The following is a 71540-nucleotide window of genomic DNA, read 5'->3' as shown; positions in this document are numbered from 1 at the left end:
CCTCTCGTCATCGTCTTCCTGCTTGGTGACTCTTCGATCCTCTCGGCATCTTCGATCTGATCTCTGGTTCGATCTGATCTCACAGTCTCACGGATTTTCTGCTCAGATCTGATCACATGGCTTCTCCGCTCCGATCTCTGGTCCGTTCCGATCTCTGATCTCACGGCTTCTCTGCTACGGTCTCTGGTTCGATCTGATCTCTGGTGCTTCTTTTCTGTCATTAGTGTGGTTATTTGGTTGAATCTTGCCTGTATCTTCCACCATGGCGTCTGATTCGTCATCTTCTCTCCCAAATTCCTCTTCTCAAAACCCTAATTTGGTGCAAAGCTATACCTCTCTCACGATTCAGAACATTGGCAGTATGGTTCCGATCAAGCTTAAGAGTTCGAATTATCTTCCTTGGCGAGCGCTCTTTGCCCCAATTCTTCGTCGCTACAAGCTTCTCGGTGTTCTTGATGGTTCTGAACCTTGTCCCTCTCCTCTCTTGTCTGATCGCTCTGTCAATCCTGCGTTTGAACAGTGGTACGAAAAAGATCAAAATCTCTTGATTTGGTTGAACTCTACACTCTCGGAGGAGATTATTCCTTTCACAGTTGGCGTTTCTTCTTCTCGTGATTTATGGCTCAAATTGGAACAGCGGTTTGGTGGCATCTCCGATGCTCGTATTCATCAGCTTCGCTCTCGTCTTCAATCTCTTCAGAAAGGCTCTCAATCGATCTCTGAGTATCTCCAGCAAATTAAAGCAATTTCTGATTCTTTAACAGCTGCTGGTGCCTCTGTGTCCGATCGTGACTTGATTGCTGCTACATTGCATGGTTTACCAGAGGAATTTGACTCATTTGTTGATTCTATTACTCTTTGTCTCTCATCTACTAATTTGGATGAACTGCATGGTCTTCTTCTTACTAAAGAATTGTCAATGGCTCGTCGTAAGAAATTAGTTGTGGCTGAACCGGTTCATGCTTATGTTGCTCAGAATCAACCACCTCTCCTTCCTACACCACATTCTTCTCAAGCTTATGCTGCTCAACATCACCCTATGCAGAATTCTTCTCGCTACAACTCTAATCGTGGACGGAACAATAATCGCTTTCCCAACAACAACAGAGGCAATCGAAACTATCAGGGCAACAATAATAGGGGCTCTCACTCTAATTCTGGTTTCCAAAGGTCCAACAATCCTGGTTTTCGTTCTTCTAGTACTCCTGGCGTTCGTAACAACTGTCAAATTTGTGGATCCTCCAGTCATGAAGCTATTGATTGCTATGATCGAATGAATCCCGATATCTTTGGTAGAGTACCCCCTACTAAACTTGCTGCCATGTATACTCATTATGCTTCCAAACCGTCTCCTTCATGGATTTTAGATTCTGGTGCTACATCTCATATCACCCATGACATCTCCAATATCTCTTCTCCTACTCCCTATACTGGTGAAGATAAGGTGTATATCGGCGATGGAAAAGGTTTGTCCATTCATCATACTGGCAGTACATTGTTAAATACTGCTCATGCCTCTTTTAAGTTGAACAATGTGTTACATGTTCCGCAAATGAAGCACAATTTACTCTCTGCATATCAATTTCTCAAGGATAATTCCTGCTCTTTGACTTTGCATTCCAATGGTTCTGTTGTTAAGGATCGTTCTACGGGGAAGATGCTTTTGCAGGGAACGGTTAACAATGGTTTCTATACTTTTCAAGGTACCCCTGTTTCTTTCTCTTCATCTTGTTCATCCTCTCATGCTTTAGTCGGTACTAAAGCCCCTGTGAATATTTGGCACAGTCGCTTGGGGCATCCTTCTTCTGCCATCTTCAGGCGCGTTTTATCTGCAAATAAGCTTGCACTGCAGGGCAAACACTCTGTTGATTTCTTCTGCTCGGACTGTGCAGTTGCTAAGAATCACAAGCTCCCGTTTCATCCCTCTAGTTCTATTTCTACTACTAGTTTAAGTTTGTTACATTGTGATGTTTGGGGTCCTGCTCCTGTCATTTCTGTCTGTGGTTACCAATACTATCTTTTAATAGTGGATGATTACAGCAAGTACTCTTGGTTCTTTCCTTTAAAGGCCAAATCTGATGTATATTCTACTTTTGTTGTATTCAAGACCTATGTTGAGAATTCTGTTGGTAATAAAATCAAATGTTTGAGGTCCGATTCAGGGGGTGAATTTACTAGTAACAAGTTTAAATCTTTTCTTCAAGATCATGGTATCTCTCATCAGCTCAGCTGTCCTCACACACCTGAACAGAATGGTTGTGTTGAACGTAAGCACCGCCATTTAGTTGAGACAGCACGGACTCTATTAGTTGCCTCGAAAGTTCCTCATTTGTATTGGGTTGAATCCTTCTCTACTGCAGTCTACTTGATCAATCGCCTGCCTATTTCCAGCTTGCATCAGTCTCCATGGGAACTTTTATTTCACTCTGTCCCTGATTATTCCAAGTTGAAGGTTTTTGGTTGCTCATGTTATCCCTGGTTAAAGCCATATGTTCACTCCAAGTTAGATGGGAAGAGTACAGAATGTGTATTTTTGGGCTATAGTTTGCAGCACAAGGGCTATAGATGTCTTGATCCTACTACTCAGAGAATCTATATCTCCCGCCATGTTCAATTCAATGAAAACAGGTTTCCATTTCTTTCTTCTTCATCTGTGGTGGTTTCTCCGGGATCTCCTTCTTCCCCTTCCCCTTTTGATTTACAATTCTCTATTCCCCAGCGACCTTCTCCAGTTCAATCCACTGTCCCTTCCACTGAGCATGTTTCTTCTTCACCATCATCTTCCCATTCTGTCTCACATTCTGCCGCTCCTCCTACTCATCCTCCTGTATCCCATTCTACAGCTCCTAATACCCATCCTATGCTTACTCGTTCAAAGGCTGGTATCTTTAAACCAAAAGCATATTCTGCCACCAAACATCCTTTACCTGTTGATGTTGATTTTGTCCCTTCCACATACTTACAAGCCTCCAAGTATGCCCACTGGAGACAAGCTATGCAGGAAGAGTTTAATGCTCTTCAACTCACTGGTACTTGGCATTTGGTACCCCACTCTCCGTCTCAGAACATTGTTGGCTGTAAATGGGTGTTCCGGATTAAGAGGAAACCTGATGGTACGGTGGACAGGTATAAGGCTCGGTTAGTAGCCAAAGGATTTCATCAAAAAGAGGGTGTTGACTATCAAGATACTTTCAGTCCGGTAGCTAAGCCAGTCACCATTCGTATTTTATTAACCTTGGCTGTTCAACATGACTGGTTTCTCCATCAATTGGACATTAGCAATGCCTTTTTACATGGAGATCTCAAGGAAGCTGTTTTTATGACTCAGCCACCTGGTTTCATTGATTCCAATCTTCCTACTCATGTCTGCCACCTCAAGAAATCTTTGTATGGTTTAAAACAAGCCCCCAGGGCTTGGTTTGATAAACTGTTCCAAGTCCTGTGCACTCTTGGGTTTAAGCAGTCCTCCTCTGATGCTTCTCTATTTGTTCTTCAAGCTTCAGCTCCTGTTCTTGTTTTGATCTATGTCGATGACATTCTTGTCACCGGTCCGAATACCATTCTCTGCCAACAATTCATTCACAAACTTAGCCAAGCATTTCCTGTTAAGGATATGGGCCCTCTTCATTATTTTTTGGGTTTGGAGGTGCAGCGCAATTCTGAAGGTCTCTTCATGCATCAAAGTAAATACTCTCTTGGTCTTCTTCACAAGGCAAATATGGCAGGTGCCAAGCCTTGTGTCACTCCTCTTGGAACCACTAAACTTGATCACAGTGGCCCTTTACTCTCTAATCCCACTGAATACAGATCTCTAGTGGGTGGTTTGCAGTATCTCACTTGGACCAGGCCTGATCTTTCCTTTGCTGTCAACCAAGTTTGTCAGTTCATGCATTCCCCACGGGAACAACACCTGCAAGCTGTTAAACGCATTCTCCGGTTTCTCAAAGGCACTCTTACTCAAGGTCTTTGGTTTAAAAAGGGTTCTCTTGCCCTCACTGCTTATTCTGATGCTGACTGGGCCGGTTGTACTTTTGATAGACGTTCTACTACTGGCTTCTGTGTGTTTTTGGGTCCCAATCTGATCAGTTGGAATGCTAAAAAGCAACCCACTGTTGCCCGGTCCTCCACCGAAGCTGAATATCGTGCTTTAGCACATACTGCAGCTGAAATCACCTGGATTTGCAAAGTTTTTTCTGATATCCGCTTTCCTCTGTCTACTGTTCCAACTCTTTGGTGTGATAACATTTCCGCCATTTCTCTTGCCTCCAATCCCGTGTTTCATGCTCGGACAAAGCATGTAGAAGTGGATTATCATTACATTCGGGAGTTAGTATTGGCGCATTTGATTAAAGTGCTTTATGTCTGCAGCCAAGATCAATTGGCTGATATTCACACCAAATCCCTTTCAAAACACAGATTCTGTTTTCTGCAATCCAAGCTTCCTCTTGGCCATTTTCCTGTCCCAAGTCTCAGCTTGAGGGGGTGTAAAGACTCTAGTAGTAATTGTATAGTTGGAGTCAGTTAGACAAGGGTTAATGTGTAATTAGTTTCTGAATGTTGAGGTCAATTATGTCAATAGAATTGTATCTATATATACTGATGTAAATGTCTTGTTGAGTAAGAAAGTGAAATAAGAAGAAGATATTTTTTATCTCTGTACTCTCTGGAAGATAAGACTCAATAATTTTAACTCCGATTTAGATGATTTTTTACAAATACACTCATTGACCCTAAAAGAACACAATGAACTCACCCGATCATTAATTTAAAATATTTACGCTAGTGATTACCACAAAATCTTATGTTCTACTTAATAGAAGTATAAAATAAATTCTTATGTGTTTGATGAATCCATCGTTTTGACGAGATATGTAGTCTAAGAAATTAATTTCAAATATCTAACTGTAAAACTTGTTTGAATATAGTACGGGATCATATATGCTAAAAATCACCAAAAATAAATGTTTGGGGATTAGGTAACGGGATAAAATCTTTCAATGGTTAGAAATGTACCATCATGATTTAATGGCTATTTTTGCTCCAATTTGGATGATTTTTTACAAATACACTAATTGATGGTAAAACCACACACTGATATTACATTTGATGATCTTTTAACCGTTCAAAAATAAACAATAATATTAGGGAAATTTTGAATTTTTGGTGTTTGCCCTACGAAATAGTTCATAGGGCAAAGTATTAGATTCGTCGGCCAAAGGTACTACATTCCCAGCAATTTTTTTAGCCAAAATTTGAACTACGCGGTATTTCTATGCAATCTTTGGCCGACGAACCAACTTAGTTTTCCTAACGAAATGGTTCGTCAGGCAAAGCTACGACATTCTGACCTTTTTTTTTATTTTTTATTTTTTTTTATTTTTTTGCCAACATTTGAACCGCGTGGCATTTCCATGCAAGCTTTGTCCAACGAATCAACTTAGTTTGCCCGATGGATTAGTTTGTCGGGCAAAACCGGTTCTGATGTTTTAAAGTCCCGAGTTCCCTTCTTTCTCCTCGCGCTGCAACTCTCCTCTCTCTCAAGGTACTTAACTCTCCTCTCTCTCTCTCTCTGTAATTTTGATGAATCCTACGCTCTACCACAAAATCTTTTCTTCTTTTTCTTTTGCAGTCTTGTGACATTGTCCGGAGAATCGTAGATTTTTCGAAGTGTTATAACTAAGTTAGAAAACTAAACAGCAAAAGAAGACGAGTTAAAGTAAACCCAAAACAAACCAAAAAAGGCGACCAAAAGGGCTCACACTTGATGCATCAAATGTAAGCACTTCTACTGTGTTGCAATCGAATTTTGCAGTTTGATGGTGAGCAAAAGGGCTCGTGATGTTCACAAGAAAAAAAAAGGGCTCGTGATGCACCAAATGAAATACACATAGTAATAACATTTCCGTCCGCGCGGAGCCGTAAGAATAGGGGTTGTAATAACCTAAAAAGAGCAGGATAGCAATAGTAGTCCGAAAAGGGTTAGGATTAGGATTCTCAAGAGACGGTATCTTGATCAGAAAGAAAATAGAAAAATCTTATTTTAAAGGGTTGGGATTTTTGTAACGAAATTCCGAATTCGACCCGAAAAGTTCCTAACAAAATATCGAAAACCGCAAAACCAAAAAACCTCCGAATTGTTCGATAACCGATACCGAATATATACCGATTATTTGATACGTGGTCAGGATCTCCTCACCATATATTCAGTAGTACCGAACCGACCATAAATATATATTTTTATTAAATTTATCATATAACACGTATAAATCTAATTAATAATAGCCGTCGGATTTATTAAATAATATGTATAAATCCTCTTCGCCCAGAATTTCAAAAAACAGTGTTCAATAAGAACTATGAATATGTTTAATATTTTCTTGGTAATACGAACCCTATAATGAAATTAATTTCTTAAATGGATTTCCAAGACCGAAGGAGATTAGGAGTTGTCACTCCTCCAATATATATTCTATATATAAGATCAATGGTGTCTCCTACGAAAAATTAATATAATAAGAATAATAACAGCAATCAAACACTAAAAGCGACTTGTGAATTATGGCTAGTACTAGTACTAACCCTACTTACAGTCACAGTGCTCCTCCTGCAGCAGCAGCCTTAGATGGCCAGGAGGGAGGACAACAATATCACGGTTATCAACATGAACATCATCATGGTCGACATGATAAGGAGGACCCGAAGCAGATGATGAGGAATGAGCGTCTTGTGTTGGGGATTCCACCAGGATGGAGGTTTTGTCCTACTGATCAAGAGTTGATTTCTTTTTACTTGACCAGGAAACTCATGAATAACATTTACCACCCTCAGCCCGTCAACAGCAGAATCACTGACCTTCATATCTATGACTTCAACCCCAAGAAACTTGCAGGTTTATCTCTCTCTCTCTCTCTCTCTCTCTCTCAACTTACATGGCATGGGTGCACTGCTATCATGATGTGTCAATGGTACAACGACATGTATAAGTGTCTCTTTGCATGACAATGTATCATCGGCAAGACACAATGGTGGTCTATACCGTGCCATGTAAGTCCCATGCATGTGAGTAGCAAATTACAAGGTTAATGTAAAATTAATAGATATAAATCATTTAGCAGGGTTTTTTATGAGATTCATTAGGGTATAAATGTTGTTGAGATTAATTAAACCCTAAACCTTAATATATTCTTTTAAGTGTGAAAAATTTTCATGCAGGCGAAAATATACATCTGGTTTTGAGATTTTTTTTTTTTTCATTATTTAGTTTTTAGAATTACTAGTAATTCTTATTCATAATTTCTCCATCTATATATCTCCAGTTTTTTTTTTTAATGGTAATTACAGTGTATATAGTTTATACTAATTTATGCGCTTCTTGATTTGTTGTTGCCATGCAGAAAAGTATCAATTACCAGAAGACCCTGAAATGTACTTCTTTACCCCAAGGGACAAAAAGTACCCAAATGGTTGTCGTCCCAGCCGTACAGCTGCTGATGGGTTTTGGAAAGCAACTGGTGGGAATAAAAATATCAAAGAAAGGGGCAAAACTATTGGGTACAAGAACACATTGGTCTTTTTTCTAGGAACACAAAAGAAGGGAACAAAGACTGATTGGATTATGCAAGAATACACGATTAGACAATACAAGCCATCAAATAGGCCAGCTCCAGCAGGTCATTGTGACACCAAGGTATGTACTCCCATATTTTCATTTCCTCTCATATAATCCTTGGGGAGTTATCCCAATGGTCGTTTGTGTATTATCAACTCATAAGTCTGGTCTTTTAAACTCATCAACTTAGTCCTTCATCTATTGGCTTGGTCATCAATTTTGTCTTTGCCGTTAGATTCCCCTAAAAATGTGTGAACTCAAAAGAAAAGAAAAAAATTCCATCCACTCTTATTTGAAAAAACAATTTCATGCCATTTCATTTCAGTTTAGTTCAAATGGATGTTTATTATCATGGTGAATTGATTAGTAGGAGGAAACAAAACCCAAAGGAGCCAATCTCATGTCATTTTTAACTGAATCTAACAACAATGACGAAATTGATGACTAAGTCAATATATAGATGACTAAATTAATGCATTTGAACTTTGAAACCTGAATGACCAAACTGATGGATTGGTAAAATATAAAAGACAGTTTTTGATAAAAAAAAATATAAAAAAAAAAGTATAATCCTTCATATTCTAAGTAGAACTTGACTTCAGTTAAATGTACTATCGTTGGGGTAAGAAATTTTGATCCGCCACACAACATCTACATGTTACTTAGATGAAAATTGAGTTTTTTTATTCATATTTCTTAACAACATATTAGATTTGAAGCTATTAGATAAGTACCATTCCTCAAATTTTATTTTTCTCGACTAATCAATCACCTTTACTGTGAGACCTGCGAGATTATTGTACTCGTGCGTTTCTAACATGGGTTTTTTTCTTAATTGTGTGCTTGCAGTTGGATAAGTGGGTTCTATGCAAGATCTATGAGCACAAGAAAAGCAAGAAGAACAGAAAAAATGGGAGTGTTTCTGACGATGATGAAGAGGAGATAAATTCATCATCAGCTCTGGTATTGCAAGGTCAAGAAAGTCAAGACCATCCATTGCTTCATAAACCTCTATCGCCACCTAGGAATAACATGAACCATGATGGGCCTTCGACTTCTTATCAAGCGGGACATTACAACATGATCAATAATAATCACAGTGCTTATGCATTGAACAACGGATTGATGTCACCATTGGGGTCAACTAATGGCTATGGAGCTCATCAAGATCAGGTGAGACATTTAGCTCCAATGTTACACTTGCCTGGTCAACAAATGCAGCCAATTCCTTTGGTTCATAGCACGGATGTCAACAATCAAGATGCTCATGCATTCAATGGAATCACAACGTACTACAATCAGTCCACTCAATATGGTTTTGGAGATCAATCTGTGCCAATGTACAACAATGCATCACAACTCAACAATAACGGCTATCCATCTAGCATAATTTCAGTTGATACAATGGATCAGTATTGGCTCAATGAGCCACTTACAGACTTTGATTTCTTGTTCGATGCTATCGGTGAAGGAGTTCTTTATGGCATGCCAGATGTATTGCCACTCAGCTCGATGCCTCACATTAACCCTGCGTCGCAGAGCACAAAAGCTGATGAGAAAAGTAGTACCACTCCAACTGATAATCATTAGATTGCTTGCTTTTCTCTAATTAATTGTTGTTGTTGTTGTTGTTGCGATTTGTTTATATTCTCAAGATCTTGTGGTACTGGCGTATAGATTTGCTCGGAATTATTTTTCTTTGATAAGAAATTCTTAATTATTTGATACTTTAATTTGAAGTGTCTTTAATTATAGTTTGAGTTGGTTCTCGAACATCCCCATGCAGATCTGTGAAACTAAATTTAGCATGGTTGAGTTTGGAACTACCATTGATCTGTATTTCAAATTATAACAGATTTTACATCTCTCTCTTTCTTGGAATACTACCTTTGATCTGTTGCTTCACAATATTACCCTCTCCATTCACAAATTAGGCAATTGCTAAAGGAAAAAGGATGAATCGTTACAGCAAAAATTGAACAAACACAAAGTACAAACCGGTTACCTGAGTAAATAGAACCCAGCCAAGAAATATGGAACCAAGATAAACCAGTTCCCGGCCTCCAATCCCATTAATTTTACAAAACATCCATTGCTTTCTCTCTTTACATGTTCTCACCAGCCAAATACAAAGCTGATAACTAATTATTTTCTCACCTCCAATTGTACTTTTGTTTTAGCGGGTGCTAGACTGCTAGTTGTTTTCTTTTTCTTGCCAATAATTACCATAGAAGCATTTTGTATATTGGTACATCACCATTATCGTACATATCCAAAAGATGGCATTGTTTTGTACTTCTTTTCCCACCATTGTTTAATTTATCTTGTACAACACCATTCTCCACTTCATTCGTCAGCTACTGTTATTTCTGCCGGCCATTCTGTTATTACCAATGGTACAATGCATATAATAAGACCTTCTCTAACTTTGGGGATCACGTTTGCTTCATGACATGGGCGGAAAAAATTATATGCGAAACTTTCACGCGGTTGACTATTTCCTTTGGAAAAAAAAAAAAAAAAGAACAGTGGACAGGTGAAGGCATATTCACAATCAGTTTATCCATACCTTTGGACAGCAACCAATAAACCAGTTCACTTCCTCAACAAGAGAATGGCAGAACTAGTCTTTGAATTGGTTTCTAAACTGATAAATCAGCTAGGCTCTATTGTTTACAATGAGATTTCCTTGGCATGGGGCGTCAAATCAGACCTACAAAAGCTTGAGCACACCATGTTCACCATCAAAGACGTGGTCTTGGATGCTGAAGAGAAACAAGCACATAGCAAGAAGATATAAAATTGGGTAAGACAACTTAAAGATGTGTTTCTTGATGCTGAGGATTTGTTGGATGAGTTTGACTGCGAAGCTTTGAGACATAAAGCCATGGAAACATCTCACGGAACAAGCAGAAAGGTACGCCATTTCTTTTCACGTTCTAATCCAATTGCATTTCGCTTTAGAGTAGGTCTTGAAATTCAGGAGATAGGTTAAATGAGCTTAAAGCTAATCAGGCTCCAAAAACTGTTTATTGTACTTGATTTGGCGAATGGAAACTTTCAAGTAATTCCACTGAGGCTCCAAAAACTGTTTATTGTACTTGTACCAGGAATGGTTGTTAAGTTTTCTTAGAAATCTAATGTATATGTGAATTGGATTTTTTAGAGGAAGCTGAAAAGACAGAGAGAGTGAGAGACAAAGTTTTCACAAACTGCAACTCTACTCCACAACAGAGAGCAACATTTCATTCATATTCATTCCTTCCTTTTACATCAGCCATCATAACCGTTCAATTACATGAGCCAATGTGATTTTGACACATGGCAGAACAGAGCATATGAGCCATTGAAAAGATACCTGATCTAAGATTATAAACTTGGCATATGAGCACAAGTTATCACAACATAAAACAGCTACTCAATAGAACAAAGATAAAATAGATAAGTAAATCATTTACTAACTTGAAATTAGTAAGCAATTTACTTTTCAACACTCCCTTCTAAATTGTTAACTGATTTCACACCCAGTAAACTTCTCAAGTTGTTGAATCTGTCTTTGGGAAGAGCCTTGGTAAAGATGTCTGCAATTTGCTCTTCACTCTTGCAGTAAATCAGATCAATGGTACCTTCTTGAATTGCATCTCGAATAAAGTGAAACTTCCTGCCAATGTGCTTGGTTCTTTGATGAAACACAGGATTCTTGGACATAGCTATAGCTGAAGTGTTATCACAGAATAGTGATGTTGCTGCAGCTTGCTCTTCTCCAAAGTCCTTGAGCACAAACCTAAGCCAAATGGCCTGAGATGTTGCTTCAGCTGCACTAACATACTCTGCTTCTGCAGTTGAAAGAGCTACACTGTGCTGCTTGACTGAAGCCCATGAGAATGCCCCACTTCCAAATGAAAAAGCATACCCTGAGGTGCTTTTCATATCCTCCTCAGATCCACTCCAGTCACTATCGCAATATCCAATCAGCAAGACAGATTTTCCATTCAAATATTCAATTCCAAAGTCAATTGTTCCTTGAATGTACCTTAGGACTCGTTTAGCAGCTCCATAATGTTTCTTGGTAGGCTTGTGCATAAATCGTGCAAGTACACTAGCAGAGAACATAATATCTGGTCTAGTTGCTGTTAAATACAGAAGACTTCCAACTATTTTCCTATATTCACACTCATCTGCAGGTTCACTTCCATCTTCTCTTCTCAGTTTATCAGTTGCAACCAATGGAGTGCTCACTGGTTTGCAATCTTTGAGCCCAAATTTATCCAAAAGTGTTAGAGCATATTTTTTCTGATGTATAAATATACTCCCTTCAGTTTGAGTTACCCCCATTCCAAGGAAGTGATGAAGTAAACCCAAATCTGACATCTCATATTTGCACATCATTTCAGCTTTGAATTCTTCCATCATTTCTGCATTGCTCCCTGTGTACACAATGTCATCAACATAGATTGACACGATCAAGATGCCAACACCTTCCTTTCTTCTCACATATAAAGTTGCTTCACTTGAGCTTTTGTGAAATCCACAGTGAATTAAATATGTATCAATTTCACTGTACCAGGCCCTTGGTGCCTGTTTTAGACCATAGAGAGCCTTTCTCAGTCTATAAACCTTGTCTTCTGCCCCTTTAATCACAAAACCATCAGGTTGATCAACATATACCTCCTCCTCAAGAACACCATTCAGGAAGGCTGATTTAACATCTAATTGCCACAGTTTCCAACCTTTCTGTGCAGCTAGTGCAATGAGTGTTCTAATAGTATCTAACCTTGCCACTGGAGCAAAGGTTTCATTAAAATCAATCCCTGGTTTCTGTGTGTAACCTTTGGCTACAAGTCTTGCCTTGTGTTTTTGAATGGAGCCATCAAGATTCAACTTTGTTTTGTATATCCACTTCACACCCACAACAGGTTTACTACTAGGTCTGTCAACTAATTCCCATGTGGAATTCTTTTCAATCATCAATATTTCTTCTGTCATAGCCTTTTTCCAAGCATCATCCTTGACTGCCTCATTGAAATCTTCAGGTTCAATGATGCTCATGTTGCATTGAGCATATACTTCACTCAAACTCTTCCATTTCTGTGGAGTATGATCATAACTTTCAGAGATTGGAACTAGAGAATCAAGTGAACCAGGTTCTTGAGATGCTTGCAGGTCTCCAGTTGATTGTGATCTCAGAGGAGACTGCATTGACTGAGATGAATCACTTGAATCTGGATCACACTCAGATATCCTTGGACTTATTTCATCATTCCAAGGACTAGGAACTTGAACTGATTCATTTGTTTCCCAGTCCCATATTACTTTCTCATCGAAGATTACACTTCTTGATAGTTCAATCTTTTGAGTTCTCAAGTTGAAGATTCTATATCCTTTTTCACAGTTTCCATATCCAACAAATACTCCCTTCTCACCAGTTTGCTCCAGTTTGTGTCTTTTCTGTGAAGGAATGTGTATATAACACATGGAACCAAATATCTTCAAATGTTTGACACCCGGCTTCCTCCCACTAAATGCCTCAAATGGAGTTATGTTGTTCAGAGCACTTGTTGGACATCGGTTTTGCAGATACACAGCTGTGTTGACAGCTTCAGCCCAAAACTTAAAGGGAATCTTCTTTTCAATCATCATAGTTCTTGTCATTTCAATTATTGTCCTATTCTTTCTCTCTGCAACAGCATTTTGTTGCGGAGAGTAGGCAACAGTCAATTGCCTTTCTAATCCCATATCTTCACAGAACCTTGAAAACTCTAGAGAGGTATATTCTCCACCCCTATCACTTCTGAGTTTCTTGATTTGATAACCACTCTGCAGCTCAACCATGGATTTAAACCTTTTGAAAATGTTGAAGACTTGAGACTTGTGTTGCAAGAAAAATGTCCAACACATCCTAGTGTGGTCATCAATAAATGTGAGAAAGAATTTGTTGCCTCCTAGAGTAGTTATCTGCATTGGGCCGCATATATCAGAATGAATAAGTTCTAGAGGTTGTGATGCCCTCCAAACTTTTCCCTTGTCAAATGATTCCCTGTGACCCTTCCCTGTAGCACATCCAGAGCAAACATGCTCAGAGACTTGTAGTCTAGGTAGGCCCTGCACCATTTCCTTCTCTTGTAGAAGCATCAAACTAGAGTAGTTTAGATGTCCATATCTTCTATGCCACAACTGAGCTGATTCTTCAACAGTTGCTCTATTAGCCATATGAGGATTAACATATTCCAAACTTAATGGAAAACATCTGTTTCTTTTCATGGGAACACTTGCAATTAGATCTTCCATCTGCCTATCTCCATAAATATCAACCATGTAATCACCAAACACAAGCCAATATCCATGTTCTACCATCTGCCCTACACTCAATAAGTTTTCATCCAAACCAGGTACAATCATAACTTCTTTAATATACCTAGTCACACCTTTCATCTCAATCACCAATGTGTCTTTGCCTATTGACTGCACTAAATCTCCAGTGCCCATTTTAACTCTACACCTCACATTCTTATCAACATCAATGAGCAAGGATTCATGAGAGGTCATATGATTGCTACATGCACTATCTACATACCATATATTCATACTTCTTCCAATAGTAGCAGAAGGGCAGGCATAAAACATGGTTGCAGATTCTGTTACCTGATTCGCATAGTTTACAAGTTTTCCAGACTTGTTTGGTTGATCACAATCCTTGATGAAATGACCGAAGCGATTGCATCCATGACATTTCGGCTTCCCTTTAAACCAGCACTCACCATAGTGCAGTTTATCACAATGCTTGCATTTTCCCTTAGACTGATCAGATTTTCCTCCTTGATCATATTTGCCACCTCGATTAGCAAGATTCTGAGGTTTAGGATCCCATTTCTTTCCCTTTGATTTCCAATCCTTCTTTGGTTTAGAATTACCAAACGAGAGATTTGGTTGGGTTCCTTTCGAATTCAGATTCAGAGTACTGAAAGCTCTTTCAATGGTACTTTCAGCATGCCTATCAAGGCGTTGTGCAAACCCTCTCAAAGCTGCAATCACCTCTTGTACCTCTATAGTTTCAATATCCTTAGTTTGTTCAATTACATAACAAACAGGATCAAATTCCTTAGTTAAGCTTATGAGTAATTTCTGAACTAATCGTTCTCTGGGTAAATCTTCCCCATAACCTTTCATCTGATTTACCAACTCGAGAAGACGAGTGAGATACACAGACAGAGTTTCATCATCCCTCATCCTTGTGTACTCGAAATCACGGCATAGACCCTGCAACTTGATGGATCTCACTTGCTTATCACCATGAAATTCCTGATGTAGTATGTCCCAAGCACCCTTTGAGGTCTCTTCGTTTGAGATTCTGGGAAAGATGTCATCCGAGACAGCTCCTTGGATTATACCCAGTGCCTTAGCATCCTTCATTAGCTTGTCGCTCAGAGAAACTCTCTCCGACTCCGATGAGCCTTCATCTCCAATCTTCTTATCCTTCGATTCTGAAATTTCAAACCCTTTTTCAACTAAATCCCAGATTCCATGTGATTTGAAAATAGTTCTCATTCGGATCTTCCAAAATTCATAGTTGTCACCATTGAATATTGGAGCCCGAAGATCACTACCACCAGATCCAGCCATTTGAGACTTGAATCGACAAACTGAGTTGGAAATTTCACGTTGGATTTCCGAGCACAGCACTCACAGATCTTACGCCCCGATTCCAGATAGAACCTGAGCTCTGATACCATGTTAAGTTTTCTTAGAAATCTAATGTATATGTGAATTGGATTTTTTAGAGGAAGCTGAAAAGACAGAGAGAGTGAGAGACAAAGTTTTCACAAACTGCAACTCTACTCCACAACAGAGAGCAACATTTCATTCATATTAATTCCTTCCTTTTACATCAGCCATCATAACCGTTCAATTACATGAGCCAATGTGATTTTGACACATGGCAGAACAGAGCATATGAGCCATTGAAAAGATACCTGATCTAAGATTATAAACTTGGCATATGAGCACAAGTTATCACAACATAAAACAGCTACTCAATAGAACAAAGATAAAATAGATAAGTAAATCATTTACTAACTTGAAATTAGTAAGCAATTTACTTTTCAACAATGGTGGCATTGCCTGAATGGTTTCGAGGAGCTGCTAACACCCTTCAAGTCTTGTGTATTTGGTATTGTGAGAACTTGGATACATTACCTTGGTGGTTGACAAGTTTCACATCTCTTAGAAAACTTGTGCTCAAAAGTTGTCCGAAATTGTTATCCCTGCCAGAGGGAATGCATCATCTTACTGCCTTGAGAGAAGTTCAGATTGCAGATTGTCCTCACCTAGAGAGCAGATGCCAGCGTGACATTGGTGAAGATTGTGAAAAGATTTCTCATGTTCCACATGTTTCTTTCTCTTTTTACATTGATTGAGCTCTTCTTTGGTCCAAATCCGGTGGACATGTATGTATGACTTCACTTCTCAAATGGGAGAAATGCTCGGATGATTTCATCATCTCTGGTTGGTGACTTCTCTATCAGTGTTGTCTTATATTTTCCTTATTTTCCTAGTTTGGATTGTATCATGCTTTGTTTTTTTTTTTGTCACATTATATCATGCTTCAGTTTCGCCTATTTAGTTTGTGCTCATGTGTGGCTTCAATGCTACTAAACATTTAATTCTATAGGTGTTTTAACCATTTGATTTAATTTTCACAACGGTTTAAATCTTCTATTTTCAATCTTAGATATTTATTCTCGTAACATTCACAATGTAACATAGTATTTAAGAAATTTCTCTTTACTAATTCTTCCAACAACCAAAAAAATAAATAAATTAATTAACTATATTATTATTAGCTCATGTCACACATCTACAGCATACAAATACTTTCCTCGACAACTCTCATGCTGTGTTGTAATTTGTGCTGGCATTCCTCGTGCCAAATCCTGCCTTCTTCGCATACATTTCGTAGAATTCTTCAACTTTCTCAACGGAGTCGAACTCCATGTTAATCTTTGGGACATACCTGTTATCCACCACCAGAATCACAAGAAGGGGTGGTTGTGTGTTGTTATCCACCTCACCATTATTATCCTCCTCACCGCCACGCCACCATTTTGGTCGGTCTGTTGATCGTTGTTATCCCACCCTACGTCTTCGCCGGTGTGTAGAACGATGTTATTCAGTTCTACGTTTTCATCTGCGTCGTCCATATTTAACTAAATTCACATTAGTTAGTATCATATTGATAGTTAAACTACTGATGGGATCCTGAGTTCCGTGTCTACATGAAATAGTTAATCGAACTGTCACAAAACCCTTAGATTGGCTGCCCATAAGAAACTCGCTCATGAATTATATAAGGGCCTGACAGTAACTTTCACAAAACCCTTAGAAAACGTAAAAACGAAGGCTACAAATAAAATTGCATTTCTAAGATTATAAGAATGCATATGGTAGTTTAACCGAGAACGATTTTCGAAACTGAAATTTGCGAAATAGGTTTGCAAAAGGTTAGTTTACGATGCCTTATAATTTCAACGATATTTTTATAATGTAATCACAACCGTATAACATATTTTGACTACGTAATAAAATGTTCACAACGAGAACATTAACTTTGTTATCCTAATGGCAACGTCCGGACGATGTTCTATTAACTATAATCAAAGGTGGAGCCATAAATTTATATAAGGGTGAGATAATTTTCTTTATCGTAGTATGAAGTGAAATTTAAGCATCCGAATAGGCTAAAATTCTAGTAGGCAAAATAAAAGTTCACAATGAAAATTAATAGTGGTTTGCAGTTTAGGCCGAAAACATTTTTCTTTAAAAAACCTATATACATGAAACTTACAATGAGATTCATCTGATTATAAACAGGTGAAATTCTTGGGTATAAAATACATTTGTGCATGGATTGGAAATTAGCTAGCAGGGCCGGCCCTCCAAATCTGGGAGTCCTAGGCGAGCTTTGGGGCCCTAGAGTTCTCTGACTCCGAACATTTTGTACATTGACATTTGTAAAAAAATTTCACTAAATACATAAAAAGTCTATCTCTAATCAAATATCATTAAAAATTAATATATAAAAAAATAAAAATATACAAACATTTCTCAAATATTACATGTCTCGCGTTTTTAGATGCAAATGCACTTATTAAGTTTACATAATCTAATTTTTCAACCAATTCAAACCAAAAGAGAAGTCTCTACCCAGTACGCCAAATTCCAATCATTTTTCTATTGTTACAATGTTACTTATTACATTCAATAAATGAATGAATTGTTGGATTACAGAGACAACATCTTACAGGTAGGGAAAATACTAGAGTGAAGAGGATAGTAATTTTCGTATATGTGCCTGGGCGGACAAGGCGGATTTGAATAATTTATTATATATTATATAAACTAATTAATTTGAACATTAAATAATGTCATTTTTCAAAAAGATGAGAGTTTTAGCCTTTTAAGTACATAATAAAGATATATGTGGTGTGATTAAAATAGGGTAATAAAACTTCATAAAAATAAACATAAAGATGATATTTAAGAAAGAAGCAAAAAAGTTAAACTAAGATGGTGGAGACTATTTAAAAAGCTATAAAAAAAGATGGTGGGACCATCTTAAGTAAAATCCTGGAATTAAAATGGTATTGGGAATATGATTGTCTTCTTCCTCGCGAGGCTAACCTGCAACAAAAGATTTTCAAATTTCAACGTTTACATATAAGCTTGCATAGCTCCCCCCCCCCCCCCCCCCAATCTTTGTCCAGACATGTCTAGCTCCGCCTAAAAATTGAGGATCTTAGGCGGACGTCTACTCCGGCTACCCACAGCGCCGGCTCTGTTAGCTAGGTTACAAAGAACATGAGTGACAAGAGGGAAACTGGAAAATACATGAATGCAAGACAGGCGGGGAGAGAGACAGAGAGGAAAAGTACATTTGTGCCCTAAATAGGTGAGACAATCCATGATACAAGGGTCATGATGCATGTCTGGTAAAGAGAGATCCCAATCTCAAATTCTCGATCAATACAGATTCTACAGTGAAATACCATTTGCTTTTTCAGTCTTATTTTTCTCTTTCTAAAGGTCACTCGTACGGATGACAACCACACTAAAGTGGTCTGCCCACGCCATCACTCATGCACATGCCATTGGAAGAAGGTGGGGAAGTGGAGTCATTTCCTTTGAAAGTGAAAAAAAAAAGGTGATTAGGGCAAGGTGGGATGGCCGGCCTCTATCTAACTCTTCATTTCTTTGCCTCTATTTTACTTGTTTCCCAACATCCATAGTACCACAAATAGGATTTTTTAAGCAACTACGATTTCGTTTTGATTGTGCTTCGATTTAAGGACCCATTCAAATAAAAGACACTGAGTATTGCTAAAGAATACAAAAAATAATATGAAATTTATGTGAGAGTTTTAGTTCTAATATCATTGAGTTTTTTTGTAATAAACTTAAGAGACGTTTTGAATTAGACGCCTCGTTTTTAAATGTCATAGACTAAACATCTATTCCTTTTGCAAATTTGATTAAACATTTTCCCTACAATTTTGGTACTTTAATTTTATTTCATTAGAAGTCTATTCATGTTAGCATTCCCTTTTTTCCTCCTATTTTTATGCATCTCTTATTATGATGATTTAAGATTTTTTTATTTTTTACTAAAATATTTATTTTAGTAAATTAAACATAATGTAACAAAACTCGTTGTTAGGTACGTTTAATTACATCGGTACGTTTGATTATAATGGTACATTTAGTTAGTTGGTACATTTGAATTTTTGGTCCATTTGGCTTCTTAGTACATTTAAATTTTTGGTACATTTAGTTTTTGGTACATTTGAATTTTTGGTATGTTTGTTTTCAAAACATAAGTTTTATTACTTTTTGTCCTAATAATGAGGAATTACTTTAATTAATTATTTTTTTTTATAGAAATAGTCGTTAACAATGTAAAAGTTTAAATTACTTTAATTAATTTTTTTTCTAGAAAGAGTCATTAATCAACGGATAATAACCTTTTTGTTAATTCAAAATTATATGATTTATCGTTATTATTTACCATTATCTACAATAATAAGGATTTATCTCTAATCAACTAAAAGTTGTTCCAGAAACTTATCTACCAAAAAACAAGATTGTGTATGAATCAAACATATTTTTAAACATTCCAAAAAATGAATATTCATTTTAAGATAGTTTATAATTGGGTACATTTTAATTTGGGGTTGGTACGTTTTCGTTTGATGTTGGTACATTTTCATTTAATATTGGTATGTTTCCATTTGGCGTGGATGTACATTTAGATTTGAAAAGTTTAAATTTTTAGACTTAAATATAGTTTAAATTATTTAAAATATATAGCAGATATTTAAATGTAAATTAATTTCAATTAATCTGAAGTAGTTCAAGTCTGAGTATCTTAATCAAATGTTTCAAAAGCTTAATCAAAAACTCAAAAAGCATAAATGTTTAGTCTACAAAAGTCTAAAATGAGGCATCTAATTCTAATTTTCTCTAAACTTAACCCCTAGCAATAAATTGTTAAGTTAGGACAATATAGGTGGTGTTGGTAGTGAATCACGCTGGGTCCAAAAGGTTTATCAAATATATGTAGAGGCCAATTGGTCAAGACATTATACTCGATATATTGTACTCGAGGTTGAATCTTTCATTGCATATTTTGCTCTTTGTACTTTGTTGACCTTTGCCTTGGAATACTATTTCCAGTTTACATAAAAAAAAATTAAATAAAAAAAAAAAAAAAACTTTATTAATAAAGAGGTTTATTACTTTAATCATTAGTTTCAAAAGAGTCCCCTTCATATAAGGAGCATTTTTGCTTTAGTGTAATATTAAGTGCCATTTACTTACCAAAACAAAAGGCAATGTTAATATAAATGCAATTTGGAATGTAATCCAAGTTTCATAAAAAAGCATTTCCATGAGGTGGTGGGTGCGCTACTCATGATGTTATCATTATCACTCTTGATTTTGGATGAGCTATACCCAATTACTACAGCCATAGGTGCTATCGATATCTTAGCCTAATGCTAATCTTTCTATTTTGAAAAATGATAAAACATACATTTTTCTAATCTCTCACACGCTTTTACTTAATTATGTATGTTATTTCAGTTGATTTATTTAATTCGACAATTAAAAAAAATGTCAAAAATTAAAATAAGTGTGTGAATCTCTTATTTTCTATCCCTTCACACCCTAATAGCCTAATCAACCATGAAACGGAATTCCTTAATGAAAAAAACGTCACCTATCATATGGTCTCACCTATGGGATACCAAAATGTGGTATACTTTGGAATCTAGCTAGGGTTAACAACATAATATGAAATTTTTATTTGAGTAATATTCTAATTTAATATAAATAACGTAGAAGAAGATTTAATTTTGAGTATAAATGACATAGCACATTACTTTAACCAACTCTAGATGCTTAGGTCTGCAAATAGGTATGTAATTAATTTGAGTAAGACTGTACATGTCATTTACTTACTTAGTCCAAACTTTTATTTTATGAACGGTTAGATTTTTAACCAATCATCAAAAGATTAAACACTTTGTTGAAATACCTATAGTATTTGAACTTTATGCTAATCTTCTTTTGTAAATAAATAAATAAGCATGTACCCAAATATTTAGTAGAGTAGTTTTACACAACAAAGTTTAGTGAAAGCGAGAACCTTGTTTTTTCTCTTACAAGCAAGAAGATAATTATATTAAATTATTCTAAATTAAGAAGAAAGAGATTCAAACTTAAATGCATAGGATAGAAGCATATTGTACTAATCAACTTAACAAAACCAATATTTGCATTCAAAGCAAGAAACCAACCACAGTATGCTTGTATTTCAAATCCTAGTATGTAGTCCTTTAATGCCTGCAGAATTCTTGTTTGATTTAAGGTCGAGTTATTTCTCTTCTTTATTGGTTGTGGTTTGTCATCGTTTATGCACACAACATAAGAGAAACAAATAAAGAAGAAAAAAAATACATAAAGCACAATTTTATATCCTGTTGATGAGGGGTGTAATGGTACTTGAAACTATTTACCCGATTGATATACACCAAATTCCCACCAAAGCATCATGCCGCTTTAAAGTAGGGGTGGGCACTTGGAACTGAAAACCGAAACCGAAACATGAACCAAATCGAACCGCACCGAATGGTTTGGTTTTGTGGTTTTAGAACGGTTTTGGTTTTGAAACCGAACCGCAAAATAGAAAACGGTTTGGTTTCGGTTTTGGCTTTTGAAAACTGCACCGAAACCGAACCGCACCGCAAATATTAATAAACATTTAATTAAATGTCCATATTAAATTTCATGTTTTAATTGGTTGTTTGTTAGAATTCATGCACTTAGTATGGACACAACCACACTAGAATATCATCGTTCATCACTTTCTTTCATTCATTAACTTCAATGACCTTTGTTATTTTATAGCATCACACACACACACACATATATGTACAAGGGTGGACTAATCTTGTTATCAAGAGTCGAACAATGATCTAATGAAGTCCACTCATTTGAAGCATGATATCATATATTCTAGTATGAAAGTTTCACTCATGTTTAATGAATTCAAAGTTATTTAACTTGTTTTATGTTATACCTTGTATGGGACACCCTTTTGTTGCACAAACATATTTTAACATCACAACTGCATGTAACATGCTAATTGTTTATATAACAAACGTCTTTTTCCTATTGCTACTGGGAAATGCTTATTAATACGTTTAATTGCAAATTGTACATTTTTTCTTAAAAACCAAACCAAAACCATTTCAAACCGCACCGAACCGAACCAAACGGTTTGGTTTCATTTCGGTTTTGGCTTCAAAACCGCACCGAATCAAACCGCAAAAAATTTTGGTTTTGGTTTTGGTTTTGGTTTCACTCAAAACCGCACCAAACCAAACCGTGCCCACCCCTACTTTAAAGAAAGGTCTTTAGTCTTAATACAGACTACAGTATAGTACATAAAATGCTTTAAAATTATAATAAAAACTATTATTGACTCTGTTTATACCATATTTAGGGCATCCATATTTAGATCTCGTACAAATACTCAGGGGACTCAAATGTAATTATGTAATAAAGGAAGGGGCAAATATGTAAAAAGAGGAGGAGCCCTTATTCTATAAAAGGGCCTCCTCACCCTCACAAACCCGAAGCCTCTCCTATCTAGAGCAAAGCTCTCACACTCTCTCCCTCACAAATACTCTCAGAGAAATACAATCAGTGTAGACGTAGCCCAAACCTTGGGGTGAACCACGATACATCTTGTGTTATTTACATTTCATGCAGATTCACGGTCGGATTTACGTTGTTCCAAGACCTCTGGTTTTGTGCATCAACATTTGGCGTTGTCTGTGGGAAACGACACAAAAAATCATGTCGGTTATCTTTCATTTTTTCATCTCACCGCCGTGAATCTGTAGAAACCCAGGAACCAAAGTCACTGCAAAACCCAAGGGACACCGGCCCCCTCTGAAAAATCCCTCTCTCTGTCTAGTTTGTTTCACAACCTTCAAACCAAAGCTCTCACTTTCTCTCTCATCAGAAGAATCTTCATGACTTGATCGGACGGCTGACGTTGCAAGAGAAGATTAGACCGTTGGTGAACAATGCCATTGCTGTACCCAGGCTTGACATTTAGGGGTATGAGTAATTGTCTGAGGTGGCCTTACGATGTCCGATGATTCAATCTGGTTCAGCTAAGGTTTGATCGATCGGAAATAAAAAATAAAAAAACTGGACGTTGTGGGCGATTCAGTCTCGATCTCAGGCCACGGCCTCTACGCCTCCACCGGGTCGACCTAGCTCTGAGCTTTGGTTCGTTCTTCGCCGTCTGAGTTCACCCGCAGTGACCAATGAGAAATTAGAGTCAGAAGAAAGTGTGCGTTCGTACTCACAGAGCATCGAAGAAAGCGATAGAACTTCGGTCTCTACGTCGCGGCTGTTGAGGGCAGCGTTGAACCTCTACATGGTGACGGTGGAGCCGATGGTGGATGGTAGGATGTGGGTCATGAGTTCCAAGCCCAGTAGCATAACCATTATGACCTCCACCAGAATCCAAGCCAAAATCTCTCCCTCCGCTCCCTCAAGCCCAAAACTTTCCAGCACACCTCTCTTATTTCGCCGTTATCCCCGATAGACTTCTTATCTGGGTCATCAATTTCAGGCTCCGAGTCTTTGTTTTCGTCCACCTCGATTTTGCCTCATCAACAATTCGGTTTGCCTATGCCTCAGCAGCTTCGCCCTCAGCCCATTAACCAGCCAGAACCACCTGTGATGTCGTATGTTCATAATCTGGTTCATAACAATCCGGTTCAGAATAACCTGGTTCAGACTCGAGGTGTGGACTATGAGAAGATGTTTAGCAATAAGCTACAAGAGTTAGAGAAACAGCTTCTCAACGATAACGACGAGGACGACGAATGCGACGCTGATGATTCTATTGGTCTAAAAATAGAGAAGCTGGTGGCTTCACTTCCTGAAGGTGGTTTTCTTCTTCTTCCTGAGCATGCAAAGAAGCTTGCTGCCTTAGCAGATCTTTATGTTAACGATGCATTTGGACTGCACATAGAGCTCATGCCTCAACTGAGGGAGTTATAAAATTCTTGAGGCCATCTGTAGCCGGTTTCCTTTTGCAGAAGGAACTCGACTATCTCGTTGGGGCAGTATCAAGCCCCAAAAAGCCATTTGCTTCCATTGTTGGTGGTTCAAAGGTCTCATCCAAGATCGGAATGATTGACAGCTCGGCATTCTCACTCTGTATGTTCGGCTAAGAAAAATCATTTAACCGCAGAAACGAGGTGTGAATAAACGATCAGATGAAGTGGGAAATGGCGAGCGCAGTGGACCCAATTTCAGGGCAGGTCGCAGATCCACAGGCCATCAAGATAATTTGGTTCATGCTAAAGTTATTGAACGTACGATGGAACCAGTGATCTTTCAAAAAGCTACCAAAACTTTGCCTACACTGTCCATCTCTGTTCTCCACCGTCCGTCACTGAAGAGGCATTGGCTCAGTTCCAGATACAAGATCCCATCTCCTGTGAATACCACGAGCACTGGTGGAAAACAGGAAGAAGATAAGATTCTTTTCTCATTATTAACTCTATTATCAATCCTTGTCTGAAATCTCCAAAAGAGAAAAGAGAAAAGAAATACAGCAAGCAAAAGCAAGGAGCGGGGAGATCAAGAAAAACAAAAGATAAGCTTCCTATTATTTCTATCTATCACGATTCCTTTTGTCTGCTAGGTGGAGAGACAGAAACAAAAGCAGAAAAGAAAAGAGAAAACGAAAGCGAAAACAAAAGGGAGGCACATGGGGACACTGCAAAAGCAAGGAAAAAACACCCCACCAGAATGATGTAATTTATTTTTCGTATCTTTCGGAGATATCTATATAAACCTCATCAGAGGGTAATAAAAATAATAAAAAAAATAAAAAATAAAAAATAAGGCAAAACCCAAAATAAATGGGATGAAATGTTGTGTAGAGGGCGAAGGCCCATAAGCCCAAAATAGCTCCAATCAGGTGACCAAAAGTACGCCCAGTACTCCAAAATTATTCGGCAACCTACCGCTATTGGCACCAACCAGGTGATCAAAAGTACGCCCAATACTCCACAATTATTCGACAATCTGCCGCTATTACCACCAACTAGGTGATGAAATATACAACCTGTACTCTAATATCATTTGGAAACTAGCCATTCATGCCACTAACCAGGTGATGAAATGTACAACCCATACTCTAATATCATTTGGCAACTAGCCATTCATGCCACCAACCAGATGATGAAATGTACAATCCGTACTCTCCTTCATGCCATCAACCAGGTGATCAAAAGTACGCCAAGTACTCCAAATTATACATGAGCATTACTCATGTCATTCATACATAAATATTCATGTGCATCACTTATAACAATCATACATAAACATTCATGACCATCATTCATGTCAACATTCATGAGCATTACTCATGTTAACATTTATGAGCATCATTTATGTTAACATTCCTGAGCATCACTCATGGCAATATCCATGAGCATTACTCATGGCAATATCCATGAGCATTACTCATGTTAATCAACATAAACATTCATGAGCATCACTCATGTCAATCAGCTTCAAAAGCTTCGTTTACAGAGCTCTAGCTTCAAAAGCTTCATTTACAGAGCTCTAGCTTCAAAAACTTTATTTACAAAAGCTCCAGCTTCGAAAGCTTCATTTACAGAGCTCTAACTTCAAAGCTTCACTTGCAAAGCTTCACCTACAAAGCTTCAGTGAAGGGTATACAAATACCGCATCTGAACAACCGCCACTTTGGCCCATACATGGATTCAATTTGAAGTTTACAGCCAACTGACTCTATTGATCGAAGACTTGAGGGACTACATTATGTACCATATATTGGGCCTCAACTGGGCCTTATGAAAAATACTTGGGGGACTTAACCCATTATTTATGTATTAAGGAGCGAGCCCTTATTCTATAAAATGGACTCCCTTACTTTCATTAGAGAGCACCCATTATTTATGTATTGAGGAGCGAGCTCTTATTCTATAAAAGGGACTCTCTCACCTTCATTAGAGAGCAACACCGCCAGCTGAGCAACCGTCTCGCCGTGAGCATCACTCCTAACCCATCACTTATGTATTGAGGAGCGAGCCCTTATTCTATAAAAGGGACTCCCTCACCATAATTAGAGAGCATCAACTCTAACCCATCATTCATGTATTGATGAGCGAGCCCTTATTCTATAAAAGGGACTCCCTCACCTTCAACGCCACAAGCCGAGTTAACCAAGGCAACATAAGCCACGAGCCGAGCAGCCGAGCAACGTGTGCTACTTCTAGTTGAGCATCATTTCAGATCGAGCACTACCTCATACCGAGCATCAGTTCAAGACAACATCTAGTTACTTCGGCCCACACATGGACTGAATTTCAAGTCTCCAGCCAAAAGACTCTCTTGACTGAAGACTTGGGGGACTACTGTTTATTCCATATTTAGGGCATCCGTATTTAGATCTTGTACAAATATTCAGGGAACTCAAATGTAATTATGTAATAAAGGAAAGGGCAAATATGTAAAAAGGGGAGGAGCCCTTATTCTATAAAAGGGCATCCTCACCCTCACAAACCCGAAGCCTCTCCTATCTAGAGCAAAGCTCTCACACTCTCTCCCTCACAAATACTCTCAGAGAAATACAATCAGTGTGGACGTAGCCCAAACCTTGGGGTGAACCACGATACAGCTTGTGTTATTTACATTTCATGCAGATTCACGGTCAAATTTACGTTGTTCCAAGACCTCCGGTTTTGTGCATCAACAGACTCTGATAAAGTGATTATATCTCATTTTATAAAAGAAATTTGTAGATTTTGATTCTTAATTTAATGATCAAAATGATATTGTAAAAAAATTTCATAATGTTGAAAAACATTTCATGCTCGACGAACGCTTCTACCATTGATCAAAGACTTAAACGGCTTACAAAATATATAATTAACATGTTATTAGCTTGTAGAAAACGGAATCAACTAAAAAACAATGTAAACTTTTTGGAGAACAATGTAAACTTTATGCCAAAAATTCAACGTAATTAGGGCCCCGTCGCATGAGTGTTCATCATGAGATGGGATGATTGTTGCTTTATTTTATTTTTTTTTCCCTAATTTGTGCTGGTAGTTGTACTGAATGAATAAAAAACCAAAAGAAAGTACTTAATGTTAGAAGAAATGTTTTCCAATGCGACTTTTCTGACCTTTCCATCTAGCTTATCGCCTTCATATGATATAATATGTAGTTGTTGAGTTCAGCCAATAGTCCTAATTAAAGACATGCTACGTCCGTCCCTACTTGTCACCCTGAGTGAGTCCCTTAGCAATTAGTGGGGCGGTCCCATGCACCATAAGACATTATTCACGTTGGCCACCTACTTGTTTTTGTCTTTGCAGAACGATTGAATTTGGACAAGAGCATGCAACTTATTGTCCAAGAGGTTGAATAAAAGTTACAAATTCAATAATTCTTAGATCACACAAATTTCTACGGCTGAGAAAAAGTGATGCTGAAGATATGATTTCACCATCTAGCCTCTTACATACTCTTATTTAATCTTGTCCGATGTTTATGTTCGATTGATGACATTATTCAAGTTGGCCTGTCGTAGTTTTTGTTTTGTGTAGAATGATTGAATTTGGACAAGAAGGATGCAACTTATTGTCGGAGAGGTCGAAGGAAAGGGATCAGGATCCTCTCCTGAGCTTAGGAGGCTAAACCTTCTGAGCAAATCACACGGTCCGTTCGATCATGAGTCTCCAAAAAAACAAAAACAAAAACAAAAAAGCAATCTATATAAAATCATAACACCCCACTTTATATAAGTTACTTTTTGTGTGGCCTTTATGTATTTATATATATATATATACACACACTAAAAGAACGTCATTTACAAATAAAGTAAATTGTAGAAATAGTCTCTTAACTTTAATTAAATTAGAGTAATGGTTTCTTAACTTTAATCAAATTAGAGCAATGATCTCTCAACTAAAAATTCATTACTATTGGTTCCTCTACTCATCAAAATGTGTAGTTATGGTCATTTTTGTCAACTTGGTCAAAATTTTGTCAAAATAAGTTATGTTGGAATAACCATTGCTACAATTGGGATCCCTCTCATCAAAACGTGTAGCTATGGTCATTTTCATCAACTTCGTCACAATTTTGTCAAAATGAGTTATGTTGGAAGGACCATTGCTACAATTGGGTTAAAGTTGAGGGATTATTGCTCCAATTGTGTTAAAGTTCATGGATCATTTCTCTAGTTGGATTAAAGTTGAGGGACCAATGGTAATGAATTTTTAGTTGATGGACCATAACTGCACATTGTGATGAGTTGAGAAACCAATGTTAATGGATTTTTAGTTTAAGGATTATTGCTCCAATTGAGTTAAGGTAAGAGATCATTGCTACAATTTACTCTTACAAATAATGTCATGGACCGCCTAATGTGTCAAACGCACGTTTGTTTGATCCCATAAATGCCGAAAACAGTCTAAATATACTAAAAAAAAAAAATGTACTTTAACACCGATAAGCTTTTGATATTTTAAGTTCTCATTCTTATATTTATCCGATTCAACGATGTATGATGCATGTGTTATAACTCTTTGATTTTGTTGTGGATCCCATTAGATATAAACAATTAGGCAAAAAGAGTCTACTAATCATGTTCGGCGAGTTCCCTCCCAACTTTTTGCTAGCCACTTTGGCTTATAAAAAAAAAACGACCAACCATCTTTCATTTGATAGCCAAATGAATCGAATCCTAATCAATAAAATTTCCAGCAACATCTGTTTTCCCTCCATTGCTTTAGAACTCTTGGTGCAAAAGGAAATATGACATAATTAGGACCCATATTATATTAAATTAGATAATGTGAGTGAGGGATGACGACACCGATACAGGAAGAGAACTTACATAAAACGTGTTTATTGTCACTTTGATGTTCTAGTTCAAAAATATAAGGTCATTTGTAAGTTTATTTTCACATAGCGATGCATTATTGAATTGAATGTCTCATGATAGTAAACTCATTTTATATAAATTCCTCTCCTAAGACAAACATAATTAAAAATAATTAAAAAGACAAATTGTGCTTTCCAAAGTTTGGAAATGGGACAATGATTGTCTACCCTCCTACTTTCGGTGCCCTTCTGTTTGTGTGGTCACGGTTAATCGTGACTATACAAAATTTTACTAATGCGAAAATTATGTATAAAATTATAATTAAAATATAAGTTTATGTATGATATTATAATATTTAAAAAAATAATATATAAAATTGCAAGTATGCTTAAATTTAAGGATTTGGATCATCTCCTAAATCCAAGGTGAGGATATTCCTGATCAAGAAATGTAGGCCGTTGTATAAAAATTTAACAGCTATAAATAGGTAAGTTCTTTTAAAATTATAATAATTATAACCGTTGAATTTTCATCTAATGATCCACACTCCTTGGTCAAGAGGATCCTCACTTTGAGCTGAGGAGGGAATCCGAATCCCAAATTTAAAGGGCAAAAATAGTGCCCTACTAATTAGCAACACTTATTTCTGTAAGATTTAGAGTGCACTAACTGCAACAAGCTGCAAGACCTAGGAGCCTGCCTTCCACAGTCGTAGTCCTTACATGTTGTCCCATCTCCTTTTGGACAGCTTTGTCACTATGACACGTTACTTGATATATCATTCATCCCATATGACATAACGGACCATGCATCTGATTTCCCTCTCCACTCCCACTCTCCCTTCAAGAGATTGTCTTTTACCAAAAGGTGCTTTTGTAGCCCACTTCAGTATGCAAAGGGCATTGTATTGTCATTGGAAAATATGCATAAAATTCAAAATAAATAATGTTTTTCACACACAAATTCTTACCTTATACACATTCTTCTATTTTGGTAATTGTAAGGTTGAACAATTAAAATAAAATTAACAATTAAAGTTAACAAGAAGGGATTTGGATCTTTAGAGGGCCTCTCTATTTATAGTCGTTGAATAAAAATTCAGCAGTCCATTAACACCGATCAGGAGGATCCAACAAGAAGTGTGCAAAGCGTGATAAAATAGTGTATTGAATTACGCTTTGAAATAATATATTAGTCTACACACAAATTAAACTATCAGATTGTCAATCTGGTCTCTTAATACCATCTTAGTTTGTTATAAAAAATTTAACGGATTAAAAAATTCAGAATATCCGATACTCCGGAACCCTATAATTTTGCTTGTCATATACTTGATGAGAATCGGTGACATAAAATTCATGCTATCTCAGAGAACATCAACTTAACTTGATTGTTGTTACCCAAAAATTAAAAAAGATGTTTAGGTCTTTCACCCTACCTTATTTCAGAAGAAAGACACTCCTCCATGACGACCATTTGATTAGTGTAGGGTCATCTTCCCATAATTTCTGCAGAAAAACACTCCCTAAAATGCTTCTTAATCACCCTAATCATCTTGTTTAGACCAAGTTAGTTTGGAGGTTTCTAAAGAGAGTGGGAAAATTTAGTGATGGATCGACCATTGGGTACGGTCAAAAGTTGAAACTCATAGACATTGAAACGTCTATTTGAAGGGATACACATTATGTGAAACAGATATATAACCCACATGGAAGGAATCCTAGGTTTACTTGTGTGGGTTATGCTTGGACTTGTTTCCTTCTAAATTCAACATATTACATTATTTTTATTTTCTGGATAAATGATTTTCGAATTCTTTTTCTTTATTTTGTTTGTTGGATTTTCTCTAAAATATTCAACAAAATAGCTTTTGAAAAGCAATGAGCGAGTGTCGAAGATGAAAATAGAAGTGCAAAAATCACACTATGATTTTTTTTCTTCTTTCTAAAAGGGAATAATTGGTGGTAAACTACGGTTATTTACTTTTTTTGGTTTCAGAGAGGTTATGAGAAATTTCACTCTGCTCGTGACTACAGTCATGCAGACTTACCTTCGGAACCTCTCACATTTTTTTTATTTTATTAAAGAACCGCAGTTCACTTCGTTTCTACTGGGTCACTTATAACTATTTATTTTGCAATTTTTCTTACCGAATTGACCACAATTTTGTATGTCATTTTTCTTTTAACAATTGAAAAGCGTTTTGAATGCAATCACATGAAATTAATAGCCGAAAGGAAACTGTACAAAAGAGTCAAGACAATGAGTGATGCCTGCCACTGCCAAGTGTAGTAGTAACTAGTAAGAGGTTTTCTCAAACTAAAGTTCGAAAGTTTAGTGTGCTCTCAAAAGCACAGGTAACAACCTGAATTTATGTATTTGGCAAACAAAGAATATGGTCGAGCAGTTGGCCCTACATGTTTTGAGTACTAAATTAATTTAATTAATCATTCTAAATACACATACTACTCACTCAGATACACACATACAATCTCCTTTTCCTATCATAGACCACACATATATGACCAACTTGACTTATGCTTAGTTATAAATTGATGTTTTGACAAAAAAAGAAGTTATAAATTGATGCACCTTTAGGTTAATATATAGTATTCGAGATTTTGCTAGATTGTTATATGCGCGCACTTATTCTATTTTCTTTCGCATTTTATAATCAAAAGATAAATAAAAAATTGATACCAATTATGTAGAAAAATAAAATATGTGAGTGTGCATGGTAGTATTTTTCTGTAACTAAAATTTCTTATTTACAAAAGGAACAAAATGAGAATCTAATTCTAGCTCGTAATATTTTTCAATTGAAAATAATAATCCTCACTTTAATATGCATAATATTTAGAAGATATTAATCTTCTTCATATTAATATGCTACAAGGCGTGTATATGTATATGTGTGACTATATGTATGTATATAAGTTCTTCATTAATATGGTATGGTATGGTATGCATGACATGCGCAGTAGTGGCCAGGTAAGCCGGAAAGGGATTTGGATCCTCTCCAGAGGTTATGAAAAGGATCCTCCTGCCCTTGGAATCCAACTATTACAAACAAGAGGGTTCCTTTAAAGTTATAATAATTATAACGGTTGAATTTTCATCTAAGTTCAGGAGAGAATCCAAATCCGCTGGAAAGAGATCATTTCCGAATCTCTTCTACTAAATTCACCAAATCATCCAATTCAGACTCTTGAAATTTGATTAACCGACTAAAATTATTATAACTTTTGAAAATGTCTCATAATTATAACCGTTGGATTAAATTTTAAGAATTCGAATTAAATGATTGGATGGAATTGATAGGAGGGATCAGGAGAGAATCCCTTTCCAGGTAAGCCTTATGCAGGCAGGTCATTCACTCATCACTGCCCATTTCTCGTGAAAGCCTACGTGACAGAGAATTTCATCCCTCTCTCTCCCTTCCTTGCCTATTCCTCTACTCCCTTCGGTTCCGAGTCTCAGACCCTCAAACCTCTCTCTCTCTCTCTCTCTCTCTCTCTCTCTACTCTGTATTCTTTAGTCTTTACTCTTTCTCCCATTTCTCACAAAAGCCTTTGTCTCTGGAGTCTGGACTCATTTCATGTTTGGTTGTGCAATCATGGCTTCTCTTTCTGTAAGTAAAATGATATGATATGGGCACTATCCATGTACAAAATCACAACCCATGTTCCATATATAATTCAATCGTCTTCTTACCTCTTTTGTTTGCTTCCTCTTGTTTTTTTCTCTGCACTCTACTGTAGCAGTAGCTCTTCCTTTCATTTGGGTATTCAATCAGTTGCAACCCTGAAAAAAAAAAGGCCCCTTGATTGGTGTGCTTTCCTTTTTACTTGTTCATCTTAAACTTGAGGGATACCCCTACAAATTAAGGGATTGGGTTTGCTCTCCGATGCAATGCTGAAATGGGTTTTCTCAAAAAAGTTGACAGCTGATTTGGGGTCATGGTTTTTCATGCGAGTGCCTTCAATGGTTTTCTGGGTTTGATTCTCTGAGCAAGAAGAAGAAAAACTGACATTTGGTTGCAAGTTCAGAAGCTGAAAACTAAATCATTGAAGAAAAAAAAGTTGGGTTTTGGAGGTTGAAGGGTTTTATGTATGCCCTTGTCACTGTTTTGGAGTTTGGAGAAGAAAGTTGAGTTCTTTTCCACAGGGAAGTGTTCCAGACAACCAAAAAATGGTGCTTTTGTGCTTGTTCTGTGTTCTTCTTGTTGGGTTTCTATCCGAGTCCCATCTTGTGGCTGCTCAGCTTTATGATCAAGCTACATTGCTCGCCATTACCGAAGAGCTCGGAGTACTCGGATGGGGTGGCAACAGTTCAGATTACTGCTCTTGGCCCGGCATTGGATGCGGTTTAAACCACTCTATGGTCGAAAAGCTTGATCTTTCGCACCACAACCTCCGAGGTAATGTGACTCTTGTTTCTCAGCTCAAGGCTCTGAAGAGGCTTGACCTCTCTTACAATGATTTCCATGGATCAATTCCTTTAGCTTTTGGAAATTTGTCACAGCTTGAATTTCTTGATTTGTCTTTGAATAAGTTCGGAGGTTCAATTCCGCCGGAGCTGGGTAAACTCAGAAACCTTAGATCATTGAACCTCTCCAATAACTTTCTTGTAGGAAAAATACCTGATGAAATTCAGGGCCTAGAAAAGTTAGAGAATTTTCAAATTTCAAGTAATAAGTTGAGTGGTGTTATCCCTATGTGGGTGGGGAATTTCACCAACTTGAGAGTTTTTACTGCCTATGAGAATGCATTGGAGGGTAAAATCCCAGATAATCTAGGGTCGCTTTCTGAGCTCGAATCATTGAATCTGCATTCTAACCAGCTAGAAGGCCCAATTCCCAAAAGCATTTTTGCTTCAGGGAAGCTGGAGTTTTTGGTTCTGACCCAGAACAGACTAAGTGGGGATATTCCTGAAGAAATTGGAAACTGCAGTAGCCTTTCGAGTATTCGAATTGGTAACAATGATCTTGTAGGTAGCATTCCTCATGCAATTGGGAATGTTAGTAGCCTTACATACTTTGAGGCTGACAATAACAATCTTTCTGGTGAGATTGCTCCAGAGTTTTCTAAGTGTTCCAATCTCACCCTCTTAAATTTAGCCTCAAATGGATTTACCGGGAGAATTCCTCCGGAGCTTGGCCAGCTCATGAATCTGCAGGAATTAATTCTCTCCGACAACAGTCTGTTTGGAGATATTCCGAAATCAATTCTCGATTGCAAGAATCTTAACAAGCTTGATCTGACCAATAATAGAATCAATGGTACCATACCAAGTGATATCTGCAACATGTCGAGATTGCAATACTTGCTGTTGGGTCAGAATTCGATACGGGGTGAAATACCTCATGAGATTGCAAACTGTGTTAAACTGCTTGAGTTGCAGATGGGAAGAAACTATTTCACTGGCAGTATCCCTCCGGAAATTGGTCATATCAAAAACTTACAGATTGCCTTAAACTTAAGCTTCAATCATCTCCATGGACCTATTCCTGCAGATTTAGGGAAACTTGATAAGCTGGTTTCTCTTGATGTCTCCAACAATCAGCTGTCTGATGTCATTCCAACTGCACTCAAGGGCATGTTAAGCTTGATAGAGGTTAATTTCTCAAACAATCTGTTCACTGGCCAGATACCAACATTCGTGCCATTCCAGAAGAGTCCGAATACAAGTTTTATTGGGAATAAAGGGCTTTGTGGAGAACCACTGAGCTCCTTATGTGCAAATGCTAATGGTGGTGACCGTGCAAGTTACCATCACAGGGTTTCTTACAGGATTGTACTGGCAGTTATCGGTTCTGGTTTGGCAGTTTTTATATCGGTAACCATTGTTGTCCTGCTGTTTATGCTCAGAGAGAGACAGGAGAAGGCAGAAAAAGCTGCAGGGACTGAAGACGAGGCAGCCAACAACCTACCGGCGATAGCAGCAGGCAATATCTTTGTTGAGAATCTCAAACAAGCAATAGATCTTGATTGTGCTGTTAAAGCAACCATGAAGGATTCAAACAAGATCAGTACTGGGACTTTTAGCACAGTTTACAAGGCTGTTATGCCATCGGGGCTGATTATATCAGTGAAGAGACTGAAATCTATGGACAGGACAATCATTCATCACCAGAACAAGATGATTCGAGAGCTCGAAAGGTTGAGCAAACTCTGTCATGACAACCTAGTGCGTCCTATCGGATTTGTTATTTACGAGGATGTTGCTCTTTTGCTGCATCATTACTTACCCTATGGGACATTATGTCAGCTTCTTCATGAATCCACCAAGCTGCCCGAATATGAACCTGACTGGCCCAAAAGACTCTCTATTGCCATTGGAGTAGCAGAAGGATTGACTTTCCTTCACCATGTGGCTATTATCCACCTCGATATTTCTACTGGTAATGTTCTTTTGGATGCTAACTTCAAGCCTTTGGTCGGAGAGATTGAGATCTCGAAGCTCTTGGATCCAACCAGAGGCACAGCCAGTATCAGTGCAGTTGCAGGCTCCTTTGGCTACATTCCTCCGGGTATATTTTTTGGTACAGTTCATTCTTCATTCCTTTCACTTGGTAGTTTTGTTAGTGTTCTAATCTAGTTTAGTGCTTTTCCTCTCTTCTGTCATCAGAATATGCATATACAATGCAAGTTACAGCTCCTGGGAACGTCTATAGCTACGGTGTTGTTTTGCTTGAGATCCTTACAACCAAATTACCAGTAGATGAAGCCTTTGATGAGGGGGTAGATTTGGTGAAGTGGGTGCATAATGCTCCCGCAAGAGGCGAAACCCCAGAGCAGATTCTCGATGAAAGGCTCAGCACAGTGTCCTTCGGTTGGAGGAAAGAAATGCTTGCAGCACTGAAGATTGCATTGCTCTGCACTGACAGCATACCCGCCAAACGTCCAAAAATGAAGAAGGTAGTGGAAATGCTGCAAGAAATAAAGAAACACTGATGGATAGTGAGTCATTGAGTCTTCTATGCCCCGAACCCATCAATCAGATCATCCATATTCTTGCTCGGGTGTCCGAGAAATGAAGCGAAAAGGCGGTAGTAATTGATTTGAGTTGAAACAGGAAGAGGGGGTGGATGAATGCAGGGAAAGTCCTCCCATTGGAAAGGATTAGTCTAAGTTTCTGTTGCATATTAGATCCAAATCATAATGCTCTAGTTCCTGGTTTTTGAGATTTAAATGTGAAGGTTCATGTCTATGGCTTCTCCTTTAATCAAGTTCACACCTTTTTGCAAGAAAAACTAACCCAAATCTGATTCAAATCACGCAGATCACCATCATTTTTAAACCCTAAATTAGTAAATTGCGAATGCATCAGATCCAAGCTCTGGTGTGTGGGAGTTCTCCATCCACTTAAGCTTGTTGAGGGCATCGAGGCCATCTGTTTCTAGTTAAGGGATAAATAATTGGAAAATTGACTGAAATGAGGATTTTACAAGCCACAAATCGGTTATGCTGAATTTTTTTTTAAAAGCAGCTTTTTAAAAAATGATAGTGACTAAAATTGTGTTTGGTGAAGTAAAAAAAAAAAAAAAAAAAAAAAAAAAAAAAAAAAAAAAACTTTTCTCAAAATTATGAGTCAAAATCAATAGGAAGCAAAAGCAGCTCTACCATGCTTCTAAAAACAAAGTTTTTTCTTCTTTTTCCATTGCACAGCAACCCCAAACTAATCCTAAATGATACAAAGATAAATAAATATTGAGGTTTTTCAGAGGTTTTCGGATGACTATCTACCGAAAGGAACTCTGGGTTCAAACCTTCAACTGAAATAAGAAAACAATTTCCAAAAACTCATTTTCACATTTTGCACACCCGCATTAATTCATGTCCTTTAATTTGGTCAATCAAAAGGCTATACATGAGTAGAGATGCACAGGTGAAGAGAAGGGGGTGTGCAAATCATTCATTTCCCTTCAAATATAATGCTCGATACATAATCGACGGATATGTTGCTAACATACTGAATTAAGAAACAAAAATTGAGAAATCTTGAAAGAAATGAATATTTGCCAACCCGAATCTCAATGCCGCTAAAGGCTGCGTTTATTACACACCTTGCCCGATTGGGCTATTTCGCGTTAGTACAGTACAAGTTGTATAAAACATGGCGCTATTTAACAAGCGCCATCTATCATTCACGTCATCTGTAGCCATGCTGAGAGCCCCGCCTGGGTTCTTCAGCGCGCCTCGTACTGAACAACTGCAGAAACAACCATTAGTCATTATCAATCTTTGAATATCGTCATAGAGAGAGAGAGAGAGATGATTTACCTAACCAACAAAAACAAAAATACACGCACACAAGACCAGCAGAAGGAACTTTGGACCGACAAGTCATACACCATCGTAAGGCTAGCAAGAACGCATTCAACACTGCTACATGCTTCCAATTCCATTCCAAAAAGTTTCGGAAATACATAATTACGTGTATGTAATAGAGTTATGCACGTTTCAGAATTATCGGATTCGGAATATTAAATACGTTCCAATTCCCATCCAATTTTTTTCATATTTCTTTGGATTTCGGTTTTGGAATTGAAAAAAGTCAAATAACTGGCTGCAACTCTTTACCAAACTTTGGTCTGGCATTCTCACTGATTAAGTTCAGTGATTGAGTCAAATAGTAGTATTGGTGCATCTTGGTGTAGGCTAATCACAATCTGTTAAATCCTCAGAGCCATAACCCAAAAAGCTAACCGAAAGCTTATTTCACTCCGGTCAACATCACCATTTGGCATCAATATAACTATTTTCTACAGTGCCGGTGCTGCCTATCCCCTTTACTTACAAGTAATTTCTGTTGCTATGGTGTAATAAGTCTTTTGATTAGTACTACAAAGTAACAGCTACTAATTATTAAAAGATGAAGAACGCATTTCTACACCCTATACTAAAAGCTTGGCAACCGAACGAACAAAGAGTGGACCCCAATTTTAAGTTCTAATAAGAACCTAGTGATATCATATGAACTGAGAAAATAACCAAAGGATAGGACACACAGACCCCCGTGACACCTGATCAAACCTAAATTGGGACTATGGGATCAGAGTAGTAGTCAAGCAAATAATTGGGTGGAAATGCAATGATTAACCCTTCTTAAGGATGGTAAGGATTCAGTTCAGCTGTAACACTTGACTTATGGATTTGCTCAACTGCCAAACATTCCGTCACATAATCTTAATCGAAACAAACTAAATAATGACAGTGCAGAAAACACAAATTCCCTACCCAAAACCAAGTCCTCCATTTGCAACAAACTAGAACTAACGCCACACTCCGAAATTGGAAAAGTGACACAAACCCTAGAAACAAAAATCAGTAAGCTAAAAAATTCGACTCCTTCTACCGTATCCACAATTGTCAATCCGAAATCGATTACTGAGAATTGTTTATCCAGTCCCCAAATAAATTCAAAGAATCACCTTTTGGAGAAATCAATCAATATCGCAACAATTAAAGCATATACGGATATAGGGACTTACTGCGGCGAGTACGCTTCTTGTATAAGATACGGTAACCGCACTCGCGGCACTGAATCACGTCATTGGACTTCAACTGAACCTCCATCCCACAATCTACAACAACATAAAAACCCTAATTTAATCTTAAAAATTGAAATTCTTCTGTACGTAATTCCTCAAGAAGAAGAAGAACGAAGAAATGGAAAACCAATACCTCCACAGATGTAGTAGACGGCCTCTGGCGGCGGCGGATCCATGGGAGCAGCTCGAATAGGGCTGTTAATTTCAAGGGTTTTGCTGTTTCAATTTCAGGGAAATAATAGCGGGGATTCGTCCTTTTAAATATACGGACCCTTGTGTCAGAGAGATCTCCATTTTTCTAAAAAAATAGAATATTCTGGATTGGTTTTAATAAAATTGTATGGTTAAAATTAAGGAAACTTTAACGAAAAGCTCTTGTACTGTTCATTTTAACGAAAAATCACATTTTTACACTAAAAAGTCAATCTTGGTACTATTCACTTTACCATTTATTTTATTCTTATCATTAAACCTCAAAATTTTTAAACTCTTTTCATTAGTTTTCCTTAAAATTAAATTAGACCATCACACAATTTTAATCACATAATTTCATTAAAAACCAATCTAACAGTTAAAATGATGTTCCTATGTTTTTTAGAAAAATGAAGATCTCTTTTATCTCTTGTTAAGGGATTCCTTTAAACATAAATCCTTTTATTTGGAAGTGTAAACGATGGGCTAAAATGGATTCGGGTTTTAAGCCCAAGGTCCATGGGTTCCCCATAAGTTTCAACAATAACCCCAATTTCCTATTCAAACCTTAGTAATACCCCACATCTGAATAAATTATAAGATACGAAATAAATTACAAACGTAACATCATTTCAGAGAACTTAAATTTGATATGCATCGTAATATGTGTTTTTTAAACTTGAACCTTCTCTATTTAGTACTCATCTGATTTATTAAATGAAGCAGTGAATTTTAACATCTTGAACTAATCATTCTCAGTAGTAATTTGAAAAATAAGTATCACACATATCACATCTTAACACACTTCAAATTCATATGGTTGTGTTCTTTTGAATCTTGAGCAAATCATGATTTCATGAGACCTTTGAAGAGTGTAGCCACAACAATTCTCAAATATACGACCCCACATCATTCTCATATAGATAATGGTAATTAAGAATATCCTGTTTTATTTATCTTAACCATAAGATATTAACATTATCAAGAATAATTATTCACCCTCTTCGACATACATGCAACATATTGTTTTTCTCCAACTAGTTTGCCTATTGAACCTAGACCATGGGATCTCCAATTAGCTAGGTTAGGTTTCCCTCATGTGTTAACTTATTGAATTGGCTTCAAACCTAGTCCCTTTGATGTAAATGTCACTTGATCCTTTGGTAGGCGTTTAGTCCAATGATCGAAAATGTTCTCTTTAGATTTAATACAGTCAATTAATGGAAATAGTTTCTCTTCTTATTAACTGTCTAATAATTATGTGTCGTCACCTTATATGTCTCAACTTGCTATTGTATTCAACATTTTTGGCTCGACCTTGTGCAGCCATGCTGTCACAATGTATATGTACTGCAATTACAGGCTTAGGCCATACTTCGTCTTCCAAAAAATGTTTTAAGTTATTCTGCTTCATTTGTAGCTGTATCTAAGTCTATCAACTCAAATTGCATTGTTGAACATGTTATACATGTTTGCTTAGATGATTTCCATGACATAGCTGCTCCACCAAGTGTAAATACATATCCACTTGTGGACTTACTATATGTGCTCACTAAATTCCAATTTGCACCACTATATCCTTCTAATCCAGTAAGATATCTTAATACCCTTATTCAAGCATTCCAATGATCTCTTACCGGATTACTTGAATACCTGTGAAAGTTCTAGGATGGTATCAATCCAACCTGGAAAAGAGAATAGAGAGAGAGGGAAAAAAGTAGGGGGGTTGAATAGGCTCTAACTTAAAAATCCAACTCCAATTCAATTTAATCTTCACATCCACATCTCATACCAAATGTGCACAAAGGATGTAGGATTTGACGAGGCAAAACCACCAGGCTTCCAAGTTAGGACAAATATTAAAGGCCAGTTTGGTGGACTAGATGAGATTGGATCTTAGGAATAAGATTAGTTTGGAAAGGATTGGTTAGGCTTTGAGTTCGAGTCCATTGTTTGGTGAAACTCTGAGCTGAATTGGACTTAAATCCAGTCCATTGCTTAGTACAAGACTGGTTTGGACTTAAAATATTTATTTATGTTTTTAAAGTTCCATTTATTCAACACTGCATGTAATTAATCCAAACAAATAAAAGAACCACAAATTTGATAATAAGAAAGTCATATGAAGATGCATCCACAAAGTCATCCAGGAAAGTATGAGTCCAAATTAAAATGCCAACCTTAACAAAGTTAAAATTCTTAAAATTCCAACTAGAGATTATAACAGTCTCCTAAAAATGCAATCTCAATAATTATTTACATGATGGGAAGAATGTGTAGAAAAATACAAACTTACTCTTCTATAGATACTGAACCATACATCCTCAACCTTCCGCGAGTGCGAAGCAACTCACACAATATACCGAAGGTTCTTCTATACATTCAAGGCTCGTTCACACACATCATATCACTATGATTTATATATCAATCTATCACTCTCAAACGAGTATCTGTCTAGAAAGAGTACGATTTTTAAGATAGAAATTTTCACAGTACTACGTCGTCATAGCATATATGACAGCTAACAATATCATTGACGCACAGAAATGTAGTTTCTTTCTAACTCTATTGCAATTAGAGTTATCACAATCTTCCACCTTCTCTTCCGATCCATGTCTAAAAGGAATACAAACAAGAACAATCAAATCATGACGAACACAAGTGAAAACCGGTAGAGGGCCAGTCCATCAACATGATTATGCGAGTTTGTACTTATATAGTAGTCTCTGCTATTGGTAGTTTTAAGTCTGTTTATAGTTGATGGTTTAAACAAGCATGTTACCTTTTTAACTTTCCATCCCCAACCTCACAACTCCCCCAACCGTCGAGGATGTAGCATGGTGTAGGGTGCTTCACATCTTGAGTTTGCGTCTGATACCAAACTCCAGTGTTTATAGTGGAGCGACTAATAATTTTTGACAGTTTTTCAGTGACCCTCTAAAGTTTCGGCTGAACTTACCACCGAATACATTTGATTGGTGAAGGCCAACAAAATTGAATTCGGAAAATGATTTTCACAAGCCCATTTTCATCTTTTGTACACTACGGTCGATTCTACTTTGAATTATTCAACCTAAAGAGAATGTATAGGGGGAGAAAATGGGGGCGGAAAAAAATGAATTAGAAACCAAAATTGAGAATCTTTGAAAGAAATTGAATATTTGTCAAACCATATCTCAGTTAAATGCTCCAAAGAGACGTCTCGATGTTCAAATCGTTGTCAAACGTTATATTTACCTATCAATATGTGCGCTTGTTATGCCACTAAGGCTGCGTTTGTTAAACCAGATTACACTGCCGGAGTAAAGTCTCGTTATTGAAGAAAGGAGGGGGCCTAATTAAGCGACATCTTCGTTTCACGTCATCTGCTGCCATGCCGAGAGCTCCGTGTGCGTTTCTTCAGCGCGCCTCAAGCTGAATAACTACAGAAACAACCATGATTCGTTATCAATCTCAGAATATTGCCATAGAGAGAACAATAGATGATTGGGCGACCTCAACCACCAATTTTGTGTTTCCATTTAATACAAACAACAGCTTATCTTTATATGCCAAGATTCAAGGGTTTCTCAACATATCATTTGGCTTGTTCTTCCTTGTAGGGTTCGAGGAGAATGAAAAGAGAGAAGAAGGATAAGAGGGAGAAGGAGAAGTCATCATAGAAAATTGAGGCAAAAAAGTTTAGCACAATAAAGGCATAATTCTTATCATTTTGTTTAGCTTAAAATATTAAAAATAAATAAAATTATTTTGCAACCACAGGATTCAAATAGAAGGCTACGATCCAAAGGTTAGGTAAGATTAAGAGAGAAGGCAAACGGCAAACGGCACACACACAACACCAACAGTAGGAACGTTGGACTGACTCACAAGTTACATGCTATCAAAAGGCTACCGAGAACAGCAGATAGTTCAACAAAATTCAAATAATGTGCAACGCTTTACCGGACTTTGATTTGGTATTCTCGCTGATTAAGTTCGGTGATCAAATAGTAATATTGGTTCATCTTGGTGTGGGCTAAGCACCATCTGTTAAGTGCACATAAACCCATATTAAGCCAGAACTCTAAAAACTAACTGAAAGCTTTCTTCACTATGGTCAATATCACCATCTGGCATCAGTATAAATATTTCCTACAGTGCCGCCTATCACTTTACATACAAGTAATTTCCGTTCATGTGGTGTAATAGGCCTTTTGATTAGTACTGCAAAGATAATAGCTACTAATTACTCAAGATAAAGGACGTATGAAACGTAAAGCATTTCACCATCCTATAACGAAAGGATAGCAACAGACGAACACAGAATGAATTGGACCAAGTTTTTAAGTTTTAATAAAAACCTAGTGAAAATTGAGAAAATAACGATAAGACAACGACACCTGATTGAACCTAAATTGGGCATATTGGATCAGAGTAGTCAAGCACATAACTGGAAGGATTCACCAATAAAGCTACTCGAGTTTGAGTAAATGAAATTTAACACCCAATTTCATAAATGTCACATTTTATAAAAACTTTCAAATATAGCAAAAAATTCATGTGAAAAGACCTAAATACCCATGAAATCCAAAACACTTGAATAGAGCTACTCTAGACCGTTGTAAAAAGTGTGAGGCGGCGAGGGAAGTTGGTAAATATCGTGGAGCAGTTGCGGGTGTTGTTCAACAATCAACTAATTGAGTACATACTTGAAAATTTGCCGCTCATGTCTGAAACTCAATCACTACCGTTGATACAATATCGTCTCCGTAGAATATGCTTTGTACAATCATCTTAGCAAACATGATATTAGTTGAGGTTTTTAACTCATTGAAATCAAATTTCAATTTAATTATGCTTACGAATTTCTCTTAAATTTGCTGGACAACAAAGTTTTTAAACAATAATAGTTTTCACAAGAGGATCGTTCCAATTTAATTCTTGCTTCTATTACCCGCAAATCTAATTAATCTATAATTATAGCAAGTTCTGAATTATTCCAGATCTCACAAACCAATCAAAACTCAACCATGGGAGTGATGGTTTTGCCACCTATATTTATTTGGCTTTCATTTTGAGGATATTTACGTTTATTTAAGTGAGTTTTTTTATATATTTGAAAGATTTTATAATTAAAAAAAATGACATTTATGAAATTAAGTGTTAAATTTTAGCAATTATTGATAAATACTCCTCGAGTTCTAAGTTCTTCGTAACCACTTAACTTATAAATTCGCTCAGCTGCCAATATTAAAGCTAACGTTCGATCACAGAGTAAGTTTGATACAAACTAAATGCTGACAGTGAACAAACACGGATTCCAGACGCAAAACCATGTCCACTTTTTGCAACAAACTAGAACTAATGTCATACTACGAAGACGCAAACCCTAATAAAAATAAGTTACTGGGAAATCAAATATTATAACAATTAGTGGATGGGATTTGGTAAAATATGTAGAGAACAAGTATAGGGACTTACTACGACGAGCACGCTTCTTGTATAAAATATGGTAACCGCAGTCGCGGCACTGCATCGAGTCGTTGGGCTTCAACTGAACCTCCAACCCACACTCTGCAACAACAACACAGTCAATAACTCAATATCGGAAATTCTTTTGTATTTCCTCAAGAAGAAGAAGAGGAAGAAAGAAAAAGGAAAATCAATACTTCCACAAATGTAGTAGATTGGCTTTGGCTGAGGATCCATGAGAGCAACTCCAATAGGCTTCTACCGCCTAGGGTTTTGCTGTTTCTGTTTAAGCGGAATAAGTCTCGGGGATACTTCCTTTTTAAATACATACTAGCCTATTGCCATGCAATTTTCCCTTTCATTTGTTTTTTGTTTTTTTTTAAATTTAAAATATGTGATTCAAAAAATTCAAAAGAAAAGGTCAGCAAAACTACTTCCATACGTGGAGAAAAAAAAAACGTGGGATGGGGCATTTTTACTATTTTCTCTTCTTAATTAAATTATCATTTTCAAGAGTTGAAAGGAAGGGGATTATTGGCATATGAAAGTTTCGCCATTTTAGGGTGGCAATTTCATATATCTAGTAGCCTCTTGCTACACGCAATTGGCCTATTAATATTAAAATATATATGCAGATGACGCTTTATCGTAGTGGCAGAAAATAATTATTGTGGTATAGTCTCCATCATCTTCGATTCTCTAGTTATTTAACTCACTAATGCTATCGTTGTACCAAAAAAATTAAATAAACAAAATAAATACAATACCATTCTTTCCATACTTCACTAAGCGTTAACCTTTGGAGTCAACGCATATCCTCACCACAATCGGGTGTAAGGTGGCTCTTAACGTGTCCATGTGTGTCACTCTCGCTAGACAAGGAATTAACTTGCAGTGCCAACAACGGGATAAAAATCCCTACAATTGTGGCCTGTGGATAAAAATCCCTACAATCATGGCTCGGTCATAGGTCATGAAATTTGATGCGGTTAAGAGGTCTCCTTAAACGAGACTCTTAATAGGTGACTTTCACATTTTCTAAAGTTAAACGATTAAATGGTTTAATAAGAGTGATAACAAGTCTTAAACAAGCCAATTATAGGACGCCACAAGTGGCCTAATGGATCACCTTCAAACTTAGACTTGCCACTATATAGATATGGCCCTCCTCAACCATGAAAAGGTAATTTGTCCTCCAAAAGAACTAGGGCTTTCGTATTCATTCTGTCCACTAGTCACTTAGGCACGAGAGAGCTTTTCACTCACTTTCAACCATACAAGGTCTAACATGTATATTCATTTCTTGGTTGCTAGGATTATATGATTGTGTGGAATTCGTTTCCGGCAAGAACATTTATTTTTATCCAAATGATCAAATTGATATTTTTGATTTTTGAAATAAATATAAAGATTCATCACATAATTCTGAAAGTAATTTATATTCGAATCGACACCATTCATCTCTGCCCCAAACATAGAATAATATTATAAAATATTATCCTACCCCCTTAGTCTTGATACACACCAAATATAGGATATGATTAGGTCTAAGACAAGCCTATCCAGCTCAATCTCTATAATTAGTCTCGTACAATTTAGTAAGAAAATTGGAAATGTACAATTTAATAAGAAAATTGGAAATGTTCCAAATAAAACATCCAAGTGAAACTTGCGATTCATGAAGCTATACAATAACAATTGAAAGTAACAAATTTTTTTTAACTTTTATACATAAAAAAAATTGAATTAGTGTAATTGGAAAACAAAAAGAATGAAAAACTTGGCCGATCTTTGATGACAGCAATCTCTTCCTCAAGTTACAGAGCCTAAATGAAAAAGTTAAAAGCTAAAAGTGAAAAATAAAACAATATAGTTAAGGCTTTTTTTATTAGCATCCCACAATACATTGAATACACCCTTCATTAAAATTTAATATTAAGTGACTTACATATACATAACAATTTCGACCATATAAGATTTTAAAGAAAGAAAAAAAAAATCCAAATTACTTTTCACATGTATATCCCAAGTTTATTTATCTTCTTCAACTCTCAAAACCACTCTCATCCACCATTGTAGAATCAATGAAACTACAACCATGTTAATTGAAAAAAGACAAATGAAACATGAAATCAATGTTTCGGAAACTTTACATGAGGTAAGACTTCGTATTTTCATTGTTAAGTGATTTCAATGACATCGGCATGCATATAACTGTGTTATGAATGATATCCATTAAAAACAAATATGATTGATGATGAGAATCACACACCTAATAAACCTTAGCCACATTAGATCACAAAGATCCCTTGATTTTAAAAGCAGCGTAACAACCTAATCTCTTCCTCTAATTCAATGATTCAATAACTAAATCCATTCCCATGATTCAATCAAAGGAAAAGAAGAGGAATCATCATCATCAACCCTAATATTTGTTTAATCCCCATTACCCAGTGCCACTGCTCCTACTCTATATAAAGCTCTACACTTCTATAGCTGCCATATTTTTTTTTTTTTTGGATTTTTATCCTCCTCATCTTCCTCATCCACTGTTGCGAAAATCATCTTCCTCATCTACTGGTACGGCATACCCACAGCCTTCCACCTCTTTCCATGGAAGGGATAGAGAAACATGAAGGGATAAACACATGCAAATAATCAAACAATTGTTGGCACCACTCCAACAGAAAAATTGAAAAAATTTCGAAATACACACCGGCTTCAGCTTTACACCGAAAGTACTTTTGGATGACCTTATGTATTTACACCTAAACTTTGAAGAGTGTAGGGTGGTGTATGTAGAAAATATAAGGTATATGGTGAGAGTGTGGGGTGTGAGGGTACTATAAGAAAGTAAATGGGGTGTATTAAGATAGGTTTGAATTAAAAAAGCAAATATGGGGTGTATTAAGTATGTGGGGTATATTCAACAACATGTGGGGTTTCAATATAATAAGCCTATAGGTAAAGCTGGTAGCCCTTGAGCTTTTTAAATTCACTGGATTACCTGTAATTTTCTTTCATCACTAGTATAGAATCAGCAACCTGCAGCTTTTAGGAAGTTATCATACGGACTCGACGCTGGTAGTCTGAAAGAGTGCGGATGATGCTGGTATTCGGTTACACACATCATCGGGGCATGGCCTGCGCTAGGGGATGGTTTGTATGAATTGGCAGTGTCGTCAACAAATGGATTTCCGCTCTGCATTGTCATTCAAATTCACAATTTTAGATTGAAGATGCCAGCCAGAGTACATTGAATTAAGTATGATTAATTTAGGTTATAGCCAGAAGGCAGTACCCTATGTGAGTCGGATGTCATCCATTTGGCGTCATCACTGTGATTTTGTAAAGACTGATTCATCAAATATTCCTGCTTCGGTTGGGAACTCATCAAATTTGACATCTTCTGCTGCTTTCCTAACAGGAGTGCCTCACACTGGCCGGCCATCTCCTTGTATGGCACATCAGGTGCATTTGAGACCGATACTCTTCCAACTTGATGTGCTGTCTCCAGGACCTGGGCGCATGAAAAAACCTTGTAGTGGTGAACACCTCTCTCTCTGAATCTTGCTAGTGAACAAACAGAAGGCTTTTTCTTTAAAAGCCATAAAACTAAATGTACTACATATAGTGACTAACGTACTGATTCAATAAGTTGACTGACACTCAAAAGATTGTGAGACTCTGCAGAAATATCCAAGTTGTTCTTTTGGCTATCAAATGAACCTTGAAAATAATCATCGTCCAATGAAAATATTGGAGCATCCTGCATTACAAGAATAAAATCATGAGGCCTAAGCATTAAGAGAAAACTTGATGTTGGCCACCCCTAAGTATAGTGTGATAATAAGTACCCTCGTTTCTTCCCTCCCAACGCTTATGTTTTAGGTGCCACACCCTCGCACAGACCTAGGATCTAGTAACCAAAAAAACAAAAACAAAAGTGAAAGCTATGAAGGGTAATTACCTCTTTCATAGATTTAGTGTCCCTCGAATCAACCTGATACAACTTTTGCGGGGCATCCATACACAACTGGGCTCCCAGTGGACACACATCATCAGGTAAGAATTCACTGAGCAGCTCCTCCCTTATAGTAGACATTTCAGCCTGCATAAATAGCTCGCTATTCATTATCCATGGTATAGCACAAATGATTTCTCTTCCTTTTACCATGAATAAGCAGTCCAAAATGCTTAAAATTAGTAAAAAAGCTTACATCTAACAATCTTTCCAAGCTCTTCACAACTTCAGAAGCAAAAAATTCCTTGGTTTGCTCTTCAGTAATATTGATCTCTGATAGAGATTTTAATGCCATATTATCATCTTCTTCAGATCCATAAAGATGTCTGGGATGGTTCGGTCCAGTCTTGACAGCCTGTAACTTGCGATCTTCAACCAAATGCAGGAACGGATCAACCTGATTAAGAATATAAAGGTGTCAAAGCTATTTTAGGTTTGACTAGAGACGTTTGATTATGGAAATCTCACATAAAAATATGCCAGTACATGGTTCACTTTCTTCGTGTCTTTCATGTCCTTAAAATTGATAAGTTTAAGCAAAAAGTCGAATGCATAAGTAAGTAGTTATTAAAGAGAATCTGGAGCTTATGAGACCACTGGAAATCAAAAAGAGGCAACCTATTCGAATAAACTTCACCTGAAAAGAGAAACTTACTATTTTATCCACAAGTACCGCCTTGGCTCTACGAACAAGAGAAACAATATTGTATGCTTTTGATAGAAAGAGAATCATTGAAGTTGCAAGGGTAAAAAGGGACCTGCGACGGGATGGTGGCAGCAGCCCTGAAAAGAAAGGGGGAAAGTGCTTGATATTACATCCTAACAAATAAATTATTGACCATCCAGTCTATTACTTAACCAAGATTTTACTTCGTTTATACATCTATCTCTTTAGTGTGAAGGTTTTAATTTCGTGTTTTCTTCTCTATCTAATTTATATTTAATATTAGCAAATGAAATAATGTACAATTATATCACAAATGAAAACGCAAGCATAGAGCATATGCTCATTAGTTTGGACAGACTGCCTGGTTCACCTCCTTCATTAAGAGATACGTTCCGCAAGGAAAATGCCAGTTGAAAACTTCGAACAAGAACCTCAATTCTGGAATTCTACAACAAACGATAAACAATAATAAGAAAAGAGAAAATGGGACCATAAAAGCAACAAAGACGAAGGAGTGAAACAATAAATAGTGCCACTATGCGGGTATACAACTGGCAAAAGTTCTCCAAGTCATCCCTTTAAAATTCTGAATTCTCCATATATTTTAGAGTCACAGTTTGCCCATGGTGACATTACCCTCAAAATACATAACACAATGACCTAGAAGGTGGGGATTGAACTGAGAAGTTTATAAAGCAGTTAGCAGCAGTTACAAAAGATTAATACAGTGTCTTGATTTTAAACCAGCAAGGAACTAGGACAACTTTTGAGGGACATAGAAATTAAGTGATCATTTCCATTTTCAAACTAGTTCAATTACGGGCTGGTTTGGTATTGCTGTGCTTTGAAAAAAAGCTGCTGTGAGAGTAAGCGGCTGTGCTGTGAGAATAAGCGGCTGTGAAATAAATCAGCAGAGTGTTTGGTAAACTTTTTTGTAAAAGTGCTTTTGGAAAAAAAAGCAGTCTAATAGTGGATCTTTTCATTAAAGAAGCACTGTAGCTTCAAGTGCTTTGAAAAAAAGCCAGTTTTCCAAAGCTACAAATAGCAGCTTCAGCTTTTTCCTTTGATTTCAGCTTATTCTCACAGCAGCTTTCAAAATAAGCCCTTTTTTTTCAGTTTACCAAACACCTAAAACCCTCACAGCTTTTTTTCATGGGTGTTTTTTTTTTAAGCACCTCACTCCCAAACTAGGTCTACATAATAATCAAAGCTACTCCAACTGTCCCAGGTCCAACTCATACGGCTTGATGTCATAAGGAAGATAAATCAACCTTTACTAGTGCCTAAGCAAGTTCGGGAGGAAATAATGCGATGGCGATGTTAACTAATCCATTGGCTCTCTGAAGTAAAAAAGGCTTTTAATATTCAGAAAGACTGAAATGAACTAAATTGCTAACATGTTAATTACAGTTCTAGCTAAAAGTGGCTTCAGATAGGACATAGGATGCTTAGTCATCATCATGTTCCCCTGCTTGAAAGAAACTAATTTCAAAAACTTCTTAAGCACTAAGAAGATATGGTGTAAACATGCTATCAATATGGGATACCATCAAAATGAAAGTCCTATCCCAAAAGAAAAGAAACTATATAAAACATCACCAGCATATATAATAGAAAAGACTAATCAAGTAACGTCAACCCAACAATTACCTTGGCCCGAGAAAACAGCACTACGAGGCTAAGCGTATGAGCAATTGCTTCATAGTTTTCCGGCATGTTCCCGGGAGAGATGGATTGCGCCCAAATTGATAAAAGCAAGAGAGTTATCTGGTGGCTGCTCAATCTGAGGGAATTAGCTTCCTGAGGTTTAACAAATGGAATCAGTCATTCATAACCAAATCAATGTTGTTAGACAACTACTGAACTCCATAAGTCTAAATTATTATGGAATATGCCAACAATGTAAATAAAACTAACAACCTCCGGGAGGGAGGAAAACATATGGAGGCAGAAAGAACAATATGGCTGAAGATCCATGCTACATCTTGCAAATAAACACAGAAGTGAGGAATGAGTAGTGGAGATTTCAAACTGAAAACCCCTTGGAACTAGAAACTTGGTAGCATTTTAGGCAATCGTCGAATCTCATGTTTTAGTTTCAAACTGAAAACCCTCTGAAAACCCAATGGGTTTACAAAGTATTTCAAAGAAAAAATTATAAACCAAATCTTAACTAGTTTTCAGAAATTCATTGTGCTGAACATTTCGAGACCTTTCATCTAGTGAAAAAAGTCGATACACTATGAACAAAGCTGGATTTGATACCCACGAGAAATTACACACTGAAGCTTGGACCCTAGTCCAGCTAAAATCCAGGCATTCAACTAATCAAGTCCCACACAGTCAAACCACAATAAATAAAAATATATTTATGGCAAGTGATTTGGAAGCTGATCCTTACCCAACAAAAACCAAGGAATTCAACTATTGCTTAGTCAAGTACATAACTAATGTATAGATTAGAGACGAAAGTGAAACCACTAACATAATTAGTATATAGACAAAACTTATGCCAAGTAACTGCCCTGTATTTCGGTTTAAAGTATAATTTATGCCCCACCGAAGATAGATGACTCATTACCAATACAAGCAAAGGGGTAAGCATTTATAGGTTTGTGAAGGGATGCGTCAATGAGGCAAGCACTAAAAAAGAAAGGGAGTTTTAACGAAACACTCCTGGTACTGTTCACTTTTAACGAAAAATCACATTTTTTACCTTTCCCTGCTACTATTCACTACTCTTATTTGTCCTCTTTCATTAAAACTAAAGTTTTTTTGGACTTTTCGTTAGTTTTCCTAAAGAAATCACCGACAATAAAACTAGACAAGCACATTGGAGATGTAATGAATTTCATAATTATTCCAGAAAAAGATTAAAGAAACAATTTTACAAACTCACAGGTTCCTTAGTCGAACTGTTGACAGAATTTTCTTTTGTTGCTGAAGGTGCAGGAGAACTTTTTATGCTATATGTCCGACTATAAGAAGACCTCAATCTGCTCAGAATCCCATTATTGGTATCTCTTTGTTCCCCCTCGTTATCTGTATTTTCATTGTCCTCTTCACAAATACTTTCTCGTGAAGAAATTTTCTCTCTCCTTAGCTTCTCAAAGAGGGCAGCTGAAGAAGAAAAGACAGATACAGTTCTTGAGAGTGTCCTGGGAAAATTCAATGCCTTTTTTGACTCGGTATTAGGTGAGGATCGAGTAGGACAAACTGAAGATGGCACAAGAACAACAGAGAAGATGCGATGTGCTCCAACACGTGTTTCATGGTCTGGATGGACCATAGCTGGCAGTAATTGATGAAACAATGCCTCAGGGAAAGCCTATTAAAAGTGCACAAAACAAATAATTAAAACTCTTTATAAGACAGAAAGAATCACAAATTTTACAAGAACATAAGTTATACTACTTGCCTTGTTTTGATAGGACAAATTTGGTAAGGAAGCTACAATTTGAGCTGTACGATAAACAGCAGAGATTGTATTTCTGGCTATAACTGTAATAGTCGAGATATTTTCCAACATAACAGCCATAGCATCAAGGATTGGTCCTGGTTCTCCAACCTGTTCAACAATGACAGATTAGTTGTTGTACATTTGATTAAGTCTTGGATAACAAGTGAAATCTGAACTATAAAAACTTGTAGACTCACTAAACTATTTGCCATGATAAGAACTAACACTACAAGTAGCAATCTAACTCAAGAAAATTTCGTGATAGTGCATTTGTAGGCGCAAAGTTCATTCAGTAACTGTAGTAAATGAGTAGCACCTTATAACATAACTGTACAAGGCACTTATCCACCACTTCTCTAAAGCTTCTGTTCCATTTTGTTACATCTGTTCCCAAATTAGCATCATCAAGCGAGCAGTGAATGCTCTTCCTCAAATGCCTCATGGCATCACTTACTGCACCAATTATTGCCACAGAGGGCTCAACCTTGGCAAGTTGAGAAAGAGAGGTGGTAACCTCCGCTATTTCGAGCTGCATGTTGGGTTGTTTGAGGACATTTTTGTGATCCAAATGCTTGATTAGAATGGAAAGCAAAATATGTGTACTTGGCCCTGCAACAAGCAAATATCAAAAGGCTGGATAAGTCATCAATAGAAGAGCTTTTGTGGTTGAAACATCTGACAGGACCAAAGATGATGTATACAGAAGGTAAAATTAAATACCACAATCATCCATTAAAACTTGTATATCCTTTAGGACTGGGATAGCAAGACCATATTTGGGAGACCATAAGTTCCCTGTGTCGAAGTAACGGAACAGAGATTCCAGGACACGTCTGATTGTTGTAGCCTCCTTGGCTAGCTTGGCCATGTTGTGCAGGCAAACCCTAGACCAAAAGCAGGGGTTCTTGGCATCTTCCCTATAGCATAAGAAAACAAACATTAATAATTGACATGTTGACAAACAAAAAATCTCGTGCCAACAGAGACATACACTGTCACATTTAGTTCGCCTTTGTCATCCACAAGGGTGCTCCAAGATGTAAGCCTGATGGTGACATCTGGGGAAGAAGAACCATGACCCTCGTTACTTTGCACTTCCTGCACCCACCGCTTTGAGCCTTCAAGGTTCTCTGTAGTTTTATTTGAACCTCCATAATTTTCCAAGACAACTGCAACAATCTGTATTTAATAGGGAAAAAGAACAATGTCACGAGGATTTAAGGTAGCATTCGTTCTTCTAGCTGCTTCATAAGAATGACTTCGAGAAGTAAATGAGTGAAGAGTAATATAATCTTAAAACCGAAAAACCAATGCAGCACTTACACATAATTGTGGCTTTCAATAAAGTTAATTAAAAGAAAGAAGGAAAAGTTGGTCACTTTCCACTAAAGATGAAGGAATATTAAAATAACCACACTATTTTAAAATCTATACTCTATGAGATCAATTTTTTGTCCTATTGTAATTGGATTTGCTCTCTCTCGGTAGTTTATTTGCATACTCTCTGCTAATTGTAACCAGAGGAACACAGTTCAGCAAATAATCATTTTCTGATGCGATCTTAATTAAACAATAATCTAAAGAATTTTCAGGTTGAATATGGAAAATTTAGACAACAGTAGAAAGGTTAGAAGACTGAGTCACATCATATCCATCAGCACTTTGTGAAAAAAAAAAAACTGTAGTGAACAACCACATACAAGAGTTTTAATCCAGCTATCTTTCTTTGATCTATAAGGAGTCCAAGATTTTTAGGTTACTTGTTAGGGTTACTCATTACTGCATTAGCAAGACTTTTCAGATCCATATGAATTATTAGATTGAATGCAATATTAGGATTTTAATATCATTCATTATAATGAACGTTCGAAATATGTATTTAATTTATTTTTGGAGGTCGCACTTGGTGCGATGGCAAGTGCCTTCGCCCATAAGCGGTAGGTCTCGGGTTCGAGACTTAGGAGCAGCCTCTCCATAAATGGGGGTAAGGCTAGCCAACATTCACCTCTCCCAGACCCTGCGTAAAGCGGGAGCCTTGTGCACTGGGTACGACCTTTTATTGCTATCATATATTCAATCACTTGGAGCTAACGGAAGACTTGGCGCAAAACCGAGTGCAATGGCTTTCTAGGATTCATACAGCCAACCCCACTTAGTGGGATAAGGCTTTGTTGCTGTTGCTGTATCGTATATTCTTTCAATTCAACCTTTAACATTAACTGAAATGGGTAGTGAAAGTTGACAATCCCTCATATTTGAAATATGCAATCAAAATGGAGCCCTAGACTAGTCATGGCTCATAAGTTCATAATTATAAAATGATACTCTACCAGGTAAAAGATTTTAACCATCTGAAAGATTGTGAAAAGAAAATGGGAACAACTTAAGGTCCGTCCGGTAACCATTTCGTTTTTAGTTTTAATTTTTTCTGTGTGCTTGAGACATAGGAAAAGTATATGGAGATAAGGTGGGATGCGGAAGTGGAGGACGGATGGTGGGAGAGATGTACAAGGGAAGGTACACAAATTGAAACCTAAAAACCAAAAACTATTTTAAGTTGTTCGCCCTACAAGATTTTGTTTTCATTCATTGTACTTTATTTCTTACCCACCCTTCTCCATCCCTCCTTTCTCCCCACAACTTTCCTCATATCTCAAGCACAAAAGGTGAAAACTAACAACTAAAAATGAAATGATTATCAAAAGGTCCAGCTGGTGTTAATAGTTGATAGTTAATGCAAAATTTTAAAGAATAGATTTTAATTTATCGTTGAGGGTGATCCAAAAAATTATCTTCACATTAATCAACTATAACTATACAAAGATTACTTGAAAGTTTGGAACAAGATTTAAGAAACTTTGAATGTACTTACGCTATCGAACTTGACTGATATATGAGACTTCTCACCCATAAACCAAACCTGCAAAATAAAATTTAGAAAACTTAGTTTGCATTAGAGATATAGGTTCTGAGCATTGAGAAAACATGTTGTGAATGGCATAAATTTCCAACAGAGATATCATATTATTTCATTTTTAAGAGCTTCATCAGGCATCGAATGTAGAAAAGTATATCATTCATGGTAAAGGGGACAAAATTGCTAAGTTCAAGAAAAAGGGAGACAAAAAAAAAAAAAAAAAAAAAAAAAAAAAAAAAAAAAAAGATCAAACCAAAGTGTAATAGGCATCTCCCATAGCATGTTTCATTTTGAATTTTGAATTTCACATATTGCTAAGGTGTAGTGTTACATTTATAACAGAAACAATATGAAAAGGGTACCATTGAAGAAAGGGCTTGGAGTGCAGCTGAACGTAGATTACTTGCCCTTTCATCTTCCCCCGGCTCTTGAGCTATCTGACAGAGTTTTGGAATAAAGCCTTCTAAGTTGAACGTGTACGTTCCATCCGTCTGGAAAATACAGAGAGACTGATTAAATTTGAAATTTTCTCTAGCCAACCTGGCTGGTGACAAATTAGAAGTGAAGAAGTCCATAAACCACATATTCACAAACCTGATTATTTACAAAGTTGAAAAGAGTCTGACATCCTATAATTTGCATTTCATCTTGCCGTGTTTGATCCAGAAGTGTATGCATAATGCTGAGCAAGCTACTCGCAAAAAGAGGCCTAGGGAAATGTCACTGAACATAAATTAACCATGTAATCGCACACACAAACATATGCATTTACATATTTTATACATATAGCCCACAAGCACAAATAAACAGAGAGCTTAAGTGAGAGAGAGAGAGAGAGAGAGAGGTTATTGTTGGTAGATTCCTGCAATGTTATACGTTGCCAGAATGTGGATCACTACCTCATATTCAAACATATCATTCCAACTGAATAGTCTGAGACTCTGAATTCACAGAATCAGATACTAGGGTTTGAAGTGTTGCTTAAAGTTTGGACATTAGAGCTCAACTCTAAGCCCTAAATGAGACCATCTTAAAAGCAAATTTTCACTCTGTTTGAATGGTCAATACTGCTATTTGAAAAGTGTGGGGTCTCGTTCAATAAGTGTGTGTGTGAGAGAGAGAGAGAGAGAGAGAGAGATAATGGAACAAAAAAAAAATTAGAGAAGGAAGAACTCACATTTGCTCCTTACATGAAATCAGCAATTTGTTGTAAATGCACATTACAATTTTTGCGGATCGAAAGTTCTCATTCCTCAATTCTTTATAGCACCTTTGCTCAAGATAAGTTGTAATCTGCTCCCAAAATATTCAAATTTCGTTGGAAAAGAGAGAATATTTAACATTATCTGTATTTCAGAAAAATCTTTAAGATGCAACTCCTGAAAAATACTGTAATACAAAAGATATTTCACTTTGTAGAAAAAGGAAGCAAGGAAGGCTGAATATTTATTGACAAATAATCACATAGTGAAGCATGTCACATATTCGTGGTGCAAGGAAAAGGTTTGATTCCATTGGTAACCCCAATCAGAAAAATTAGGAAAACTATAAAAAGATTGGATCATTGAACCATAGCTGAAATTCAATATCAGAAATTGATTTGAGAAACCTATTAGAAGGGTCATAAATTCACATCATCATTTCATACATTGTATGACTTACTAATAACTACATCCATCCTTTTCTCTCAACTCTTTTGGTCAACTTATTTCCCAATGTTTTCTTCCCTCTCTCCTTTAAACAAATTATCAATTAATTTACGATATAATCTTTTTTTGTTTTTATTATGAATTATGTAGAGGTCGCACTTGGTGCGATGGCAAGTGCCTTCGCCCATGAGCGGTAGGTCTCGGGTTCGAGACTTGGGAGCAGCCTCTCCATAAATGGGGGTAAGGCTAGCCGACATTCACCTCTCCCAGACCCTGCGTAAAGCGGGAGCCTTGTGCACTGGGTACGACCTTTTTTATGAATTATGTTAAATATGATGAGAATATATGGAGGAAGCTTCTTGAGGGATCTGTAAACTTATTTGGGGGACACACTTGTAGGGCCCGCTCCCCTTGTATTTTGATGATCCGACCCTCTCATTTTAGGTCTTCACTCAAAGATTGTCCTTGCAAAAATCACTCAAATTTGAAACCGCTAACCACTCAATTAGTGTCTTCTTGGAATACCATGTTGGTCTATTTTCTTCGCTACAAATAGATGTCTTTAGTGGTAGCTGTTTTGTCTAATTTTTTTTTTTTTTTTTTGCAAGGATGACCTTTGAATGAAGAACTAAAAGATAGATGGTTCAGATCATCGATTACAAGTCAGAGAGTGCCGCACAAGGTATCCCTCAGATAAGGTTATGTTTGGGATCCCTCAAATAAGGTTATAAAATTATACATATTGGTGAACCATGTGATTGTAAAAATGGACCTAGCTTAAGACACATTATAATTGATACCTTTGGGATTCGCAAAGGATTTTTGGCAACATATTCGCACAACTTCCCAATCTTCCGATCATTAGGTCCCTCTTCCTGTCAAAATGTAAAGATTAAGTCCTGAATCTTGATATCGCATACACACAATTTAGGGGGAAGGGAATGAAAGGAAAACGAGCACATCACTCACTAGGAAAGTGATTGCATTGATGTTAAAACTTCATAATCAACGTAATTAAACCACATTTTGATTTCATTGAAGAGCTAGAAAATTAGGCATAGTTAGGAATGCAAGGAAAATTAATTTGATGGTTTATAACCATGATTTTTCAATCAAAGAAACATGTGTTCTGACCAGGGTAAAAACCCAAAAAGAAGTAACACAAACATACATTTTTGCATACTGTTCTGACAAAATGCTCCCTTGGGTGAGTAGAATAAAAACTATACGAATGAGAAAAAAGGTTTGATCAACTAGTATTTATCAACCAAAGAAAGAAGCAAATTCTTCTTAACTGAGTTTGAAAGGCATTGGTTGCATCAGCAAATGCAAGCTAAAATTTTTTTCTTCTATACTCCAACTGACCTCATTGTATAAGAATTAAACTATCAAGAAAAATAAAAACCATGATGTAAATAAGAAGATAAAAACAGGACACCACCAACACATCATGCATAAGGCCTTCAGTTAATAACAGCATGGCACACAACGATCACAATGCTTTGTTTTCAATTAGAGCCATAAACAACTTCCTACACCAATAGACATGATTGTGTTATGAAGTAAAGAATCTATTAAATAAGTTGTTCTTTTCAGGCCACATTTCAGCCTCGAATGGCAGGCAACAATATCAGAAACTGGGTTTGAAATCAATTATGAGAGTCATAATTGGTTTTAACATTTGTTCACATGAGTGTTCTGAAGTCATGAAATACTCATTTTACTAGACAAAGATGCAGATCGCATAATTCTAAGTTCAGTCTCACATGGCACGCAACAGATACCTAGTTTTCAATTACCTGTCAGAGCCATAATGAACGTCAATATCTGTCTACATCTGAAGTTACATAATAAAAAATTTACTTGGCAAGGGGTCCATTTTTCCAGGCACATCAATCAATCAAGGACCTAAGATCACTAACCCTGTTTTTCCATGTAGTATTAAACAGAAATGTAGTTGTAAAAACAAAATGAATGGACCCAGTATCTTTCAATTAATTCAAGTACCACTTATATGTTTTAGTTTAGAGGAGGGATAGTATTTGAGAAGGTTCAAGAACCTAGATTGTCAAAACTCAAACAATACAGACGATTCTTAAATACTCAATCTACTCAATTAGACTATGTAATGGTTGGTAGCAAGTTACGGAATGCTCCTCTGAATTTCAGTTCACTTAGGAAAAACCATTACTTTAATAGTCATGTCAAATGGTTGCATTTTCACAGCAGAAGTCCGTCATCCAGCAATGGACTGCATATCTACTATAACATCAACACTTTTCCAAACCCACAAAAGGCACATAGAGATGGCTATCTTATCATCCAGAGTCCCAGACAAGTCTCTTTACAAAAGGTAAAATTATCTTAGGAAACAAGTAACGAATCAAATGCAAGCAACAGCCCATCTAGGTAAAATACGTGAGCAAAACGAACCTGGTTCCGAGGGAAAATATCAGCAATGAGCTTCTTGTACCTCTTAACCGGCTGTCTAGACCTGGCTCGCAATGCCGGGCAGAAGAAGCAAAGGCTGCCACAGGCAGGCAAAACTTGGCGCGAAATCACCCCCGAAACAGCGCTCATTTTCGAGTACAAGATGCATACAATTTGACACAAAGGAAAAATGGGAACCTCAGAAATTGGCCTTTCTTTCCCTTCCAAATGTATGAGAAAAAGCTCACAATTTGGGTGCAGAGAAGGGAAAGAAAGGCTCAAAGCTGAGATGGGTAGCTCTCAAACAAACCAGCCTGCGAACAATTAGCAAAATCTCAAAAGTCCAACCAAAGCCTCAAAATTCAAGAACAATTCAACATTCAATACAAGTTCCCAATGTGGGTTTTCAAATTCAATCAAGAGGGTATTCCAAAATCCCAAAAAGGCATCAAAATTCGACGATTTTTTTATCAAAATCGTGGCGAAAAAATTTACCCCCGATGAACGCCTGCAACGAGCAGGGGGAGACCTGAGGCTGGAAAATCCACCTTATGCTGCCACGCTGAAAATGTACCGGAACTCCAGCATATTCCACCGCGATTTCTTATGTGTTCTTCCCTTTTCTTTTTTTCTTTTTTGAATTTTCGAATTTATAGTCTAAATTGTATCCGTCCAGCCTGCAGTGCTGCGCCAATACTCAGAAAACGTCTACACGTTTTCAACGGTTCAATATGTGGGTCCCAGGGGTTTGGTAGATTTTTGGGGTCCATGCTGACGTGGGTGCATTTTATGAAGGCTCTGTGATCGTAGACGTGCTCTCTGCTCTCTCGACAGTTAATTTTTTCCCTTTTTTGTCAACCGAAATTTTGACAGTTAATTTACCTAATTTCTTCGTCTTCTTCTTTTTTTTTTTTTTGGTAAAGATCTTACCTTCATTGAGAAGGAAGAAAAAGATTGGGGTTCTATGATTTTTCCATTTCTTGGTATTATGTGACTAACTGTTATATATTTTCAATTTTTTTATAGGAATATATTTTCAAATTTGACGTAAGTTAAGTAGAATATCCCTCAAATAAAAAAGATATTATACATTCGTATATTTCTCACTTAATCTCTACCATAGAGTTTAGTGTCATAGATTTTGCTTTAGGTTATTTCCAATGGGCCAAAAAAATTATAGGCAAAATCCATATTTGACTTCAAATTTGATTCAATCACTCTCCAGTGCAACGGAAAATTTGAAATTATATGACTTTAGAGTCAAGTGTTTAGTCATATTTGATTGAGGTTTAACTCTAGAATTAAAAGGGTTCTTCATATATTTATTATCATAAGATTTTTGCTTAAAAGGGGTTCCTCATTCAATCTTGCTTAAACGACTATTTTATTTCAAATAGTTGCTGCCATTTTTTCTTCCGAACATTTGCATGGAGCATGTATTCAATTGTCATAATCTATATCCTGTTGAAAATTAGTAACGACTATTTCTAAAATCTTCTATAAATGTATATATTGTTGGAAAACAATTCAGAAATAAACAGAACTTGAAATTCACAATTTTATTTCACAAAAGGTACTTGCTATACAGAATGAAAAGTATACAATAAATACAGAAATTAATCAACGGTACTAACTTGATTACAGAAGGTAGAGGCTAGCGTAAATGCTATGTCATTCGAACAGTAATTCCGTCCCACTCTTGTGCTTGTGGTTCTATAACGTCTGCTCGACCAGGATACAACTACCTAATCCTATAACCCGCACTGGATTATAGAATTCTAGCGAATTGCTTTGTATGTTTACTCTCTCTGGAAAGTTTGTACGGAAGAAAAGGAAGAAGAAAAGATTATTCATTTGGATACCATGGATTGCAGATATATAGGCTGTTTCACACCCTTTCAAATACCAGTTCAGTGTATTTGAAGGTTCACAACTCTTTTCTAAGAGCTGTCTTTTAATCAAAACGTTTTTAATTAATAATAAATTAATTAAAAACTTAATCCGAAAATTAAAATTAATGAATCAAATTAATTTTAAATTCATATTTAGGCTATACTATACAAGCCTAATCCACACAACCATAAGGCCCAAGCCTTCAATCCATTTCCAAATGGCCCATATTCTAATTACTAGACTAAAGCACTAAATCTATATAAAGGTCATTGAGAATCTTGTTTTCCCCAATGTGGGACAAGAGTCTCAAAACTTCCAACATATATTATTCAAAGTACATTCGATCCATTTAGCTTCATCATAGTATGAAAATCACTCACACTCGAGTTAGGAAATACAAAATGCTGATGTGGAACGAGAATAAAAAAGGAGAACAAGAAGTAAGCGGATGATGGATTTTCATGTCATGGAATAAAATGTGTGTGTACATGTTATGGTAGTGATAGATTCAAAATAAAATAAAACAAAAATTTAACTTTGAGTTCAACCATCTCTAATGCACAAGAGATAAAAGTTAATTATTAAAAGTCAGAATGTGCACCAGAGATGATATAACTTTTCAAGTTAAATTTAAAGTCAAATACAACTTTATAACTTTTAACTTTAGGCCGGAACATTGGAGATGACCTTATTAGTTTATAATTGCTGAGGTTTGATGAGGAATATTGTTAGAGAAGAGAAAGGGCAATTATGAGGTTGATAATTGCATTCTATTCCTTAAAGCAAGGTAGAGAAATGATCCAATCTGAGACATGAAGCATAAAACAAAATCATCAAGGGATGGATTAAATTAAGTAGTTGGATTATTATCCACCTTCTTTCCAAATGGAAGCACTCAAGCGCCCATTCCCTTTCATAATTAAACCGCCCGACATGCACTAAACGGTAATCAGAGGGTCATGGTGCTGGACTTGGCTTGAAGATAAAACCGGTAGTACTCATGTTCAGTAAAGTGAAGGGTCTAAAATTTGATTTATGTGAATAACGAGTTTGCAACCATATTATTAAATTTGAGCCATCGTACTGACTAAAAAAAACAAGGGGAAAAGATTGATGTTCTATAAGCATGGTATCGAAATTCATTTAATCGAAATTCATTTTAAGTATGGTTCAAATCATGAAACTATACTGCAGAACGAAACAAGTCTTACAAAAATCTCAACTTAATATTTTCGTTAATTAGCCTTTGATCTAACGGTAATTGTTGCTTAGAGAATGTCTCAAGTTTGACTCGAATGAATATGAGGATATTTTGTTACGTTGACATCTTGTTGTGGTTAGCCCATTCTGGTAGCATAACTTTGATAGGAATGAGTTATGCCGTTGTTAAGGTAGCTCACTAAGTATCCTATCATTTGTCGAAACTAAACATGAGAAATTATTTTAGCACGCTCACTTTTCCTTCTGAAAACCCAAATTTACTTACGTCGTTTCATTCTCTTTTGATTTCTTCAATACAAAAGCCAAACCCTATTTCATACAATACCATTGTAGAAAATGGGCATGGATGGGTAAATAAGCAAACTTAGAAACATTGGTTCTGTTACTAAATAGTCTGCTTCTAGAGAATAGGTATAACACAATCTCATTCGGCTGTTAATAGGTAATCGATATTCTCAAACAAATTTGTATTCAATTTGACAGCTTACAACACAAACAGTTCATCCGAATGCTTAATAACTATATGCATTTGCAATTTGTCAATGTGAACCGCGGTATTTATATCCAAAAGAAAATACAAATAACAAACACTTTCTCCAAAAATGATACCTATGCTCTTGAAGTACCGCCGTGATCTCTCTCAACGTGCTCTACAAGTGCTACTGGATCACGAAATCCTTTGCTACATTTCGGGCAGGCATCAATTGTTACTTTCTTCACCCCAGCAGCTCGGTTGCCACTCTTCTCATGGACTTTTTCTACATGGTCTACTAGTGTGGTGACTGAGGAAAACTTAGCACCACACTGAGGACACACCTCAACCTGCCCGTTTCTACTCCCACTGCTGCTGCTGCTCGGCCCCGTTCCATCCTTTGCTATCTGCCACTTTTGGCTAAGTTCACTACTCAGTTTTGCAACACTTGCTTCAGCTGAGGCTCGAAAAGATGAAGCTGCAGTAAGAAAGCTACCCCACTTCGGGGATGATGCAGCAGGAGCATGACTCGGTTTTGACACTTCTTTCCTACTCCTACTTAAGTAGCCCATAAAGGGAAATCCTGCTTCTGGTTTCTTGGGTCCAGGACACTTGTGATCAGGTCCAAATCGGTGCTTCAAACAGTGGTCTACCATGCAATCCCTGCACTTGATTGTGTTGGAGAATGTTAAGATCTCCTTGCAGCCAGGGATAGGACATTTTTTCTTCTTTGTGGCTTTCTCATAATTAGAAGGGTCGCAATCAGTGTTAACATGTCTCTCCCAAGTAATGTTTGGATCTTCATCGGGAATCAGATGAACTCCTTTGGCACAGAGGGGACAGATGACAACAGTAACATTGTTTCTGTCACCGTTCGGACAATTATGCTTAATGTAGCTTCTATGCTCCAAACAAAATACCTACATAATGTCAACCTTGTGTCAGTATGAAGAATCTAATATTCAAGAAGCAGAAATAATGCAGGAAAACTATAATCCACAATTCGGGAAGATGGAAGATGGAAGATGGTAAAAAGATGGAAGCCTACGCTATAGTAGAAACCTGAGTAAATAAGCCTTTTTTGACCCAAAAAAAATTAAAATAAAGACTTTAGGGATATATTCAACCCTAACCATTGGTTGCCATACATCAATTGCATTTTGATATTTGGTGAAAAACCGCAATGTATGTGACGAATCACACCACCATTCCAGAAGGTGCAATACATTTCACTTCATTTGACCATCAGTTTCTTAAGTTCAAACATTTCCACCATTTATATTCTCCTCATTAGAGTGAAATCTATATACATGAAGCTACAACATCAATTTATTCCCACTACACAAACATTAGCACCTTGATATTTAACATCACATAAGTAAACATTCAGTAACTTATTTGCAACTCAATTAATTCCAAACATTGCGCATGCACGGCAATTTAACATGAGTCCGAAACAAATATTTATATCAAAAGAAAATACAGAGCAGGAATAAAATACCACCCTATAAAATTAAAAAGTTTCAACACAAGCAAACGCCAAGATCGGAAATTTACTGTAAGTCCGGACAATGTTGACAGAAATTGTCAACCTCTCTACTTTTAAAAAAGGTCGTACCCAGTGCACAAGGCTCCCGCTTTACGCAGGGTCTGGGAGAGATGAATGTCGGCTAGCCTTACCCCATTTATGAATGTCAACCTCTCTACTTTTAATAAGATAAATTTATTCCGGCATTTCATCCTTTTCTTTTTCCAAGAGATACAAATTCATAATCCAATCTGATGTGCATCCAGACCATTTTGCATTTTCTCCAAGCTTTGCCTCCCAAGAATCATCAAATTTTGAAACTTTCCCTTTTTTTTCTATTTTTCTCAGCAACCAAACAGAGTGCAATCATCTCCCCCAAAGAATCAACAAAATTTGAAATTTTCCTTCTTTTTTTTATCTGGGTAATTCTACTTCTCCTCAACCAACCAAACAGAGCATAATCCCGATCCCAATAACCAAAATCTAAATTTCCAAAACACAATACACATTCGATATTCATAGAAGCTATGGAGGTAAGAAATTTACATATATATATATATATATAGAGAGAGAGAGAGAGAGAGAGAGAGAGAGGACCTGATGGCAGCTATCGCAAGTGAAGGGCAAGAAATCGATCTGCTGGCACTCCGCGACGTAGCAATGCCTACCCAGATCTGGGAATTCCGGAGTTCCCATCCGAATTTTGCACGCTGGGCAGTAGAAGCTCGCCGCCAATCAACGAAATGAGTTGAAATGTAAAGAATTGACCGGATTATTTGGTCCCGGGATTTGTTGGGAGACGCCGGAATCGGAATTGGAATCGGATTGTCCGAGGCTTGGATTGGATTTTGGCTTCCGCGGATACAGAGAGAGACACCGAATACGCGGGAATCCCAAGGCCACGGCCGCCCTAGTTTTCTTTTCTCCCCAAGAGAAAAGAAAAGACAGAGTCGCTGCAACCTGCAAGCCGCCCCCGAGAAATTTCTTGAGAAACCGAAAAGACGAAGAAAAGTAGAAAACTATAAAATAAAATAAAAAATAATTTTTTTGGGGGTATTTTTTGGAATGTTACGTTTGATATGTGTATGATTAGATTATTACTTAAATATTGATTAACGTGATTATTTTTTATTGATGATACATTATTTGGTTTGACAATTTAGTTTAAAATTTTGATCTCTTTCGCATCATCCTTTATAAAAACCAAAATATGTGGACTGGAGTCTTTGCGGAAGTGAGAAATAAATGTATTTGGATGTGTCTTAGAAGAATTGAAAGCGTTTTTTATAAAAATGCTTTTGAAATCAGTTATTAATAAAAATACATTAAATCCTAGAAAAACAGCTACACTTTGTTTGGAAGAGAAAATTTAAGATTAATAAAGAATTTTAAAATCATGGAACTTCATTATCAAGAATTTATGAATTTTCTTATTTGGTTAACATAAAAAAACAGTAGAATTTGTACGGAATTTGTTATTTTTAAACTTTCAACCACAGGAATTGGGAAATGACACATATTTACAATTTAAACTTGGGAATTGGAGGTTCCAAATTCTAAGTTTTTTTTTGCGGAAATTCTAAATTTCTATGTTTATGAATCCGAACAAAGGAATTGGTGCATGCCAATTTATAAGTTCTAATTTTTGTCAAAATTTTAAGTTTATTTCCATCATCCAAACATAGTGTTAGTTCTTTCTGCAAAAAATACATTATTGATGCTTCTTCCCAACTATATGTGAAATGGTTGATGGCTTATTTATAAGGACTTATATTAAGAGTAATGCTATCCACACATTCTTTTTTACCTATCACACACTCTAAGTTAATTTTTGTCATTTCATGTTTTTCAATTCATTCGATCAAACAACTGAAAATTGAGAAGAGTGTGTTGAAGGTTAAAAGAGGTGTGTGAATAACAACATCCTATATTAACAGCACTACATTTTACTACGCTTATTTGTTTGAATTCTGACATGGGACGGAATAGTTCGAACTTGGGTGCATGAGAAACAATAGTTGTGTCACCTTCTTGCCCACTTATTTGTGACTAATGTATGTTCAGCATATAAACATCATAATTCAAAATAGTCATATTCTTTATTATCATTAAAAGATTATCTATAAAAAATATCTATAAATTTAAAAATCATTTAGTCATACTCATATATGGGTAGACCTAACTACCACTGGGTGCCACTTAGTACTACGGTATAGTAATATTTATTTTTCACTTGTAAGTGAGAGGTATTATGTTCGATTCTCGCCAAAGACAAAGTTTGAATCACATTATTGCTAGCTCATTATGAGGCTAAGCCTACCCCCACCCTCCCCCTTAATGTAGATAATATCGTTTATTCAAAAAAAAAAAAATTACCATGGGGTGGCCCAATGGTTAAGAATGAATTCCAGACCTGTATTCCACATGACACGTCCTGGGTTCGATTTCTGGCGCTAATGAATTGCACGATGGTGATTTTAGAGAATATTCAATGGTTAGAGATTGGGACACTTGTCATTCATATGTAAAGTTAGTTAATGATGGTTGTTAGAATTTGTTGCTTATAAATACAAGTGAGATGTAATAACTTATTCATTAAGCAATACAAAGATATTAGATTTCTTCCTTTCTCTCTCTTTCTTTCTCTTCGAATCATCTACTTCTCTCTCTAAGATACATATTCATCAACTATCAGATTGATTAGCTATGGTTAACATGGTATCACTCACAGGAATTGCAAACGCATCCTCAATCATTTGACGTGCTTCTGCTACTCTTCGTCTCTCTCCGCTGAGTTCTTCATCTCAGTTTCTTTGTTTCTCAAGGTTGGTGATTTTTTGTTGCGATTTCTAGGGTTTGCAGTGTTCATATCCTTTGATTTCTAAGGTTTGCAGTGTTCGAAAGGACTTGTGTGATCGTTCTTCTTGCTTCTCTGCATCAATGGTTTTCTGCAATCATGGTGACTGCTTCACAACCACATATTGTTCAATTGTCGATTACTTCACTTATTTCCACTATTTCTACATCTGTGAATGTTCAACTTGATGATTCTAATTACTTGGACTAGCAATTTCAAATGCAATTACTTCTTGATGGTCATGGACTTTCTAGCTTTGTTGATGATATTCATCCATGTCCTGCTAGATTGGTTAATTGCTCTGCTAAATCCATTGTTGAAAATATTACCCTTGATTATTCCGCACAAGTTGAGAATGATTTAGACATTGGGATTCTAGCCTTGGATGGCTTACCACCTGAGTATAACACTTTTAGGACAGTTATAAGGGGGCGTGAAAGTGTTATTTTCCTTAAAGACTTCAGGTCTCAACTTCTTGCTGAGGAATTGGTTGTGGAAAACAGTGTGAATTCACAGTTTCTCTTTGCAATGGTAGCTAACAATGTTTCCTCTGAGGCTAAAACCACAAATGTGCAACCCTAGCAAACTGCAACTATGGACTTTCTTCTGGACGATCAACTTACTTCTTAGGAGGATATAAACAGTCTAATAAAAACAAGCATAAGGGAAGGGGCAGATTCAATCAAGGGTCTAGATTTCCTAGACAGTCTTACAATGTGTATCCCACTTCTGCATCAGGTATTCTTGGCAGTACCCCAAGTGGTCGTTCTTTTTTTACTTCAATCATTTGCCAATTGTGGAATACATTTGGTCATTTTGCTGCTTTTTATGGTACTAAACCATGACCAAGACAAGGCTGACACATTTGTGAAAACCTAAACACTCAACTTGGTTTTGTTTCTACAATGAAAAAGGTCCTAATTACATTGGTGCACCTCAGTTCGCTCATTCTCATACGTTTATGCTCTATCTGCACATATGGTTGGCTACTCCTATGCTTCACAACCATCTACTTCACAGTCTCAAATCCATGCTATGAACACTGTGATTTCTTAGCCATCTCAGACTGCTACTCCATAGGGAACACCTCAATTTTGGCTTGCTGATTCAGGAGCTACAAATCACATAACTTCTGATCTTCAAAATCTGTCATTGGCATCTCCATATCCTGCAAATGAAACAGTTCAAACTGCCAAGGGTGAAGGTTTGAAAGTGTCTCATATTGGTAGCAGCATTATCAAGCCTTCAGTTCATCCAATTAAACTTAATTCCATTTTATATGTCCCACAACTATCTCATAACTTGCTATCAATTCACAAGATTTGTCTTGATAATAACTGCTGGCTTATTTTCGATGCCTATTGTTTTTGGATCCAGGACAAAGCCACAGGGATGATCTTGTACAAATGACTCTGTAATAATGGTCTCTATCATATCCCCTCACTTGCTCGACCACAAATAAACATTCAACAAGCTATTGCATGCTTTGGAAAACTTGTCAACTCCAATCTTTGGCATAGTCGTTTAGGTCATCCATCTAACCTTAGTGTCTCCTTAATGCTTAGGAATGCTATTATATCTTGTGCTAAAGATGTTTATCCTGCACTATGTAATAGCTGCTTAGAGGGAAAGTTCACTATGCTACCATTTCAATCTAGGTCTCATCAATCCATTGTTCCTTTTGAGGTTGTTCACAGTGACCTATGTGGTCTTACACCATGTAATTCAATGGATGGTTTTAAGTACTATGTCACTCTTATTGATGAGTGTACTAGATTCTGTTAGTTATTTCCTCTTGTTAATAAACCAGACTTCTTAGCTTCCTTCGTTTCATTCTGTGCATTTGTGCAAACTTTATTTTCAACTTCTGTTAAAACCTTACAAACTGATGGAGGTGGAGAATATGTCAACATAAACTACAGACTTTCTTGCAAGACAAGGGGATTATTCATCACAAATCATGTCCTTATTGTTGGAAATGTGCCCTAAAGCCAATCATGTGATGATACTTTACGGACATTTCACATGTTAAACTAATCTAGTTTAACATATAAAGGGCATAAATTATTGTTTGAGCCGTCTCATATAAATGTTATATGCTTAAACAATAAAGTCCAAGGAATTTGTGATTGGGAGAATGTAATCTAATGAAGTTAGATTCTTGAGACCATTCTTTCGTAGACACATCCTAAACGTTCCTGATCATAGGATTGCCAATTGGGCATTGACAGTCCGTCAAGATCGGTACGTACTATGTCTTCTCTCAGGGAGAGTGATTAGTCTCTAGTCATTGGTGTGTGTGACATCAAGACAAGTACGGTAGGTGCTCAATAGAGAATGAGTTCACTGAACGCGATCAACGAAGAGTTCTCATATTCCATGTCACATGAGAACTCATGGTTGGGATAATGCAAAGTAGTCCTTTGACCTGAGGCATCATAGTTGTCTTGTGGTTAAGACCTTGATCTTTGATTATGTCAAAGTCATCCCACCAGGAGGGTGTCCACGGCATCGTTGGGGTCAAGCCGCTTAGCTATGGAGACAAGTGAATGCGCAACAAGGGATCTCTAACCTTCAAACCGTTTGAAGGAGAATACTCTCTGATATGATTTGAATCTCTGGCCAGAGTATGAATGAGATTTGGGAATGCGTTCCTAATCACATTCAAGGTAATCATATAAGCACAAGACACACATTGGATAGTAGACATGAGAAAATAAACTATCAAACCAAACAATGTGGTCAAGAGTATTAGATTAGAGAAGGACCGTATTACATTTGTAATCTCAAACTGAATAGGTTCTCTAAACCTCTTCTGATTAGCTTGGGTAGCCATGATATGCTGCTAGGTGTCACTCATGGTTTGTGGAAGCCCTAAACGTGTATAATCACTAAAGGGAGAATTGAAAATAGTTTCAATTCACAATCGATGTAAAATGGTTTTAATCGCCCACTGCCTCGCTAAAAGGAACCTAATGGATCGCACACCGTGAAAGGTGGAGATTGGAGATTAAACGGAAATGAGTAAGAATGATTAAATGGTTTAATCATTTATTTATGGCAAGGATTAATTAATATGTTAATTAATCAAACGAATAAGTTCGTTAAAGACTTCGGGATAGTTTTGGACCTTAAGGCCCAATGGGCTTCGAACGTCAAGCCCATTAACTTAAGTTGTATGACAATTTAATGAATAAAGATTCATTAAAGCCCAAAAGCCCAAATCCCTTTAAATGGCCGGCCATAAGTGTATGAATTAGGGTTTTTGGTTGTTTAGGTCACTTAAAGAAGTGACTATATAAATGACTTTATAACTAAATATTCATTAAGTGAATTAATAAGAAAAATGGTTTATTTTGGGGGAAAATTGGTGAGAATTGTCTCTCCATTTTCTCTCTAAAGAGGCCAACACCTTGGAGGGTACATCTAGCAATCCTACTACTCCAAGGTCACTCATTTCTTCTACAATCGAACCTTGGTGTCGAGAATTAGAGGTTCTCAATTTTGGGAACTTGGAGAACCTATTCTTCCATCCAAATCCATGGATCTAAGAAGCAAGGAATGAAGGCCCTATCTCTTTGGGTGATTAGCCTTTGCTTATGCAAAGAGGAATCTACAAAGGTATTAATTTCAACTCACTTTGTTTTGAGTTGATTATTGGTTCACCAATCTACTAGGCTTTGAATTTCATGGTCATGTTTTGTTTTTGAGTACATACAAGCATGATTCCGCCTTTAATTGTTAATTGCATGCTATATGATGTTGCTCAAATGAACATGTTTTACAAAATAATTCCTTCACTTATACCCTTGAACAAAATGGCTTAGCTGAGAGGAAACATAGACACATCATTGAAATTGCCATAACTTTGCTACAACATGCTAAACTTCATTCCCAATTTTGGTCATTTGCCTGTCAAACTACTGTGTATCTTATCAACATAATGCCATCACCACTTTTACAACACAAATCTCCATTTCAACTCTTGTTTGGCAAATTACCTGTTATATTTCATCTGAAGGTGTTTGGTTGCTCATGTTTTCCATTACTGAGATCTTACAATAGTTCCAAACTGCAAGCTAAAACAACTAGATGTGTGT

General features: G+C 36.8%; 5 protein-coding genes and 1 long non-coding RNA gene across 8 annotated transcripts; 2 read left to right on the top strand and 4 right to left on the bottom strand.

The window, feature by feature from the left end:
- The first annotated feature begins 6558 nt into the window (after nucleotides 1-6558).
- On the top strand, nucleotides 6559-9199 carry LOC126598988 (NAC domain-containing protein 2-like). Its single transcript, XM_050265380.1, has 3 exons — nucleotides 6559-6889; nucleotides 7395-7687; nucleotides 8459-9199. Exons 1-3 carry the CDS (start codon nucleotides 6559-6561, stop codon nucleotides 9197-9199), a joined length of 1365 nt encoding a protein of 454 aa, XP_050121337.1.
- A 23291-nt stretch (nucleotides 9200-32490) lies between these two features.
- Nucleotides 32491-36375, top strand: LOC126599236 (leucine-rich repeat receptor-like tyrosine-protein kinase PXC3). The gene is made up of 2 exons (XM_050265579.1): nucleotides 32491-35652; nucleotides 35751-36375. Exons 1-2 carry the CDS (start codon nucleotides 33312-33314, stop codon nucleotides 36074-36076), a joined length of 2667 nt encoding a protein of 888 aa, XP_050121536.1. The 5' UTR covers nucleotides 32491-33311; the 3' UTR covers nucleotides 36077-36375.
- Nucleotides 36376-37113: 738 nt separating this feature from the next.
- LOC126599252 (DNA-directed RNA polymerases II, IV and V subunit 12-like) lies at nucleotides 37114-38985 on the bottom strand. The gene is made up of 3 exons (XM_050265603.1): nucleotides 38810-38985; nucleotides 38617-38709; nucleotides 37114-37334 (listed from the first exon to the last, which is right to left on the bottom strand). Exons 1-3 carry the CDS (start codon nucleotides 38850-38852, stop codon nucleotides 37312-37314), a joined length of 159 nt encoding a protein of 52 aa, XP_050121560.1. The 5' UTR covers nucleotides 38853-38985; the 3' UTR covers nucleotides 37114-37311.
- A 2999-nt stretch (nucleotides 38986-41984) lies between these two features.
- Nucleotides 41985-44607, bottom strand: LOC126599254 (uncharacterized). The gene is made up of 3 exons (XR_007615049.1): nucleotides 44520-44607; nucleotides 44332-44424; nucleotides 41985-42290 (listed from the first exon to the last, which is right to left on the bottom strand). It is a non-coding gene; the product is annotated as an uncharacterized LOC126599254 (long non-coding RNA).
- A 1336-nt stretch (nucleotides 44608-45943) lies between these two features.
- Nucleotides 45944-60155, bottom strand: LOC126599235 (protein SEMI-ROLLED LEAF 2-like). 3 transcript variants are annotated; one of them, XM_050265577.1, is made up of 21 exons: nucleotides 59965-60155; nucleotides 59473-59783; nucleotides 57840-57914; nucleotides 56568-56683; nucleotides 55985-56099; nucleotides 55753-55881; nucleotides 55346-55393; nucleotides 53465-53652; nucleotides 53194-53390; nucleotides 52790-53082; nucleotides 52432-52581; nucleotides 51913-52341; nucleotides 50664-50813; nucleotides 49375-49459; nucleotides 49002-49129; nucleotides 48543-48743; nucleotides 48293-48433; nucleotides 47969-48091; nucleotides 47624-47842; nucleotides 47330-47524; nucleotides 45944-46168 (listed from the first exon to the last, which is right to left on the bottom strand). In XM_050265577.1, the coding sequence occupies exons 2-20, from the start codon at nucleotides 59617-59619 to the stop codon at nucleotides 47360-47362; spliced, it is 3099 nt and encodes a 1032-aa protein (XP_050121534.1). In that variant the 5' UTR covers nucleotides 59620-59783; nucleotides 59965-60155; the 3' UTR covers nucleotides 45944-46168; nucleotides 47330-47359. The 3 variants fall into 3 exon arrangements, with proteins under 3 accessions (XP_050121534.1, XP_050121533.1, XP_050121535.1); XM_050265576.1 differs by having other exon boundaries at nucleotides 45944-46148; XM_050265578.1 differs by having other exon boundaries at nucleotides 45944-46148; nucleotides 49384-49459.
- Nucleotides 60156-63035: 2880 nt separating this feature from the next.
- Nucleotides 63036-65585, bottom strand: LOC126599250 (zinc finger AN1 and C2H2 domain-containing stress-associated protein 11-like). Its single transcript, XM_050265601.1, has 2 exons — nucleotides 65181-65585; nucleotides 63036-63975 (listed from the first exon to the last, which is right to left on the bottom strand). The coding sequence occupies exons 1-2, from the start codon at nucleotides 65277-65279 to the stop codon at nucleotides 63193-63195; spliced, it is 882 nt and encodes a 293-aa protein (XP_050121558.1). The 5' UTR covers nucleotides 65280-65585; the 3' UTR covers nucleotides 63036-63192.
- Nucleotides 65586-71540: the final 5955 nt, after the last annotated feature.

The sequence above is a fragment of the Malus sylvestris genome, chromosome 14 (genome assembly GCF_916048215.2).
Source record: "Malus sylvestris chromosome 14, drMalSylv7.2, whole genome shotgun sequence".
In the NCBI taxonomy this organism is placed as follows: domain Eukaryota; kingdom Viridiplantae; phylum Streptophyta; class Magnoliopsida; order Rosales; family Rosaceae; genus Malus; species Malus sylvestris.
This window is presented reverse-complemented; position numbering and strand designations above follow the sequence as displayed.

What these genes read in the sequence shown, in the direction of transcription:
- LOC126599250 (XM_050265601.1), bottom strand. Translation starts at nt 65,279, where the DNA reads ATGGGAACTCCGGAATTCCCAGATCTGGGTAGGCATTGCTACGTCGCG. An exon ending in CTTGCGATAGCTGCCATCAG is followed by an intron (nt 63,976 to 65,180) that starts GTCCTCTCTCTC and finishes GACATTATGTAG; the next exon opens with GTATTTTGTTTGGAGCATAG.
- LOC126599235 (XM_050265577.1), bottom strand. Translation starts at nt 59,619, where the DNA reads ATGAGCGCTGTTTCGGGGGTGATTTCGCGCCAAGTTTTGCCTGCCTGT. An exon ending in ACAGTTCGACTAAGGAACCT is followed by an intron (nt 50,814 to 51,912) that starts GTGAGTTTGTAA and finishes GTTAAACCTCAG; the next exon opens with GAAGCTAATTCCCTCAGATT. An exon ending in CGGTACTTGTGGATAAAATA is followed by an intron (nt 48,744 to 49,001) that starts GTAAGTTTCTCT and finishes ATTCTTAATCAG; the next exon opens with GTTGATCCGTTCCTGCATTT.
- LOC126598988 (XM_050265380.1), top strand. Translation starts at nt 6,559, where the DNA reads ATGGCTAGTACTAGTACTAACCCTACTTACAGTCACAGTGCTCCTCCT. An exon ending in CAACCCCAAGAAACTTGCAG is followed by an intron (nt 6,890 to 7,394) that starts GTTTATCTCTCT and finishes GTTGCCATGCAG; the next exon opens with AAAAGTATCAATTACCAGAA. An exon ending in CAGGTCATTGTGACACCAAG is followed by an intron (nt 7,688 to 8,458) that starts GTATGTACTCCC and finishes GTGTGCTTGCAG; the next exon opens with TTGGATAAGTGGGTTCTATG.
- LOC126599252 (XM_050265603.1), bottom strand. Translation starts at nt 38,852, where the DNA reads ATGGATCCGCCGCCGCCAGAGGCCGTCTACTACATCTGTGGAG. An exon ending in CGTCTACTACATCTGTGGAG is followed by an intron (nt 38,710 to 38,809) that starts GTATTGGTTTTC and finishes ATGTTGTTGTAG; the next exon opens with ATTGTGGGATGGAGGTTCAG. An exon ending in CAAGAAGCGTACTCGCCGCA is followed by an intron (nt 37,335 to 38,616) that starts GTAAGTCCCTAT and finishes TTGTTTCTGCAG; the next exon opens with TTGTTCAGTACGAGGCGCGC.
- LOC126599236 (XM_050265579.1), top strand. Translation starts at nt 33,312, where the DNA reads ATGGTGCTTTTGTGCTTGTTCTGTGTTCTTCTTGTTGGGTTTCTATCC. An exon ending in CTTTGGCTACATTCCTCCGG is followed by an intron (nt 35,653 to 35,750) that starts GTATATTTTTTG and finishes TTCTGTCATCAG; the next exon opens with AATATGCATATACAATGCAA.